The sequence below is a fragment of the Aotus nancymaae genome, unplaced genomic scaffold (genome assembly GCF_030222135.1).
Source record: "Aotus nancymaae isolate 86718 unplaced genomic scaffold, 86718_ANA_hifiasm-v0.15.2.pri h1tg000006l, whole genome shotgun sequence".
Lineage (NCBI taxonomy): Eukaryota > Metazoa > Chordata > Mammalia > Primates > Aotidae > Aotus > Aotus nancymaae.
In genome coordinates, this window is record NW_026988417.1 from 96,923,212 (window position 1) to 96,995,300 (window position 72,089).

General features: G+C 41.9%; 1 long non-coding RNA gene and 1 pseudogene across 1 annotated transcript; both read left to right on the forward strand.

Annotated features, from left to right (window-relative positions):
• The first annotated feature begins 20,284 nt into the window (after window positions 1–20,284).
• On the forward strand, window positions 20,285–51,563 carry LOC105731002 (uncharacterized). The gene is made up of 6 exons (XR_001110628.2): window positions 20,285–20,341; window positions 20,761–20,939; window positions 22,821–22,890; window positions 27,135–27,257; window positions 45,944–46,191; window positions 47,428–51,563. It is a non-coding gene; the product is annotated as an uncharacterized LOC105731002 (long non-coding RNA).
• A 3,074-nt stretch (window positions 51,564–54,637) lies between these two features.
• On the forward strand, window positions 54,638–57,869 carry LOC105731001 (dnaJ homolog subfamily B member 6-like; annotated as a pseudogene).
• Window positions 57,870–72,089: the final 14,220 nt, after the last annotated feature.

The following is a 72,089-nucleotide window of genomic DNA, read 5'->3' on the forward strand; positions in this document are numbered from 1 at the left end:
GAAATTGGAAAGAAGTAAATTTATCTTTGTTTTTAAATAAGATAAAATTAACATTATAATTAATTCAAACTTTAATTTTAGATTCCGGAAGGTACGGTGCAGGTTTATTACATGGGTATATTGTGTGATGCTGAGAATTGGGGTACGAATGATCCCATCACCCAGGTAGTGGGCATAGCACCCGATAGTTAGTTTTTTAACCCCTCCCCCTTTCCCTCCCTCCCCCCCAGTAGTCCCCAGTGTCTATTGTTGCCAACTTTATGTCCATGAGTACTCATTCATAAGTGAGAACATGCAGTATTTGGTTTTCTGTTCCTGTGTTAGTTTGCTTAGGATGGTGTCCTCTAGCTGCACCCATGTTGCTAAAAAGGACATGATTCTGTTCATTTTTTTTTTTTTTTTGAGACGGAGTCTTGCTCTGTCGCCCAGGCTGGTGTGTGCAATGGTGTGATCTCTGCTCACTGCAACCTTGACCTCCTGGGTTCAAGCCATTCTCCTGCCTCAGCCTCCTGAGTAGATGGGACTACAGGTGTGCGCCACCACACCCAGCTAATTTTTTGTATTTTTAGTAGAGATGGGGTTTCACTATGTTGGCTAGGCTGGTCTCAAACTCCTGACCTCATGATTTTCCTGCCTTGGCCTCCCAAAGTTCTTTTTATGGTTGCATAGTATTCCATGGTGTATATGTACCACATTTTCTTTTCCCAGTCCACTGTTGATGGGCATTTAGGTTGATTTCATGTCTTTGCTATTGTGAATAGTGCTGCAATAAACATATCAGTGTGTATGTTTTTTTGGGAGAATAGTTTATTTTCTTTTAGCTATGTATGCAGTAATGGGATTGCTGAGTCAAGTGGTAGTTCTGTTTCGAGTCCTTAGGAAAGTCTGAAAACAGCTTTCCACAGTGGCTGAACTAATTTATAATTCCCACCAACAGTGTATAAGTATTCCTCTTTCTCTTCAGCCTCACCAGCCTCTGTTATTTTTTGGCTTTTAATAATAGCCATCGTGACTGGTGTGTGATGGTATCTCATTGCAGTTTTGATTTGCGTATCTCTGATGGCTAGTGATGTTGAGCATTTTCATATATTTGTTGGCTTCTTGTATGTCTTCTTTTGAGAAGTGTCTCTGCATGTCTTTTGCCTACTTTTTAATGGGATTGTTTTTTGCTTATTGAATTTTGTTCCTTATAGATTTGGGTATTAGACTTTCATCAGATGCATAGTTTTTGAATATTTTCTCCCATTGTGTAGGTTTTCTGTTTACTCTGTTGATAGTTTCTCTTGCTGTGCAGAAGCACTTTGGAAGGCAGAGGTGACTTGAGCCCAGCAGTCTGAGACCAGCCTAGGCAACATGGTGAAAACTCATCTCTTAAAAAAAAAAAAAAAAGAAGAGGAAAAAAAAACAAGAAAAGATATTAGCCAGGCGTGGTGGCATGCCCTTGTAGCGGGGGTGAGGCAGAGGTTGCAGTGAGCCAAGATGGCACCACTGCACTTCAGCCTGGGAAACAGCGTGAGACATTACCCTGCCCCCAAAAGTTTTAATTAGGTCCCACTTATCAATTTTTGGTTTTGTTGCAATTGCTTTTGAGGACTTAGTCATAAATTCTTTTGTAAGGCTGATGTCCAGAATGGCATTTCCTAGGTTTTCTTGAATTCTTATAGTTTGAGGTTTACATTTAACTCTTTAATCCACTTTGAGTTAATTTTTTAATATAGTAAAAGGTAGGGATCCTGTTTCATTCTTCTGCATATGGCTGGCCAGTAATTCCAGCACCATTTATTGAATAGGGAGTCCTTTCCTCAATGCTTATTTTTGTTGACTTTGTCAGAGATCAGATGGCTTTAAGTGTGTGGATTTATTTCTGGGCTCTTTATTCTGTTCCATTGGTCTCTGTTTGTACCAGTACCATGCTGTTTTGGGTACTGCAGGCTTATGGTACAGTTTGAAGTCAAGTAATATAATGCTTCCAGCTTTGTTCTTTTTGCTTAGGATTGCTTTGGCTATTTGGACTCTTTTTTGGTTTCATATAAATTTTAGAATAGTTTCTGCTAACTCTGAAAAGTGACGTTGGTAGTTTGATAGGAATAGCATTGAATATGTAGATTGCTTTGGGCAGTATGGCCATTTTAACAATATTGATTCTTCTGATCCATGAGCATGGCGTGCTTTTTATTTTTATTTTGGCAAATGTTTTTTAGATCAAACAATGTATGACATAAATGTCTACATATGGGAAAAGAAAACCCACCCTGACATGCTAAGGTTGTTTTCTCTGCTATCTCTTGAAAAAAAAAAAAAGATATTGAATGGCAACTGTGGGTGTTAGGTAACCAGGATCAGGTTTCAGGGAAATCAACTGACTTAAACAAGTAGATAAGATTTTCAAAGATGAATGAATCATAAACCTGCCTACAGCATAGATTAGCAATTTGTGTATTTAGACTCCAGCTGCATCTACTTTTTTTTTCTTTTGAGGTGGAGTCTCACTCTGTTGCCCAGGCTGGAGTGTAGTGGCACGATCATGGCTCACTGCAAACTCGATGTCCCAGGCTCAAGTGATCTTCCTGCCTCAGCCTCCTGAGTAGTTGGGACTATAGGTCCAGAGACCAGAGTGTCTGACAGTCTAAAATGAGCCTGCAATATTACGTAGGGTTCATATGTTATCTCAAGTAAATTACAGAAAGGGGTCAAATTATTGTCTAAAGATAAATGTAAGCTGGGTGTGGAGGCGTATGTCTGTAGTCCCAGCTACTCAGGAGGCTGAAGCAGGAGGATCCCTTGAGCTCAAGAGTTTAAGACCAGCCTGACCACCACCACCATGCCTGGCTAATTAAAAAAATATATATATATATATACACACACACACACACACACACACACACACACATATATATATATATATATATATATATATTTTTTTTTTGTAGAGACAGAGTCTTCTTATATTGCCCAGGCCAGTGCATCTCCATTTTGACACAAAGACTGAGGTCTATGTAAAGGAATAGTGTCTTTAACGGAATCTGATCTGGAAGTCAGAAGACTCAAGTTCCATGAACAGTTTGTTTATTCTCCACACTCTTCCCCAAAATATCTAATATTATACTGCTCAATTTGTTTTATTTTGTTTCTGTCACCCAGGCTGGAGTGCAATGGCGCGATCTTGGCTCACTACAACCTCTGCCTCCTGGGTTCAAACGATTCTCCTGCCTCAGCCTCCCAAGTGGTTGGGATTACAGGTGGGCACCGCCACGCCAGGCTATTTTTTTTGTATTTTTAGTAAAGATGGAGTTTCACCATGTTGGCTAGAATGGTCTCCAACTCCTGACCTCAGGCAATCCGCCCACCTTGGCCTCCCAAAGTGCTGGGATTACAGGCGTGAGCCACTGCACCTGGCCTCAATTTAACAGTGTGACTTTGAGGAAAAAAATTACACATCTTAGGTTTTCTATCTATAAAATAAAAATCATAGTACCATACTTATTTTTATTTTTTTCCTTCGTAAAAATATTGCAAATGCAGCAACAATTCTTGTAGACTTACTTGCATGCGATGTGATTTATTTTTTTTTTGTTGTTGTTGTTTGCTTTTTTTGGTCACCATACAGCCAAACTTCATGCTCTTCTCCCTTCTCATGCTTTATTAATGCCCTCTTCAGAGGCCTTGACTCAGATTAAAGAAAAACAGACACTAGTTGACACTACTAGTTGAAATTTTATAGAATAGAAGAGCTGTGGGAAAGAATCAGGTGGGAGAGACACAGGGTCAGGAGAAGACAGGTCAGAGGTTTGGATTTTGACCCTTTATAAAGGCTCATGTAGCTAATTTATGAAAATTTGGCCGAAACTCTCAACTAGGAACTTGTATGGTTTACCAGGATGGCACTACCTCCCTCAGTCCCAATCATGCTGGCTACAATGAATTTTTGTTAGAAGGAAAAAACAAAAATCAAATTACAAAATTACAAATCACAGATAATCTACAACAGATTGATTTTAGTAAATTTCATGGCTTCAAGGTGTTGTCACTTAAATACCATGATGAATGCTTTTCATACCAAGGGTATCACTCTCCTTGCCACTCTGTCCTCATCACCACCACTTCTGCCCAGGCGGCTGCATTCCAGTTCCCGGCTCATCACAGAGTCTGGCGCCCTCCCCTGGTGAAGCTGCCTCTCCTGATCTGGGCTTTGGAGTGGAAGACTTGTGTACCTGTCATGAACACCCAACCCATGAGCAGCAGGTCTAAGCAGAAGGTAGATGGCCCTTCTCAACCAGGTTGGAGACTTAACTTGCAATAAGCTCATGTCAGGCAGTGCATCTTGTCCTCAGTGGAAATATTTCTCATCTCTCCAGGAGACTGGCCAGGTAATAAAGCCTTGGAAGGCAATGATCAAATTATCTGGAGACCCTCAGAGGGGAACAGTAATCATGGATGATTTTCCTGCCATCTCCTATCCCAGGTGAAACTGTGTGATTGTGAAGCAGCAAAAAGTCTATGCACCTTGGGAGCAGCCTTCACTTCTCCAAGGTCAGTGCAGAGAGGGGGTAGTCTGGACAGCAGAAATGACCAGGAGAGCTGTAGTAAAGGGACCAGACACTAGAGGAGATGTGTCTTTGATGAGTGTCTATCCAGCATCCGTGTCTTCATATAGGGAGGGAATAGACCTGGGAAGAAATTGAGTGATCCAACCACAGGAGGAGGTCTTGCTCTGTCCTAGGCCCCCAGAGAGCAAGATTTGTCCTGTTGAATCTCTGGAGGAGTTGGTAGGAAGGTGTGAGTGCCTGTCTTGAACTTGTACCCAGAGCAACTTTCCCTGATCAACAGAGGGTAAACTAACTTGAATTTCACTTGAATTTCTTAGGAGAGCAGGTCACAAAGGGAAATGGTGGTCCAGAGACCAAAGTATTTGACTGTCTAAAATGAGCCTTCAATATCACTAAGGGTTCATATCTTAACACAAGTAAATTTCAGAAAGGGGTCAAACCTTTGTTTAAATATAAATTTAACATGGGTGTGGAGGCACATGTCCCAGCTACTCAAGAGGCTGAGGCAGGAGGATCCCTTGAGCTCAGGAGTTCAAGACCAGCCTGGGCAACATAGGAAGATCCCATCTCAATTTTTAAAAAGAAAGACAAAAAAGATAAACTTAAGCATATTAAAATTTTAAAGAGTTTATTTGAGCAAACAGAGATTCATGGATCAGGCAGTTCCAAACTGAAAGTGGTTGGAGGATCCCCTGGAGGAGTTTGAAGGGAAGGCTTTTATAGGGTGAATGTAGAAGTAAAGTAGAGAAACTATTTGACTGGCAAAAATTTGGGCAGTTGCATTATTTGAACTATCCTGGTGGAAGGTCTCTCATTACACAGGTAATACTCAGCTGGTCACTTGTGATGGGCTAAGCTTGTTTCATTTTGCCTATGTAGGAACCCAGGCCCTGGGAACCATCTTGGCCTAATAGTTTCCCATTAAGTTATTTTACACCTTCTCTCAGTGTCAGGGTAAGTGGGGGTCTTCCTGCCAACGGTTCTTACCACACCATTTCCCTCAGCAAAGTAAAACTGTCCCTTTTACCTCTGTAGGCAACCTTCTGACCAGGGACTTTCCTAATATTCTTTTTTTTTTTTTTTTGAGACGGAGTTTCGCTCCTTACCCAGGCTGGAGTGCAATGGCGCGATCTCGGCTCACCGCAACCTCCGCCTCCTGGGTTCAGGCAATTCTCCTGCCTCAGCCTCCTGAGTAGCTGGGATTACAGGCACGTGCCACCATGCCCAGCTAATTTTTTGTATTAGTAGAGACGGGGTTTCACCATGTTGACCAGGATGGTCTTGATCTCTTGACCTCGTGATCCACCTGCCTCGGCCTCCCAAAGTGCTGGGATTACAGGCTTGAGCCACCGCGCCCGGCCCTAATATTCTTATCTCATTTTATTTTTCCTCTTCTCTGTACCTTGTTTACATGCTCCTGGAACACTTGTGTGTCTTGCATCCATCCCCTGTGTTATTTAGGTAACCCTAAAAGAAGACTTCCAGGACAGATTGGTAGAGAACTGCTGGCATATTGAACCCTCTCTCTTTGTATCTGGAACTTTCATAATTACCTTAGTTCTCCATGCCAATTTTGCAATTATCTTTGTTTTCCACTTCAAAATACATTTACCTCTGACAGAAGCTGAGCACATAAAAGGGACGTTGTCCAGTGGTACATATGAGGCAGGAGACATGATATATTTAAAATTATAAACTAAAAGCTTTCTGACACCAGAAGCATGGGCAACAAAAGAGACAAATAAGTAAATTGGACTTCATCAAAATTTAAAACTTTTGTGCAATCAAAGGACAACCTACAGAATGAAAAATAATATTTCAAATAATGTATTTGATAAGGGATATTTGATCTATCTGGATATTTGATCCAGAATATATAAAGAATTCCTACAACTCAACAATAAATGACCCAATTAAAAAATAGGCAAAGGACTTACATAGACATTTTCCCAAAGAAGATGTACAAATGGCCATCAAGCACATGAAAGACACTCAACATCACTGATTACTAAGGAAATGCAAATCAAAACCACAAGATGGTGGTTCATATTTGTTAAGACGGCAATTAGCAGAAAAACAGGAAATTATAAGTGTTGGCGAGGATGTAGCCAAATCGGAACACTTGTGTGTTGCTGGTGGACTCTACAATGGTATGTTCATGACGGAAAAGAGTACGGTGGTCCCTAAAAGAAAAATGGAACACAGAAGTACCGTATGAGTCAGCAAGTCCACTTCTGGGTTTAAGCTCACAAGAATTGAAAGCAGAGACTTCGACAGATATTTGCAAATTCATGTGCATAGCAGCATTATTCACGATGCCAAAAAGTGGAAGCATTCATTGACAGAGGAATGGATAAACAAAATGTGGTACAGACACACAGTGGACTATTACTTAGCCTTAAAAAGGGACATTCTGATGCATGCTACAACATGGATGAACGTTGACATAATACTAAGTGAAAGAAGCTGAATACAAAAAACAAATACTGCATGATTCCACTTATATGAGGTATCTAGAATGTCATATTCAGAGAAACCAAAAGTAGAATGATGGTTCCCAGGTACTGGGAGGAAAGAGTAATGAAGAGCTATTGTTTAATGGGTACAGAGCTTCAGTTTGGGAAGTAGAAAAGGAAAAACCTCTAGAGATGATAGATGGTGGTGATGGTTGTGCAATCAGGTGACTGTATTTAGTGACATTGAACTATGCACTTAAAAATGGTTAAATGGCAAATTTTATGCTATGCAAAATTAATTTTGCCACAATAAAAATTAAAAGCTATTTTAAAATTAAAAGTCTTAAAAGAATTAATTAAAATAAAAGTAATTAAAACTATTTTAAAATTAAAGCTAAAATGAATTCCCCCTCAATCCCAACAACTGTGCCAAAAGTGGTATTTCTACTCTGATCATTCTATCCACTGTGAATATTCCTGTGTGACTTTTTGGTTAGTTCAAAAAATCAACTTAAAGGAGCATTATTTTTTTTCTAATTCTCTTCCTCTTTCCACCAGCTACATTCTACATCCCACAACGTGCAGACCACACCTGATACAGATGAATCATTTTTTTGCTCTGTCTCCCAATTCCCTGTAGTATCTGTGTTTTATATACGACCTCCTGCTGCTCTAGGTCCCATCTCTGTGCAGTTTGATATCTTAGTATCAGTAACTCTTGACCTGGGTAAGCAAGAAACACAGTGAAATAGATGTTTTCTCTTTGAAGATTACCCTGGAATAGGAGAATCTTTGGGTGGTCCATCCATGTCCATTCATTCCTGTTAACAATATGAACAAATATTTTCTGGCTTAGGACTTTAAAGAAGGAGAATTTTATTAATTTATCAGCTGAATCAGCGTTACAGCGGCTTATGAAGCATTTGCCATTGTTTGGGGTTAGAGTGAGGACAACATGAAACACTTAATGAAAAACTTTCACAAAACCTGGTGTCTTTCCAACAGCTTAGCTATGTGAGAATAGCTTTTATAACACGACAACTCTAAAAATAAAACTGTTTTCAAGTTAAAGCTGCCCTTCCAGTTGCTATTTCAAACTTTGTCCCAAGAACTGAGGTGCCGTTCAGTAAAAGGCAACTACAGGCTTATCAACAATAGGCTAAGTACTTGTTTTATGTTTTCCAGTGATGAATTTATTTCCTGTCTTTGAGTTTATGACAGCGATAAAAGTGATTGTCAATAGTATTAGTATAATTTAATTTCTGATAGAATGAGTTTTCTGTGTATGTGTTAGTCAGAGCTATGATATTCTTAATAATACCGGAATTTATTTTGTCTTCTATGGTGATGATACTAATGAACTGTATTCTCAGCAATATTTTGCAATGCTTCAGACTATTAATTCGCTTATCTGCGTTTTTGGCTGGGTGCGGTGGCTCATGCCTGTAATCCCAGCACTTTCGGAGGCTGATACGAGTGGATCACGAGGTCGGGAGTTTGAAGTCAGCTTCAGCAACATGACGAAACCCTATCTCTACTAAAAATACAAAAATTAGCCAGGCGTGGTGGCGCGTGCCTTGTAGTCCCAGCTACTTGGAAGGCTGAGGTGGAAGGATCTCTTGAGCCTGGAGGTGGAGGCTGCAGTGAACCAAGATTGTGTCACTGTACTCCAGCCTGGGCGACAGAGCTGTCTAAGGAAAAAAAAATTAACTGCGTGCCATGCTCTGGAAAGACAAAAAGAGAAACAAAATCACTCCTGCATTTGAGATGCTCACCTCTCTTGGAGGGAAAAAACAGAAACAATGAGAGGTAATGAAAATGTACAATGGGAATGAGGCAGCAAGGTGGGAGGGAGTCCCTGGCCAACTCCAATCGGCCTGTGCACTGGGGTGGACCCTCTGCAGGTTCTTGCATTCACAGTGAGGAGGAGTCCGGCCCCACCTCTTTCTGGGTGGAACCTGGGATTCTCTGGTTTTGCAGAGGGTCCCTTTTCCTCCCTTTTTCAACCAATAAAACCCTGCTTTACTCACCCTTCAAACCATCTGTGAGCTTAAATTTTCATGGCTGTGGGATGGACAAGGACCCTATCTTTTTTTTTGTTTTTTGAGATGGAGTGTCCCTTTTGTCACCCAGGCTGGAGTGCAGTGGCACGATCTCGGCTCACTGCAACCTCCACCTCCTGGGTTCAAGCAGTTCTCCTGCCTCAGCCTCCTGAGTAGCTGGAATTACAGGCGCCTGCCGCCAAGCCTGGCTAATTTTTGCATTTTTAGTAGAGATAGGGTTTCACCATGTTGGTCAGGCTGGTCTTGAACTCCTGACTTCATGATCTGCCCACCTTGGGCTCCCAAAGTGCTAGGATTACACGTGTGAGCGACCGTGCCCAGCCAGGACCCTGTCTTTAGCAGAATTAAGGGACAGTCTTGCAACAGGATCCTGGAAGGAGGTCTGCTGAGGCGGTCTGGAGATTTTGCACAAGAGACAAGGCTTCAGGTTAGACTTGCAGGATGAGTAGGTGATGGACAGGGGTGTGGGAGTGGGGAGGGAGCCTTCCAGGAAGTGGAAATTGCCTGGACCCAGGAAAGAGAGGGAGGGCAAATGCCAGGAAAAGGCACATTGTTCCCTAGGGCTGGAGGGAGAAGACCAGCACATAGGAGGTGGGCGAGTGCAACGGGGAGATGGGTCCTGGTCATAAAGGAACTGCTATTCCTTTCAAAGGAGGGGACACTTCCCTGAAAAACTACCAAGCGATATCAAACAGAGATGACATGCAACCTGATGTGTCATTCTGAAGAACACGCTTCGTTATTTACAAACTTTGGAGCTTTAAGAGACCCAGAGCGACGTCTGCATACTTCCTTTTGTATGGCAACTTCCTGCACTGAGAAACACCCTTGTTACAGATTCTCACGATTATGTGTATTGTGAGTGTAAGGTATATTGCCGAGTCAAAATGAGGAAACTGAGGCCAGTGCGAGAAAATGAGAATCTAATTTATTCAGCTCTCAGGCGAGGTTCTGTGGTCCAGGAAGGGGCCAGAGAAGTCACACTGGGCTTCTCAGGGTGTGGGGTTTTATAGGGAGTGGAGGTAGTTGATTGGTCATTAGGGAAACAAAGAGCAGACAGTTTCATTGGTCAGGGGAAGTCAAGGTGTTGATGGGGCGAGCTGCCATTGGTAGCCAGGCGGGGCTACTGGTGGGTCTACCGGCTGAGGAGGTCAATGTTGAGCTGCCATTGGACAAATCTTTGGTGGGCTTTTTAAATTTTGAAGGGGTCTAGTGAGGAATGCAGGAGTGGGTGTGTGGAGCCTGCATGGAGAGGCCAGATAGGAGTGGGTGTGGGGAGCCAGCATGGAGAGGCCTGATAGGAGTAATGTGTCTGGAATGATGACTTCATTATCAGGCACGGGGAGGGATGAGTGTGTCCATTTGGCTCCCAGCGAGGCAGCTGGCCTTACAGTGAGGTGGTGTTGGATTCTCAGAAGAGATGGGTGGTGGGGGTTATTCCTGGTTGTTAGTTGTTTTTGAAATTTTTGTTTCTTTTAAAATTGTTTTGGTTTTTCTGTTTTTTTGTTTGTTGTTGGTTTTTAGAGGTGGTGGTCTCACTATGTCGCCCAGGCTGGTCTGGAACTCCTGGGTTCAAGCCATCCTCCTGGCTCAGACTCCTGAGTAGCTGGGACCACAGGGGCTCAGCAACACTCCTGGCTTTGGTGCTGCTTTTTATTATGGAGATTTTCAAGTATATACAAAAGTAGACAAAAATGTATGCTTATGTCCCTCTCACCACTCCCAGCAACCAGCATCCTCTGGCCTTTACACTTGAAAGTGTAAAGATAAAGTCTCCTCAGCAATATTTAGAATTATGACAGCTGAAGCCTCCCAGGCAGTTCCCTGGTAATCAGATAAAATGAACTCTGCACTTCCCTGGTAATCAGATGCCCACACCCTGCTGCCAACAGCCCCACCCAGGTACTACTTCCTAGAGTACTGTAATTGCCCTGGGCTAGGCAAAGCCAGGCCTCCAGAGCCTGTCAAAACAGTGGGCGCCGCCAGCTTCCTCAGAAATGCTCTGTGTTCTAGCTTGATCTTTCACTGTGTCGCTCCTTCTCAACACTGCACGTTTGCTTTGGTCAGGGGTGAATAAACCACGGGTGAGTTCAGGCCTCAAATTCCTTGGGCGGAAGCAGAGTTCACACCAGACAGGGAGGAGGCAGGAGTGCCCCCAGTTCAAAGGTGCACACAGCAGAGACCCCGGGTACACAGCATCACAGCACCTCCCTCGCTCCTTCTCTGCTGTCTCTGCAGTCAGGCCTGGCCAAGAGGCTTCTGCTGCTAGGCTCTGCACACTGCACTCAGCCTCCTGATTCAACGCTCCACACCAGGGAGTGGCCACCACAACTTGATTACTGTCTATTGAGTGTTTATCACACGCCAGGGATTGTGTCAATGCTGTCAATCCTCATAATTGCCCTGTGAGCTAAGTCGTCTTCTTTTTTTTTTTTTTTTTTGAGACGGAGTTTCGCTCTTGTTACCCAGGCTGGAGTGCAATGGCACGATCTTGGCTCACCGCAACCTCTGCCTCCTGGGTTCAGGGTTCAGGCAATTCTCCTGCCTCAGCCTCCTGAGTAGCTGGAATTACAGGCACGCGCCACCATGCCCAGCTAATTTTTTGTATTAGTAGAGACGGGGTTTCACCATGTTGACTAGGATGGTCTCGATCTCATGACCTCGTGATCCACCCGCCTCGGCCTCCCAAAGTGCTGGGATTACAGGCTTGAGCCACTGCGCCCGGCCAGAGCTAAGTCTTCTTAACACCTTTACATGGATGAGGAAACTGAGGCTTTTGAGCTTAAGCACCTTGTCCAAGCTACAAAGACTGTAAGTGGCAGAGCTGGAATTTGAACCCAGGTGTGACTGACCTCAAAGCCCAATACCTCCCTGGTGGAAGGGAACAAGAGGAGAGGTTCAGCAGAAAGACTGCAGTGTCCTGACGCCACTTTTTGTGTACAGTTTCATTGTGTGCGTGTTTGTTTGTCCTGATCCAGGCTATTTCAATGCTGAGTGGCTTTAAAACCCCCAACTGAAATGGTGTAAATACACATGGAATTAGTCTCAACACAGCAACTGGAATTGTATTTCCTCATAGTGTCATTGATATTTGAATAGTCATCTGGCATGTTTGCGTTCATGATCTCATTTGTGTCTCTAGAACTGAATTAGGTTAACGTATTCCTGGAACCCAACATGGAGATTTTAAAAGGTAAAATGCATACAAAATAAGACAGTGTCCATTGATGATAATTCTGTACCCACAGTTTTCAGTCAAACCTATGTCAGATTCCCCTCTGGATAAACACAGAACTCTCCATGCCTTAGATTAGCAGTCTTCTGCTCCACGCTGTGCTGGAGCCAGCTCACCCTGGCTCATGAGAATAGGCGCATATGCACCATCCCAACCCTGCCTTCAGGAAAGTCGTGTCACTTGGTGATGGATAGGTTGAGCATCCCCTATCTGAAATGCTTGGGACCAGAAACGTTTTGGATTTTGGACTTTGGAATATTTGTGTATGCACAATGAGAGATCTTGGGATGGAATCCATGTCTAAACACGAATTCGTTTATGTTTCATATACATCTTCTAAACAAAGACTCAAGCTTCATTTTATACAATGTTTTTTAGTAATTTCATGCATGGAACAAAGTTTTGTTTTTTGTTTTTGTTTTTTTTGAGATGGAGTGTAGCTCTTGTTGCCCAGGCTGGCGTACAATGGTGTCATCTCGGATCACTGCAAACTCTGCCTCCCTGGTTCAAGCGATTCTCCTGTCTCAGCCTCCGGAGTAGCTGGGATTACAGGCATGCACCACCATGCCTGGCTAATTTTGTATTTTTTTAGTAGAGCCAGGGTTTCTCCATGTTGGTCAGGCTGGTCTCGAACTCCCGACCTCAGGTGATCCACCTGTCTTGGCCTCTCAAAGTGCTGGGATTACAGGCATGATCCACTGCGCCTGGTGAAACAAAGCTTTTTAAAAATTATTTTTACTTCTATAGATTTGGGGGCTACAAGTGTAGTTACCTTACATGGCAATATAGCATAGTGGTGAAGTCTGAGTTTACAGTGAAATCCTCACTCGAAGGGTGCATGTTGTCCCTAATAGGTAATTCTTCATCTCTCACCCCCTCCCACCCTCTGACCATTTTGAGTCTCCGATGTCTATTATCCCACTCTCTATGCCCATGTGTACACATTATTGGGCTCATGCTTAGCAGTGAGAACATGTGATATTTGACTTTCTGTTTCTGTTATACTTCACTTAAGATAGCAGCCTCCAGTTCCATCTATGTTGCTGCAAAAGCCATAATTTTATTCTTTTTTTAATGACTGAATAGTATTCCATGGAGTATACACCACATTTTCTTCATTCAGTTCTCCACTGATGAGCACTCAGGTTGATTCTCTATCTTTGCTACTGTGCATCAATTGTATTTTGACTGCGACCCAGCCCATGAGGTCGGCTGTGAAATGTTCCACTTGTGTCTCGTTGGCACTCAAAAAGTTTCAGATTCTGGAACATTTTGGATTTTGGATGTTTGGATCAGAGATACTCAACCTCTATTTATACCACGTGTATTAGTTTCCTAGGCTACCATGGCAAAGTACCACAAACTGTGTGTCTTTAAACAACAGAAATGTATTCTCTTCTAGTTCTGGAGGCCAGAAATCTGGAACGAAGGTTGGCAGGGATATATTTCCTGTGAGATTCTGGGTAGAAGTCTTCTTTACCTCTTCCTAGCTTCTGGTGGGGGCGCCAATCCCTGGCACTCTTTGGCTTGCAGATGCGTTTCTCCAATCTCTGCCTCCAGAGTCACGTGGCATTCTTGGTGGGTGTGTCTGTCTGTGTCTCTTCTCCTCCCTTATAAGGACGCTAGTTCTATTGAATTAAGGGCCCATCCCACTTCAGCATGACCTCATTTTAACTAATTATATCTGCAATGACCCTATTTCCAAATAAGGCCACATTCTGAGCTTCTGGGAGTTAGGATTTCAACATATCTTTTTGAGGACACAATTCAAATTATAACACTATGGAAATCAGCAAACACTACAAATCGGGGCTTTAAAAAAAGAGAATTAAAATGTAAAATGTTTTAGAATTGGTTTGCAACACGTCCGTGTGTTGGTCTGTCACATGACCTCAGGCAGGCCGCTCACCTCAAATACCACTTTCCATGGGGATTTATCGGAAATTTCCACATACTCCAAGTGGACTATATGCTCTCAGTCAGAATAAAAATTAAAGGTGGTGGCCGGGCGCGGTGTCTCACGCCTGTAATCCCCACACTTTGGGAGGCCAGGGCGGGCAGATCATGAGGTCAGAAGATGGAGACCATCCTGGCTAACACGGTGAAACCCTGTCTCTACTAAACATACGAAAAATTAGCTGGGCGTGGTGGCATGCGCCTGTAGTCCCAGCTACTGGGAGGCTGAGGCAAGAGAATCGCTTGAACCTGAGAGGCGGAGGTTGCAGTGAGCCGAGATCACACTACTGCAGTCCAGCCTGGCGACAGAGTGAGACTCTGTCTCGGAAAAAAAAAGAATTAAAGGTGGCAACATGCTAGTTAGGATTTACCAGCCATTTCTTAGCCTTTTAAACATTTCTTATATGTATTTCCATTGTAAAAAACCTAAAAAATATGGAAGAGTAGAAAGAGAAGTTAAAAAAATTTTGGAGTTTCATTATCCATAGACAGAGATATTAATAATCCTTGAAAATTGTTCTTCAAAAATAGTTTTGGAACTTTTTCTCACTTTTTGTTTTGCCATTTATGTTTTTCCTTTTGTGTTTAACCTGTTTGAGAACTTTGGCTTTTTTTCTTAATGCTTTTTATTTTATACATATTTTAAATGTATGAGTAATACCTGAACACATTTTCAGTTAAAACAGTAAGGTAAGCAAAACCCATCTTGACCACTGCCTCAATCCCAGTCTTTCCCTCTGGAGGCAGACACTTATTCATTTCAGGTGGATTCTTCAGACCCTTTCAATGCATTTTATGCATTAATATTTTTGTTCATACATAAACTGTATCGTATGATGTATTTCTATCCCATAGTTTACTCCTCCCCTCACCCACTAAATTGTATGTCCTTGAGAGCTTTTCGTATTAGATTTATCTTGTTCTCTTTAACTGCTGCAACATATTTCATCCTATAGATAAGTCGTAATTCTCTTGTCATTGTTCTCTTCTTTGCTGAGTTTTAGGTTGGTTTTCATCTTTCATGATTGCAATTACAAAGCAATGAATGTCCTTTTACACACCTCTTTGTCACATGTACAAATGTTTCTCTAGGAGAAATAACAAGAAGCAGAAATTTTGACTTGAAGAGTATTTATAATTTTAATATCATGCCAAATCTCCTTTAAAACAATACCAATAAACCTTTCCACTATATCCACTTCTCCACATCCTAACCAATACAAATATTATATTCTTTTAAAAGTTTGTTCATCTGATAGGCAAAACACGGCATTTTCTGTCGTTTTGGTTTGCATTTTTAAGAGATTGCTAGTGAGGTTAAGTTTCTTGGCTACTTAATATGTATCTCAGTTTGGTCAACTTCAGTGGGTTTTCATACATATAGAACCCAGCAGCTCCTCTTAATGGCCGAATGTGCAGTAGGTTTAAAGCTCAGGCTTATGAAATAAAACTTCATATATTTAATAATTGGTGCATTATGGAAATAAAGCTAGTGTTTCATCTGAATTCAGGTTGTCTCTCAGTTTATTAATATGTCCATTTCTACCACAAATGCTCTTTTAAGGAGGTGTGATAGTGTCTCAGGATTTCAAAAAGTAGGATTGGTTTTTTTAAAAAAATTGTCAACTTAGAATTTATCCTGGAAAAAATTTTTGCATAGTCAACTACAGAATCAAAAATTAAGCAAATCATCCAAAATAATAATCAGCTTTACTGTCTAATCCAGAGGGAATTTGAATCCTAAGTTTTAAATTCCTGAAGATTATTTTCAATTATGTCAAAGAATGTAGCAGAAGCGCTCTTAACTGATGTGACTGACATTGCTAGGTAGTTGTATAATTATAAAAGTTAGTCAAAGTGGAGAGTTAAAAAATAGAAAACATGTTAAACATTGTAACTGAAAATAAAAATACACTCATTTATCCATCTTTTAAAGGTAGGGCCAAGCTCTTTGCTCTTTGTATAGACCTGCTGACCTCATTTCTATGAAGTCTTTTTTTTTTTTTTTTGAGATGGAGTTTCACTCTTGTCCAGGCGGGAGTGCAATGGTGTGATCTCGGCTCACTGCATCTTCTTCCTCCCAGGTTCAAGCAATTTTCCTGCCTCAGCCTCCCAAATAGCTGGGATTACAGGTGCCTGCCACCATGCCTGGCTAATTTTTTTGTGGTATATTTTTAGTAGAGACAGGGTTTTGCCATGTTGGCTAGGCTGATCTCGAACTCCCGACCTCAGGTGATCCACCCACTTCGGCTTCCCAAAGTGCTGGATTACAGGTGTGAGCCACCGCGCCTGGCCCTATCAAGTCTTTCTTGCATAAATCATCCCCATATGTATCATCTCTGAATTCCAGGGTCTGTTTCTTTAAAGAAGATCAAAAACTTGAATGTATTTGAAAAGTATTCTGTGTATAGTCTAATTAAACAGCATTTCTCAGTCACTTAACTCTCTTTCCTTTCCTCAAAGCACTCAACTTGATTATCACTGAAACAGCAAGTCTCTTTTCTTTTGGACTCATATTTCATTGTCTCTCTTGAAGCTTAATTAAATTACATGTTAACAGTAAGTACAAATTGTGCCAGTGGGTTTGAAGACTACAACTAACTCTGGAAAACTAACATCTCAACTAATGGAAGAAAAAGGAAGTCGGCCTATTGGAGAAAAGCCTCCACGAGCCAACGGCACTAGTCAGAAATATTGTTGAGGTTATGGGTAGTACAGGTCAACTGGGAGAGTCGGTTAAGTGGAAATCATTTAGGCAGAATTCACTGTTATAAAACACACTAAACTTCTCAGTGCAAAATTAGTTTTGAAACACTCCAACACAGAGATAAAATTTAACTAGGTACAGAAAAAAAAGGATCAGGTAATGTAATCAAAGTGCTTTGATTTCTTGAGTAAAAAAGACACCATGAGGTTAAGACATTGAATAGTCTTAATTGCAAGAAAGGAACACTAGATTTAGGTGAGTAGAACTGAGCTTTAGTATGCTATTCAAAGATAATTTAGTTACACTGGAAATAATAAAATTATTTAACCTCTTTGTGCCTCGGTTTCCTCTTTTGTTAAATTTGAAAAATCATTAATAGCATCATGATAATCAGAATATATATTAGTGGGTGACATGCTCCCAAAGGCAGAGACCATGCCCTGTTCATTTTTTGTGATCCATGCCATTTCTGAGGAGATGACCCCTTCGAAAATGAAATGTGAACAAGATAATACTTGTCTTCTAAGTATCCACTGGCTGGGAAATCAACGCATGCACAGGAGGGTTTCAGCCCTCTGCAGTGGAGCCTCACTCATGAGGTTTGAGCTGCACTGGTTGGTAGTAGCATTTACTTGGCACTCAGCACACAACCCCTTCCCACAGTACGCATTTCACTCGTGTTTGCTGAACTTTCAAAGGCAAAGGCACCATAGCAGTAGTCATTTTTTGAGACAGTCTTGCTCTATTGCCTAGGCTAGAGTTCAGTGGCCTGATCTCTGCTCACTGCAACCTCCACCTCCCAGGCTCAAGCAATTCCTGTGCCTCGGCCTTCCAAGAAGCCGGGATTGCAGGCCTGCGCCACCATCCCCGGGTTAACTTTTCTACTTTTAGTAGAGACGGAGTTTCGCCATATTGGCCAGGCTGGTCTCGAACTCCTGGTCTCAAGCAATCTGCCTGCCTTGGCTTCCCAAAGTGCTGGGATTACAGACATGAGCCACCACACTTGACCATAATAGTAGTATTTATATTAGACCAAAACCTTTGCTGTTGATATAGTCAAAACATAACTGTTTTTATGTGAAGTTTCTTTTTCACTAGATATTTTATTTGTGATATAAACTATCTCAGCAGTTCAGATGCCTGGCTGACAGCTAGGTCAGGATTGAAGTGCCATTGCAACTAAAAGCATAGGCCAGGCCCCCCTGCCGCCGCCCCAGAGGGATTAATTGTTCTTAATGATTTGTACTCAGCCTTCCCCTCCCCTCCTTGGTACAGATAATTGAGAATTGACTGTTACCATTTTATTTCTTTGTTATTTATTATGTAGCATTATCTTAATCAATATAATACTCCAATAAATCCATATAAACCAAATAATGCTATAAAGATAATATCAATAATATAAATACACTAACAATCAAATCTTAAATAATTGAAGAAATAAAAAATCACAAAAAAGTTGCTCTATGCTGGACTCCATATTTGCTTGTTTATGCCTAACTTTTAGAAAATTCCAGCTTTCCCTTCTCTGAATTTCCTGGGTTTTATCCAAGTTCTCTGATTAATAACCTCATCTTTTGCCTCCAACTATATATTCTTTGATTGTAGATTTAAATTCCCAAGTGGTTGTCTCATTAGAATCCACTCCTCCTCTCCCCTAAAGGAGTTGATTAATTAGGTTACAGCACAGTCCCAATAACTAGTTTAACTACGTTCTATTTAAGTAGTAGGCTTTCTCTCTTGTGAGTTGCTTCTATTTAATGTAAAGAAAAAAGGGCTTCTTGTTAAAATTTATTAAGACTTTATGTATGCCATATAATCTTCAACCTTATATTTCTGCTCTAATATGTATCCTTTCTTTCCTTCTACTAATTTTGGGTTTGATTTGTTTAAACTGAGATAGGAGGATCACCTTAATCCTGGGCAGGTTGAGGCTGCAGTGAGTCATGAGTGCCACCACACTCCAGTCTGAGTGACAGAGTGAGACCCTGTCTCAAAAAACAAAAACACACAGACATATACGTAAATATTCTGCAGAATCTATGTGTGTATGTATGCATTTCTCTGCAGAGGACAAAAGGCTACATAGGGACCCTATTAGTAAAGGTTTTTTTTCTGTAATTTTTTGTTTTTCTTTTCTTTTGTAGAAAGAGAGGAATGAAGGAAGGAAGGAAGGAAGAAAGGAAGGAAGGGAGGGAGGAAGGATCTGAAGTAAATATGATAAAACTTTGCAGTAGATACCAAGGTGTTTAAAAATTGCTCTATATGCTTTTCTTTATACTTAAAATATTTCAAACAAAAAAATTATTTTATCCTTGTAAACAATGAGGAAAATACAAGAAAGTTCTATAAAATATAACCCTCTCATCCAAAGAAGATTAATTTTAACATTTTGATGTATATGATTCCAGACCGTGCCATACTTTAATCTACCTACAAGTCCTATATGTAATATGGGTTGGTGCTTTGTTGCTGTCCATTTTTGGGGGTGATATTTTTTGAAGAAGCCAAAAATTATTAAAAATGTTCTATTTATAAGGTAGATGACTTTGAGGTTTGTTCTTTGTCTGAGTCTGCGTCGCTTGCCTTCCTTGATTCTACCACGCCTAGTCACAGCTCCACAGTTCTGTTTGTAGATCGTGTGGGTTATTCTTCACCCGACTCTGTCCACCTGGGGGCTATCTGACTCCATTTCAGATCTAAGACTGGACAGAGGCCGACACCCGTTTCCGAGCCAAGTCTCTCTTTGCGGCAGACATTCACCAGATCACCCTCCCTCTGTGAAACGAGGTCTCCTAACGGCACCCCCTGACTTTCCGACACCCTTCATACATCTGGCCCTCAGTATCTACGGGTTCCCCACTGGTGGATTCAATCAACCACAAATCGAAAATATCTTTTAATAAATTGCATCTGTACTGAACATGTACCGACTTTTTTCCTTAATATTATTCCCTAGACAATACAGTATAACAATTATTTACATTGCATTAGGTATTAGAGAGAACCGAGAGAAGATTTAAAGTACACGGAGGATGTGTGTAGGCGATATGCAAATATTACGCCATTTTATATCAGGGACTTGAGCATCCAGGATTTGGTATCAGCAGAGGTCCTGGAACCAATTCCCCATAGATGTGGAAGGAGGACTGTGTCATTCAGGAAAAAGTACGATCCGCGGTGCAGTCCCCGGCTCCCCGCCGTCACCATTGCGCCTGCGCCTCCAAGAGCGGACCACAACTCCCAGGATGCACCGCGCTGCCGTCACCGCCCCGGCAGCCCGACTTCCTACCGGGCGTTTCCTGTGTCTTAGGGCTCCGCCCAGTCGGGGGAAAGTTTAAGGTACAAGGGACCTTGTTTGTCGGCTGCTTGGGAAGGTATTGGGACTAACTTGTGTGTTTCGCAAAAAAAGCAGCAGGCACCACCGAGAGAGACGGCTGTGTAGTTTTCTGATGTGCACAGACCTTGCTTCTCTGAACCGGGAGAGAGGTGTTTGCCCCTCACTGCGGAGGCCGGGCCCAGCACAGGTGGTTCCTGCTGGCTCTTGGCCTTGGTCACATCGTCCTTGGAGTTGTAGGAATCCGTCCCAGAATGTGGGATAGGCTGACAATCCAGGATAGTATTTTTGTGGTGAATGTTTTAACTTTAAGGGATTTTAGTGGGAAATTTAGAGGACCGTAGAGGAGACTGTTGGGTATTTTACCCTGAATGCTTCCTTTAGAGATTGTTCTGAGCTGTGGACTTTGTAGTGGTTGATTCTTTTCAGCTGGTTTTTGTTAATCTGTTTGTTCTGAAGACGGTGTCCTCGGGAAATGAGACGTCTCCTTAATGCGTCGCTTGACTGACAGACACCCTTAATGTATGCAATTCATGGAAAACTACAGCCCCACCTCACCCCCCAAAAAGCAAAACATCTGAGTTACGGCTGTGTCAGATTGAAATACATCAGGTTGAAGAGTGAATAGTGGCTGGAAGGTGAGCAGTTAGAAGTGATTCTAAATTCCTTTTCCAATGTTTTGTTAAGAAGGATAGGATGGTGCCTTGACACCCAGCTCTGTTAGTTATTAATTCTGTAATCTCTTACTGGTTAGTTTCCCTCTTTGAGTCTCAGTTTTTTTTGTCTGTAAAATAAGGGTGATATTACCTGTCCTCCCTGCTTGACAGTTTTTGTAAAGGCAGTTCAAAATAAAGTATGTCAACATAGTTCCTAAATGCCACAGTCTCCCGAAAGTGAGTGAGTTGGTAATCTTAAAGCGTCCAGGGTAATGAAAGACTAGGGCCGCTAGAAATGACATTCGAAAACAGAGTTGACCACATCTACAAAATACCTTCACAGTAACACCTAGATTAGTGTTTGATTAAATAATTGAATTAAATAATAATAATAAGAGCCTAGCCAAGTTCACATGTAAAACTAACCCTCATACCCCAGAAAGTCTTTACTCAAATGTCATGTTTTCTATTTTTGTTAACTTTTTTTTCGAGGTGGAGTTTTGCTCTTGTTGCCCAGACTGGAGTGCAATGGCATGATCTCAGCTCACTGCAACCTCTACTTCCTGGGTTCAAGCAATTCTCCTGCCTCAGCCTCCCGAGTAGCTGGGATTACAGGGATGCTCCACCATGCATGGCTTATTTTGTATTTTTAGTAGAGACAGGGTTTCTCCATGTTGGTAAGGCTGGTCTCAAACTCCCGACCTCAGGTGATCCGCCCCCTCGGCCTCCCAACGTGCTGGGATTACAGGTGTGAGCCACTGCGCCCGGCCTATGTTTTCATAATATTAAAATTGCAGTCCTACACACATACACACCTTCCCTAGCATTCTCTCTCCCCCTTTCCCTATCCTGTTTTCCTTGATCATTTATTATCTTTGAGCCATCACTGTATTTCTTATCTCTTACGTTTATTGTATTTTTGCCTTCTCTGGAATGTTAGCGCCACAGGGGCAGGAATTTTTGTCACTGTTGTGAACTGATGAATCCTCAGCACCTAGCACAGTATCTAGCACACAGTGGGCTCTTAAGAAACCTTTGCAAGTAACTGAATGAAGCATTAATGTGAGCACTCAGTAAATACCTTTTTGAATGAATGAAGAGCTGGAGTTCTTCATGAGATATTCCTGAACAGCCTCAGTAGGAGAGAAGTAGGAAAAGGGTAGAAGGATGGCAGATTATAGGAAAAAAGAAAATTTTCAGAGTTTGATATCTAAGAAGTTGAAGAATTAGTGAAGCAGGAGCACAGACTTGAGTATGAGTTCCTTTTACATCATACTTAGCTGTGTGACTTTGGACAGGTTGTCCAATCTCCCTGAACCTCAGTTTCTTCATCTGTAAGCTGGGAATAGTATTACTTAGCATGTAGGGTTGTACCAGTGGTGAAAAGTTGATGCATATAATGGGTTTAGCATAGCACCTGGCCCATAGTGAGTGTTTATTAAGAGGTGGCTGTTATCATCATCATCATTGTTATTCAGTATCAAAGTGGAGAAATTTGTAAGGTACTAAAAGTAACATTTTTGGATTTAAGTCTAGCCTGTGAAGTTGGGATGTTAAAATCTGAAATGATGTTAATACAGAAGTTTGGGATGTACAGAGAGTCAGGGCATAGTCACTTTTGTGCTGGGTCCTTTTGTTTTGTTTTAAAACAGAATGAAAATCTCTTCAGCATGTACAGCCCAGAAAAATAGAGTAATTGACATCAAATCCTTCAGTTTGCCCCAAGCTGCCACTTAAAGTGCAGGGTTAGTTGATTCTAGGTCAGAGGTGCCATTCATTTGCTTTCAACTGATACATGAGAGAAAAAGTGCACCCTTTGCTGCTGATGTTCTGCTCACCAGGATTCTTTTGTTATCCCCTGAGATTGTTTCTTTGGACAAGAGAGATGTTAGATTCCAGCAAAGCACCATAAAGACACTGACTCAACTCGACCGTAAGTGTTACCATGTATAGCTGAACCGTTTCATAAAAGATCCAAAGGAATATACACTCACACAGAACCCTCAGTGATGTCGTGTTGTTTACATATCAATACAATTTCTGGTGTTCTAACAGAACTTTTAGAATTGGTTCTCCTCTGATAAATGGTAATTTTCCTGATATGTGGGTTGTGTGTTTATCTGAAAAATGCTAATTCTGAAAAAATGTGAACCTGGTCATTCTGTGACATAATGCCCAATTTTAATTTCTTTCAAGGAGACATTTGTAATTAGGAAGAAAAGCAGATTTCATGTACAAGAAAGATGAAGGCTGGGTGTTTGAGGTTTTTCTTCTGGTCTTTCTGTTTCCTGTAGTATTTGAATATAGCTAGTTATAATATTTCAAGTTTACTGAAGAAGTGGACAGATTGTGAAAAATAATAGCTGCAGCGTTCTGAGCTGTGATCTTGTTTCTTGGTTTCTGTTTTGCTCTGTTGTTATGAGAAATAAATCGGAGGGAGAGCCATAGTTTAAGAATGATGGATGCTTCCAGCAGTTCTTTTTTTGACTCAAGGCCATTTCCTCACAGAGAGAGGGCTGTGGAGTACGTGGTAACATTCTTTTGAGTGTCATTCAATTCAGGATGGATGGACTTTGGTGGAGAACAGCAGTCACCTCGACCTTACTTTAAGATTACAAGATACTTTCTTACCTAAATGTTAGAGATGGAATCATAAAGTACCACTGTTCTGTGCTCTGTTCCTGAATGGAAAAAATACTGATTTAAATTGAATTAGTCCTTGTTCTTCTGTGTATTTAGGTTTAGACATGCTTATAATAAAGAATTAAAACAATGCTTTCAAATTTATTATTATTAATTATTTATATTTTTTTGAGTCAGAGTCTCACTTTGTCACCCAGGCTGGAGTGCAGTGGTGCAATCATGCCTCACTTCAGCTTGACCTCTGGACTTAAGTGATCCTCCTGCTTCAGCCTCCCAAGTAGCTGGGACCCACAGGTGTGTGCCACCATGCCTAACTAATTTTTTATTTTTATCTTTTGTTGAGGTAGAGTCTTGCTATGTTGCCTAGGCTAGTCTTGAACTCCTGGCATCAAGTGATCCTCCCACCTTGGCCTCCCAAAGTACTGGAATTGCAGGCATGGACCTTGTGCTCAGCCCAACTTTATTATTTTCAAATTAAAGATGTACCTAATTGATGTCCTGTCCAAAGCATTAAAATATCTTGATAAATCCTTTCCTATCAGGAACAGCCCAGGATAAAATTCTGTAGTACTCTACCCCTCACTCTTTCTGTTTTGAAGGAAGCATGTCCAAGTCTGGTTGTTTCTGGTAATTAATGCATCTGGCAGAGATGGAAGCCTCATCCTCTGTTATTAACATGGCTTCACAGCCTCAGATCAGTCACTGCACAACCCAGGGGGCCTACACATCAAATTGTGATGTTTTTCTAGGGAGAGGCCATGAGTATTTATTCTCATCAGGTTCTTAATAGGAGAGGGGGATAATTCAGGTTCTATTTAAACATTGCTCTTTTTGTTCCTGAGGTATGTCAGCTGAGGTCACTTTCTAAGAATAATTGAGCTGTTTCCAAGATTCCAGCCACTTCCCAGGGACACTGACTCAGTTCTTGTTCTCACCCACTTCACTGTCTCAGCTTCCAGAGGACAGAGCCTCACCAGATCCTTAACAAATATCTTTTTCTCCAACTCTAGCCTCCTCCCCTCTTTTTCCCAACTCATCTGGAGCCCTGATTTTTTCTTTTCTTTTCTTTTCTTTTTTTTTTTTTTGAGGCATGGTCTCGTTCTTGCCCAGGCTGGAGTGCAGTTGCGTGATCTCGACTCACTGTAAACTCTGCCTCCTGAATACAAGTGATTCTCTTCCCTCAGCCCCCCTGGTAGCTGAGACTACAGGCATGCACCACCACTCCTGGCTAATTTTTGTATTTTTAGTAGAGATGGGATTTTGCCATGTTGCCCAGGCTGGTCTGAAACTTCTGAGCAGGTGATCCACCTGCTTCGACCTCCCAGAGTGGTGGAATTACAGGTTTGAGACATGGCACCCGGCCTGGAGTCCTGATTTTTTATGGAGCATCCAATTTTTTATTTCTTGAGCTTCTTTTCCTTACATCTTCAAGGAAATTATAACTTTACTCTTCATCATACGGAGCAGTTTAGCCTCCCACAGCATCTCGGCTTTGGACCTAGCTTTACATATCCAAAATCCTACCAATGTGTCCTGTAAACAAAGGCTGTCTTAGGAAGTCATTCATCCTTTAGTGTTGACAAAATTTTAGAAATTTTGAATATTTTCCCCTCTCTAGCATCCATTTTAAGTGGTTGTGAATCTTACTTTCTGATATGAATTATGTCACGCTTCCTTAATAAGAGAAGCAGTTAAAGGCATTTTGTATTTAAAATATTTTTTCATCCCACTGTGTGTATTCTCACCTTTGTTATTTAACTCAGCAAATAAATGCAGCACGTCTGTTAGGTCTCAGACACAGAAAATAGGTACAGAATACAATAGTGAACAAGACACAAGAAAAGTCCCATCCGTTGTACAGTTTACATGCTACTGAAGGACAGACAATGAGCAAATGGCCAGAATAGATAATGGCCAGCAAAATCACACAGGATAGAGAGCTAGAGAATAATGGTACTGTCATTTTAGATAGGATGCTGGCAGAAGGTCTTTTAGAGGAAGTGACAACTGAACATTTTTCCAGGATAAAAGTAAAAAACGAGCCAGGTAAAGATCTTGGGGAAGAACAGTCCAAATAAAGACATGGAAAAGGCAAGGGCCTTTGCCAGGAGCGGGCTGAGAAATAGCAGAGAGGGTAGAGCCAGAGGACCGTGAAAGACGACAGGTGAAGACAGGACACAGGAAAGCAGGGTCCGCATCATTCAGAATCTTGTAGGGTAAGGAAGGAATTTGGACTTTATTTTAAAAGAAAGTATGATGGGAATTCGCTGAAAATGTTACACAGGGATGTAACAAGATCTTATATTTTATTTAAAAAATTGAGACATATTTATATACCATAAAATTTACCCTTTGAAAGTGAACCATTTGGTGATATTAATATAGTCACGAGATTGCCAACCTTTGCCTCTGTATAATTCCAGAGCACTTCATCACCCCTAAAAGAAGCTCCTTAGCAGACCCAATAATAGTGGTTACCTTATTTCCCTGTTCCAGGCAGAAAGCACGAATCTGCTTCCTGTCTCCATGGATTTACCTATTTTGGACATTTCACATAAATGGAATCATATAATATGTGACCTTGTGTGTCTGGCTTCTGGCACTTAGCATAATGTTTTCAGCGTTCATTTATGTTTTAGCATTTATCTGCATTTTATTGTTTTTGTAGCTGAATACTATTCCATTGTATGGATATGCCACATTTTGTTTATTCATTTATTAGTTAATGGATATTTGGATCATTTTCACTTTTCGGCAGTTATGAATAATGCTGTTATAAGCATTTGTGTACAAGTGTTTACTAGCATATATGTTTTCATTTCTCTTGGGTATGTATCTAGGAGTAGAATTGCTGGTTAATGTGGTAACTCCATACTTAACCTTTTGAGGAACTGCCAGACTGTTTTCCACAGCATCTGTATCAGCAGTGTATGAGGGTTCCAGTTTCTCCAAAGCGTTACCAACACTTACTATTTTTTTTCTTTTCTCTTTTTTTCTGTTTTTCTTTTTTCTCATAGTACTCGGAAGCCCAAGATCAAACACTTACTATTTTTTATTTTTTGATTATAGACCTCTAAGTGTGCACGAAGTGTTATTCCATTATTGCTTTTTGCATTTCCTTAAGAACTAATGAAATTGAACATCTTTTCATGTGCTTGTTGGTAACCTGCATATCTAGGGAGAAATGTCCATTCAAATCTGCTGTGGTTTGAATATATCCTCCAAAGTTCGTGTGTTGGAAACTTGATCCCCAGTGCAGTGGTGTTGGGAGGTAGGACCTTTAAGAGGTCATGAGGGCTGTGCTCTCATGATTGGGTTAATGCTGTTATCAATGTAGTAGTTTTGTTATTGTGGGAGTGAATTTCTTATAAAAGCACCAGCTCCTTCTTGCTCTCTCACTCTCTTTGCCCTTCTGCCATGGGATGATGTGACAAGAAAGTCCTTGCTAGATGCCAGCCCCTTGATCTTGGACTTCCCAGCCTCTCAAAGTGTGAGGCAATAAATTTCTTTCTTTTCTTTCTTTCTTTTTTGTAGATGGAGTTTTGCTTTTGTTGTCCAGGCTGGAGTACAATGGCACAATCTCAGCTCACCACAACCTCCTCCTCCTGGGTTCAAGTGATTCTCCTGCCTCAGCCTCCCAAGTAGCTGGGATTACAGGTATGCACCACTATGCCTGGCTGATTTTGTATTTTTAGTAGAGACAGGGTTTCTCCATGTTGGTCAGGCTGGTCTTGAACTCCTGACCTCAGGTGATCTGCCCACCTCGGCCTCCCAAAGTGTTGGGATTACAGGCGTGAGCCAATAAATTTCTTTCATTACAAATTACCCAGTCTTAGGTATTCTGTTAAAGCAGCACAAAATGCACTAAGAAAATATTTTCTCATTTTAAATTGGATTATGCCTTTTTACTATTGAGTACAAGAGTTGTTAAAAATATATTCTTGATACTTGATTTTCATCAGATATGTGATTTGCAAATATTTTTTCTTTTTTAGTTCCTTGATTTAATTAAATTTTCCTGAAGCCCAGTATATTTATTTTTTCTTTGATTGCTTATGCTTTTGGTGTCCTAGCCAAGAAGCTATTACCTAATCCGAGTACCTGAAGATTTACAGTTATGTTTCCTTCAAAGAGTTTTATAGTTTTACCTTTTATATTTAAATTTTTGATCCATTTTGAGTTAATTTTTCTAAATGGTGTGAGGAAAGATCCAAATGTGTTATCCTGCATGTGGGTATCTGGTTGAAAAGACTGTTCTTTGTACCATTGGATTGTCTTACCATCCTTGTCAAAAACCAGTTGACCACTGATGTGTGTGTTTACTTCTGGGCTCTCCATTTCATTACATTGATTTCTATGTTTATCCTTACCCTTGATAACTATAGCTTTGTAGTATGTTTTGGAATTGGGAAGTCTGAGTCTTCCAATTTTGTTCTACCTTTTCAAAATTGTTTTGGCTATTCAGAGTCTCTCAAAATTTGGTATGAATTTTAGAATCATATCATCAGTTTCTACATGATGCCAACTGGGATAACATGTTTTAAAAGTAAAGCTGTGGCTGCTGCATGGAGAATATACTATAGAGAAAACAGTTATGAGGCTACTTTAGTTGTCCAAGTGAAAGATGAAAGGTGGCTTGGAATAGGGTATTAGCCATAGAATTGGTAAGGAGTGGTGGGATTTTTGAAGTTACAGCTCCCTGAGTTTACAGGTGGCTTGCATGTGGGGTGTAAGCAAAAGAGAAGAGTGAAGGACGAGTATAAATTTTGACCCAGGCAACTGAGTGCTATTTTCATTTGCTGAGATGGGGAACCCTGAAGAAAGAGAACAGGTTAGGGCAGAAAATAAAGTATTTTCTTTGGGACAGGCTAAGTTTGAGATACCTATTAGAAATTCTTGTGGAAATGACAAGTAGAAAATTACACATACCTATATATGTGTATTTATAATCATATCTATATCTGGGAAAGATCAGAGCTGAAGATACGAGTTAATGTACAGATGGTATTCAACATCTTGAGACTGAATGAGGTAAAGAAAGAAAAGAATGTGAACAGAGAAAAGAGATCTGAAGACTGATTGTGGGGTTCTCCAACTTTTAGAGTTTGGAAAGAGTAAGTGGATACAACAAAGATATAGATGATAGAAAGCCAGGAAAGTTTGTGCAGTATCTTGGATGAGAAGGGAAGAAAATGTTTCAAGATGGAAGCAATGATTAACTGTGTCATAAACTGAGAGAGTGAGTGAAATGAAGACTGAGAATTATGTATTGGAGGTCACTGAAGAACACGTTTTCAGCAGTGTGGAGACAGTAGAGTGAATTTGAGAAAGAATAGGAAGGAATGAAGTGAAAACAGAAGACTCTTTCAAAGGTTTTTTTCCCCCCTTAATTTGTTTTCCTGATAGAAAATTTTATGCAGAAATGTAGCAAGATTAGAGACTTCCATTTCCAGCCAAGATGGAGTAACAGGGACCTTTTTTACTCTCCTGCATGATATAATTGAAAAGTGGACAGAATATATGAAAGAGTGGCTTGAAAGACTCTAGGAATCAGGCAACAAAAGACAATGATACCTCAGAGCCAAAAACGAATGAGCCATATGACTACTGAAGCTTACTGCCTCTCCTTTTAGCCCTCAGCAGGGGAGAGGGGCAGAGCCCAGGAGGACTCCATGAGTTGAGGTGATGGAGCTGAGAGTCTAGGGAGACCAAGGTAGCTAGAGTTTACAGAACAGAGAGAGCTACGCACAGACAGGACAGAACTTTAGAGATCTGCAGAGGGTACCCTTGATTATTTGGCTGAGAACTCATTAGCACATGGTCTCACTGAAAGGGTTGGAGAGAACATTGCCTGGTACTCACATAGCACTGGAAATAGTGCCTTTTACCTCCAACCGCAGTGGAAAGCATCACGATGTGCATGGCATTTGGTAGAGTACATAAAGGGCTTTGCCCCAGTAGCGAGACTATAGAGAAAACATTGCTGTGGTCCAGCCTAACATGTTTTAAAAGCATGATTCAAAATGATCAAATCATTGCTAAGTAACTTCACAATATCCTAGGATAAAACTCAAGAATACAGGAATATAAATATATCCAGCACCTTTCAAGGTAAAATTCATAATGTCTGACATCCAATCAAAGATTATCAGATGAAAAAAGGAAGAAAATGCTGCCCACAATTAGGAAGCAAATCAGTCAATCAAAACTAGCCCAGAACTGACATGGGTGATAGAATTATAGACAAAGATTCACTATTATTATTAGTTAACCTTATTAGGTATGATTATTAGCTATTATGACTCTACAATATGTTCAAAAAGTTAAATAGAGATATGGATGATATAAAAATACCAAATCATACTTATAGAAATGAAAACTAAAACATCAGAAATAAAAATACACCAGATGGGATTAATAGCAGATCAGACATTGTAAAAGAAAAGATTAGTGAACCGGGCTCAGTGGCTCACACCTGTAATCCCAGAATTTTGGGAGGCCGATGTGGGTGGATCATGAGATCAGGAGTTCGAGACCAGCCTGGCCAAAGAGACCAGCTTGGCCAAAATGGTGAAGCTCTAACTCTGCTAAAAATACAAATGTTAGCCAGGCGTGGTGGCATGCATCTGTAATCCCAGCTACTCAGGATGCTGAGGCAGGAGAATTGCTTGAGCCTAGAGGTGGAGGTTGCTGTGAGCCAAGATCATGCCACTGCACTCCAGCCTGGGTGACAGAGTGAGACTCTGACTCAAAAAAAGAAACAAAAAGAAAAAAGAAAAGACTAGTGAATGTGAAGATATAACAATAGAAACTGCTTAAAATGAGACACACAGAGATAAGAGAATAATATTGATAATTGAAAACTGAGCAGAGTATCAGGGACCTGTGGAACGTTCCATATGTAATTGGGAGAGTAGCCTGGGCGACAGAGAGAGACCCTGTCTCAAAAAAAAAAAGGGAGTGCCGGGCTCCACTATCTCACCTCTCTTCACAACAGCCCTATGGGGTAGTGTATGACTGTATCAGCCCCTGTTAACTGTTGTGGAAAGCTAGACTTACAGAATTAGGCTACTGCCTATTGTCACATCTCAGAAGCATCAGAGCCAGAATTGAAATCCAAGTCCATGTGCCTACAAAGTCCTTCCCCTTAACAATAATTTTCTGTCATAGCACCTCCCTTTATGAGTGAGATTTTTTTCCTGGCAAGATTAGATATATGCATGTTTTCCCTCCAATTCTCATTTATTATAAAGACTACATTTTGACAATAATAAAGGAACTCAGAAGAATGAAAATAATTCACAGTTCCAACATCCTGTTCAGCAACTGTTTTCATTTTTCTCCATTTCCTTTTGACCCTTATCCATACATACATATTTTACATAGTTGTAGATGCAATTTTATTTTCTGCTTTTATGCTTAATGTTATGCCAAACATTTTTCTTGTTGCAATTTAGTCTCTGATAGATGCACAATATTCCATTTTGTTAATGTGCTACAGTTTAAACAATCACCCATGACGGACAATATTTGTTTCCAGTTTCTTAGTTTTTAAAATGATGCTGCAGCAAACCATTTTGTTTTCCTCCCATCTTTTGTTACTTTTTACTTAGAATAAATTCCCAGGAGTGAAATTACCAAACAAGAATGTGAACATGTTTATGAATTTAATCTTTAAAAGGAAGTGAAATTGAGAGACTTTGTATCTTCGATCACAGTGGATACATTTTACAGCTGGCAAGAACAGATTAACTCCATGAGTTATTGTTTAGGTGGAGCAAAGTTAAAGACAAGTGGGAAGTGACTGCTCATGGGGACAGGGGTTCTTTTTGAGGTGGTGCAATGTTCTGGAATAAGATAGAGGTCATAATTACACGACTTTGCCAGTGTGCTAAGAACATTGAATTGTATGTATCCTTTAAGTGATGGATTTTGTGGTATGTGAATTATATACCAATAAAGCTGTTATTAAAAATTAAATAAAAAATTTCTGACACTCCTAGTAATAGTTTTAACCATTGCTATAGGAGAGTTCTAGATTTGTTTTTGTATTTGGAGGCAGTGTATAATAGTGTGGAAGAGCGTAAGACTATCAGGTTTCCATTGTAAGGTCATGACTTAGCCTCTGTGGGACCCTTGGCAAGTGCTGTAAGTTGGGTCCTCCAGAAGCCAGTGCTGAGACAGAGTTTGGGGTGCAGGGTGTTTGCAAGGGTCAGCACAGGGCAGGCTGATGGTGGAGTAGGTCTGGGCAGAGAAACGGGTGGGAAGAAGATACCGGCCAGATGCAGCTGGGCCAGCCCTGTGGGAGCCCCGACAGTCGGCGCGCCTACACTGGGCTGAAATGGTCAGACCTTTACACACAGGCCTGGCTGCTAGGCCTGCTGTGTGCGGCCTGGGAAGGCCCTCATTAATGAGGGGCTCTGTATCTACGGCTGACCTGAACAGCTGGCAGCAGAAGGCTCACGGCATTGGTCCCCTCCCCACAGCCAGGCAACAAGGCCAAGTCTGACCAGGGTATGGATGGCACCCCTCTGTGTCTACCACAGCAAGTTGCTTTCACTGCTCTTGCCTCAGTTTTCTCACCTGTAAAATTGAAATGATAACAATGTCTACCACTTAGGATTGCTAGAAAATTAAATGCGGTAACTTCTAAGTACACATGAAGTACTTAGAACAGTGCTTGTCATATAATAAATGTTCAAAACATACTAGCTATTGTTATTTTATTATTACTCTATTGAATAATATAGTCAGCTTTGTTCAGACTATGCTAAACAATTACCATGCAGCATATATACTGAGAAGTCTGTGAAGACTTAAAAAAAGACCTTAATTTTTGAAGCAGTTTGAAGTTCATAGCAAAACTGAGCCCTTGCTCCCACACTTGCACAACCTCTTTCAATATTCTGAAGACTTTTTTTTTTTTTTGAGATGGAGTTTTGCTCTTGTTGCCCAGGCTGGAGTGCAGTGGCATGATCTTGGCTCGCTACAACCTCCGCCTCCCAGGTTCAAGCGATTCTCCTGCCTCAGCCTCCCAAGTAGCTGAGATTACAGGCATGCCCATGCCTGGCTAATTTTGTATTTTTAGTAGAGATGGGGTTTTGCCATGTTGGACAGGTTGATTTCGAACTCCTGACCTCAAGTGATCCACCTGCCTCGGCCTCCCAAAGTGCTGTGATTACAGGCGTGAGCCACCATGCCCGGCCATTCTGAAGACTTTTAAGAAAAGGGATGACAGCTTTCTGAGAGGGCTTATGTGTGTGTTGAGGCCAGAATCAGCCGGACCTACAAGGAGTGAGGGGAATGATGTTGTGAAAGCTTCCCTGCCTCCAGTTCCCCATGATCTGCCTATGCTTGACTGATATTTCTGTCCATTCAATTACTCTTGGTCGTTAACAGCTCTACATGGTGAGGACGGGTTCATTGGACTCTTTTACTATCACAATTAACTGAGAGCAGAACCTCTCAGGAAGTGAGGTTTTGATAAATAGATTAGGGTTCTAGAATGGGAGGAGCCACCTAGTGCAGGGATTAGGGGCAGTGGGCCTGGATGTCACAAAGTACAGAGCGTGTGCATTTATGCTGAAGGCAGCATGGGCCCATGCATGCCCTGTCTGCAGAGCTGTGTGGGAGGATCCAGAGAGGAAAGGGATGCTCAGAAAAAGTGTTGGCAGGTAGCGAGGGGCCTTTATGTAGTCACAGCTTTGCCTACGGATAACCAAGTACAGTTCTAGAGAAGGAAAGATAGCTTAGATTTTTGCTTTTAAGCTTTTGGGTCAATTTCAGTGTCATCCACATTGGATAGCAGAAAATTTTTCTGTTGAAACGGCTCTGTTTTATAAAAAATTGTAAGGCCCAGTGCGGTGGCTCACGCCTGTAATCCCAATACTTTGGGAGGCCGAGGTCAAGAGATTGAGACCATCCTAAACAACACGGTGAAACCCTGTCTCTACTAAAAATACAAAAATTAGCTGGATGTGGTGGTGCGCATCTGTAGTCCCAGCTACTCAGGAGGCTGAGGCAGGAGAATTGCTTGAACCTGGAAGGCGGAAGTTGCAGTGAGCCAAAATCATGCCGTTGCACTCCAGCTTGGGTGACACAGCAAGACTCTGTCTGAAAAAAAAAATTATACTGCAGATGGACTTTTTGTGGGGGTGTACCTTCTATGAATTTTCATACATGTATAAGTTCGTCCCTACAAACCATCTCCACAAACAGAATACGAAACAATTCCACTACCACACAAAATTTCCTGTTCTCTATCCTTGTGGGCACACTAACTTCTCACAACCATGGATCCATGGATCTCTTCTTCATCACTATAGCTCAAGATAGCTCTGCTTTTAATAATCTTGCCTTTTATCTTGATGGAATTTGCAAAAAATGTGGGCTTTGTCCTGAAAACAACAGAATATACATTCTTCTCATTGTCACATGGCACTTACTCTAAAATTGATCATATAATTGGAAGTAAAAACTCCTCACCAAATGCAAAATAACTGAAATCATAACAGTCTCTCAGACTACAGTGCAACCAGATTAGAACTCAAAATTAAGAAATTCACTCCAAACCACAGAACTACGTGGAAATTGAACAACCTGCTCCTGAATGACTCTTGGGTAAATGATGAAATTAAGGCAGAAATCAAGAAGTTATTTGAAACTAGTGAGAACAAAGATACAATATACCAGAATCTCTGGGTTGCAGCTAAAGCAGTGTTAAAAGGGAAATTTATAGTACTAACTGTCCACATCAAAGAGCTAGAAAGATCTCAAGTTAACAACTAAACATAACATTACAACTAAAAGGACTAGAGAACCAATAGCAAACAAACCCCAAAGCTAGCAGAAGACAAGAAATAACCAAGATCAGAGCAGAACTGAAGGAGATAGAGACACAAAAATCCCTTCAAAAAATTAACAAATCCAGGAGCTGGTTTTTTGAAAACATTGATAAAATACATAGACCACTAGCTAGACTAATAGAGAAGAAAAGAGAGAAGATTCAAATGCACATAATTAGAAATGATAAGGGGGATATCACTACTGATTCCCCAGAAATACAAACAATTACCAGATAATACTATAAACACCTCCATGCACATAAACTAGACAATCTAGAAGAAATGGATAAATTCCTGGACATATACACCCACTCAAGACTCAACCAGGAAGAAACTGAATCCCAGAATAGACCAGTAACAAATTCTGAAATTTAGGCAGCAATAAATAGCCTGCCAACCAAAAAAAGCCAAGACCAGACAGATTTACAGCTGAGAATTCTCTCAGAGGTACAAAGAAGAGCTGGTACCATTTCTACTGAAACTATTCCAAAAAAATTGAAAAGGAAGGATTCCTCCTCAACTCATTCTATGAGACCAGCATCATCCTGATACCAAAACCTGGCAGAGACACAACAAAAAAAAGAATAATTCAGGCCAGTATCCTTGATGAACATTGTTGCAAAAATCCTCAATAAAATACTGACAAACCAAATCCAGCAGCATGTAAAAAGCCTTATCCACCACAGTCAAGTAGACTTCATCCCTGGGATGCAACATATACAAATCAATAACTGTGATTCATCACATAAACAGAAGTAAGGATAAAAACCTCATGATTATCTCATAGATGTAGAAAAGGCATTTGATAAAAATCTAACATCCCTTCATGTTAAAAACCCTTAATAAACTAGGTATTGAAGGAATATACCTCAAAATAATAAGAGCTCTATATGACAAAACCACAACCAGTATCATACTGAATGGGCAAAAACTGGAAGCATTCCCCTTGAAAGCTGGCACAAGACAAGGATGCTGTTGCTCACCCCTCCTGTTCAACATAGTATAAGCTGATAAGCAACTTCAGTAAATTCTCAGACTACAAAATCTATGTCAAAAATCACAAGCATTCATGTACACCAACAACAGGCAAGCAGAGAGCCGAATCATAAATGAACTCCCATTCACAATTGGCACAAAAAGAATAAAATACCTAGGAATGCAGCTAACAAGGGAAGTGAAGGACCTCTTCAAGGAGAACTATACACAACTACTTAAAGAAATCAGAGAAGACAAACAAATGGAAAAAATTCCATGCTCATGAATAGGAAGAATCAATATTGTAAAAATGGCCATACTACCCAAAGCAATTTATAGATTCAATGCTATTCCCATTGAACTATCATTGATATTCTTCACAGATTTAGAAAAAAAATTTAAAAATTCATATGGAACCAAAAAAAGAGCCTGAATAGCCAAGACAATCCTAAGCAAAGCTGGAGGCATAATGCTACCTGACTCCAAACTATACTACAAGGCTACAGTAACCAAAACAGCATGGTACTGATGTGAGAACAGATACATAGACCAATGGAACAGAACTGAGAACCCAGAAATAAAACTGCACACCTACAACCATCTGATTTTTAACAAACCTGACCAAAACAAGCAATGGGAAAAGGATTCCCTATTTAATAAATGATGCTGGAAGAATTGGCTAGCCATATGCAGAAAATTGAAACTGGACCCCTTCCTTACACTATATACAAAAATCAAGATGGATTAAAGGCTTAAATGTAAAATCCCAAAACTACGAAAACTCTGGAAAAAAATCTAGGTAATGCCATTCAGCGCATAGGCACAAGCAAAGATTTTGTGATGAAGATGTCAAAGGCAATTGTAACAAAAGCAAAACTTGATAAATGGGATCTAACTAAACTAAAGAGCTTCTGTACAGCAAAAGAAACTATCATCAGAGTCAACAGATAACGTATGGAATGGGGGAAAGTTTTTGCAATCTATCCATGTGACAAAGGTCTAACATCCAGCATCTACAAGATACTTAAACAAATTTACAAGAAAAAAACAACCCAATTAAAAAGTGAGCAAAGGACATGAACAGACATTTCTCAAAAGAAGACATACATGCAGCCAATAAATATATGAAAAAAGTTCAACATCACTGATCATTAGAGAAATGCAAATCAAAATAAAAAAATCAAATCAAAATTCTCACTGGTGTGAGATGCTATCTCACAGTAGTCAGAATGGCTATTATTAAAAAGTAAAAAAAAAAAAAAAAGATGCTGGCAAGATTGTGGAGAAAAAAGAACTGCTTTTACACTGTTGATGGGAGTGTAAAATAGTTCAACCATTGTGGAAGACAGTGTGGTGATTCCTCAAAGACCTAGAGGCAGAAATGCCATTTGACCCAGCAATCCCATTACTGAGTATATACTCAAAGAAATATAAAGCATTCTATCATGAAGATAGATTAACGTGCATGTTCACTGCAGCACTATTCACAATAGCAAAGACATGGAATCAACCTAAATGCCCATCAATGATAGACTGGATAAAGAAAATGTGGTACATTACACCATGGAATACTATGCAGCCGTAAAGAAGAATGAGATCATGTCTTTTGCAGGGACATGGATGGAACTGGAAGCCGTTATCCTCAGCAAACTAAAGCAGAAACAGAAAATGAAACACCACATGTTCTCACTTATAAGTGGGAGCTGAATGATGAGAACACATGGACACATGGGGTCGGGGGAACAACACACATGTGCTAATCAGGAAGAATAACTAATGGATGGTGGGCATAATACCAGGTGATGGGATGGTCTGTGCAGGAAACCGCCATGGCATATGTTCACCTATGTAACAAACCCGCACTCCTGCACATGTACCCTTGAACTTAAAAGTTGGAAGAAACAAAAATGCAAGCTTTGGAGTTGAAAAGAAATACTCCCTCCTCCCCTGCTATGTATGTGTATGTGATTTTGGGAGATTAACTTAATGAGATGTGGAAAGAAAAGGTAACATATGCATAGGGTCTCCTCTTCTGAGGTAAGCCTGTCTTTGCTATCTTGCTAACTGGGACTTGCTCAGCAGATTATGTTAAAGCTAAGGGGGTGGAAGGAGGCTAGACTAGTGTGCTTTACAGTGGAAAGGGCATAATGTTACTTAGAGAAAGAAAATAAGGAATTTTGCAGGTGAAATGAGAGAGGTAAAAAGAAAGAGTCATCATAGGCTGAGTAACTTTCCTAAGGTCATACAGATATGCACTGGCAGAGCAGGATTCTAATCTAGATGGTCCTGTTCCTGCCCTCATGTTCTTGACTACTTCATTTTATGATAGAACGATAACACATAAAAACAATGAAAGCGTATTGTCTTTTACGTTTTACATTGCACTTGATTAGATTATCCTGATAGTTTACTTTCTTTACAAAAAAAAATAAATTTTTTTTTTTTTTTTTTTTGAGACAGAGTTTCGCTCTTGTTACCCAGGCTGGAGTGCAATGGCGCGATCTCGGCTCACCGCAACCTCCGCCTCCTGGGTTCAGGCAATTCTCCTGCCTCAGCCTCCTGAGTAGCTGGGATTACAGGCACGCGCCACCGTGCCCAGCTAATTTTTTGTATTTTTAGTAGAGACGGGGTTTCACCATGTTGACCGGGATGGTCTCGATCTCTTGACCTCGTGATCCACCCGCCTCGGCCTCCCAAAGTGCTGGGATTACAGGCTTGAGCCACCGCGCCCGGCAAAAAAAAATAAATTTAAACATTTTACTTAAATTTTTAAAATTTAAGTAATGCAAATAGGCATTTCTCATTACAAAATGTCCTTTTGAAGACTGAGGGTTTGTAGTTCCCTCTCTGTTCTCTGCATCTTGAACAAACACAACTCTGCCAAATTAAGTCGCAAAAGTTCTCCCGAGAAGGTCCAAATGAAGCATTTGTTTACTTTTATAAGCATATACAAAGGATTGTGGAAAAACTGTTTTGCTAGTCTGTATGATTTTGGTATCATGTTATTTTTTATTTCTAGAATTTGCCCTTGTTTTCTTACTTTTCTCAACTTTGTTTTATAATCATGATTCCAAAATAAAATTTACAGAACAACATGTATTTAGAGGAGTCTAGTTTCTATCACTCACCTCTACCTGGTTCTTCAGTTGCTCCTGTAGGGTAATAATAGTGTTTATAATTGTGTAGTTTATTCTTCCATTTAGGAACATCTGTAAGATGTATTTCTACCTTGCTTAGTCACACTATATTCTGGAGATTATACCATAGAAAGTATGAAGATATTCTTTATTTAAAGGGTATTTTTGAGGAGAAAAAGATGGAATGCAGAAATTCATATAAAGTAAATTTTCTGACCACATTGAATTAAGAAAGTAGTAACAGAAATATATCTGGAAAGAACTCTAAATATTTGAATATTAACCAACACACTTCTAAATAACCCATGGGTAAAGAATAAATCACAAAGAATATTAGAAAACACTATGATTTAAAGGAAATTGACAACACAACATGTCAAATTTGTGGGACACAGTTGAAACAGCGTTTCCAGAGAAATTTATGGTAGTAAAAGTTTACGTTGGAAAGGAAGAAATGTTTCAAATTATTAACCTAAGTTTCACCTTAAGAAACCTGAAAAACAAAGCAAATTAAAACTAAAGAAGCATAAGAAAGGAGGTAATAAAACTAAAGGCAGAAATCAATAGTGACAGGAAAAATAGAGAAAATGAATAAAACAATGAAACAAAAATCTGTCTTTGAAAAGATCAGCAAAATCAATAAACTATCCAGACTGATGAACAACTAAAAGACACAAATGACCAATATTAGGAATGAAAGAGGGATATCACTACGGATTCTTACAAATATTAAAAGGATAATAGGAAATATTATAGTAAATATTTTGCTGATAATTTTGATGCTTTAGATAAAATGGACACATTTCTTGAAAGACACAAACTGCTAACGCTCACTCAAGAAGAAATAGAAAGCCTGAACAGTCTTCTTTTAAAGAAATTGAATTCACAGTTAAAAACTTTTCCATGAAGAAACTTCTGACCCAGGTAACTTCAATGGTGAATTTTACCAAACATTTAAGAAAAGATACCATCAATCCTTCACAGATTTTTCCGAAATATGGGACCATGTTATCCTGATGCCCAAACAAGACAAAAATATGATAGGGGAAAAAACCTACAGATTAACATTCCTCATGAGCACAGATGCAAAGATCCCTAACAAAATATTAAAAAATATAATCCAGGCTGGGCGTGGCGGCTCACACCTGTAATCCCAGCACTTTGGGAGGCTGAGGCAGGTGCATCATGAGGTCAGGAGTTTGAGACCAGCCTGGCCAACATGGTGAAACCCTGTCTCTACTAAAGATACAAAAAATTAGCCAGGTGTGGTGTGTGCACCTATAATCCCAGCTACTTGGGAGGCTGAGGCAGGAGAATCGCTTGAACCCAGGCAGTGGAGGTTGCAGTGAGCCAAGATAGCGCCTTTGCACTCCAGCCTGGGTGATAGGGTAAAACTCCGTCTCAAAATTTATATATGTATATATAATCCAACAATATGTCAAAGGACCAAGTGGGGTTTATCTGAGGAATGCAAGTTTCTTTAGATGTTTGAATTGAGATATTTGAAAATCAGTCAATGTAATTCATCATACTAACAGAACATAAAATATTACCTATGCATCAATAGATGCAGAAAAGACATTTTACAGAATTTTATGTTGAATAATGATAAAACAAAAAAAGAGTTCTCAGGAAATGAGGAATAGATCTATTTATTTTGATAAGGGACATCTGTGAATAACCTACAGGTAATTTTATATTCATTGGTGAAAGAATGAATGCTTTACCCCTTAGAAAGAGGGCAAGGCAATTATGTCAGTTATCATCACTTCTACTCAGTATTGCATTAGGGGTTCCGCCCATTGTACTAAGGCAAGAAAATTATACAAAATGCATAGAGATGCAAAAGGAAGAAGTAATATGACTTCAGTCATGGATTGCATGATCATTTGCATATAAAATCCCAATATTCCACACATAAAGCTACTAGAATAAGTGAGATTATCAAAGTTATGGGTTACATGGTCAATAGAAACATTAAATAAAAATAATTTATAATATTATAAAAATGAAATACTTAGGGATAAATTTAACAAAAAAGCAAGACTTGTAGATAGAAAACTACAGAACATAGTTGAAACTAAAGAAGACTTGTCATGTTCATGGATTGGAAAACTCAATAGTTTTAAGTGTCAATCTCTCCAAATTAATATATTCAATGTAATCTCAATCAAAATGCCAGCAAGCTTTTTGTTAAAATTATAAGCTGATTTTATCATTTATGTCAAATGCAAGGGACGTAATACAGTCAAAATGTTTTTGAAGTTATACTAACCTGATATAAGACTTATTATGAAGCTACAGTATTTGAGAGAATATCTTTTGTTTGTTTGTTTTCTGAGACAGCGTTTCGCTCTTGTTGCCCAAGCTGGAGTGCAATGGCACGATCTTGGCTCACCACAACCTCCGCCTCCTGGGTTCACTTAACTAAATCAGACAAATGGACAGCAAATAAGGACATGAAATAGATGCTCTACATGGTTAGTCATTAAGAAAATTCAAATAGGAATCATAATGAGATACTACTATGTATATATTAACCTGGCTAAAATTAAAAAGACTGTCAACACAAAGTGTTGGTAAGGATGTAGAGCAACTGGAACTCTCTTTCATTGCTGGTTGGCATGCAAAATTATGTAGCCACTTGGAAAACAGGTTGGCAGAGTCTTACAAAGTTAAGCATACACATACATTTTCTATACAACCTATATTCCATTCCTGTGTATTTATTTGCCCAAAAGAAAGAGAAATGTGTCCACATGAAGACTTGTATGAGAATGTTTCTAGTAGCTTTATTCATAGTAGCCCCAAACTGGAAATAACTCAAATGTCTTTCATGTGATAGATGAATAAACAAATGGTGATACATTCATACAAAGGAATACTACTCTGCAATAAAAAGTACTGAACTATTGACACTCACAACAACATGGATGAAATCAAAAGCTCCCTGCTAAGGGAAAGTAACCAGATATCAAAGGTTCTGTATTGTATGATTCATTTACATTTCATTATCTGAAAGGAAAAACTAGGGAAAGAAAAATAAGATTGGTGATTACCACAGTCAGGAACCAGGGAAGGGGATTGACTATAAAAGATCTTGAAGAACTTTTGAGGGTGATAGAAAACTTTTGGGGGAATGAAAGAACTTTTGGGGGTTCTATATTTTAATTATAGTGGTAGTTATACAACCATATACATTTGTCAAAACTTGTCAAACTATACTTAAAAAGAGTGAATTTTACTTTTATATATTATGCCCATATAAATTTGGCTTTAAAAAACATAATAAATAGGCCGGGCGCAGTGGCTCACTCCTGTAATCCCAGCACTTTGGAAGGCTGAGGTGGATGGATCACAGGGTCAGGAGAGGGAGACCATCCTGGCCAACATGGTGAAATCCCATCTCTACTAAAATACAAAAAAATTAGCTGGGTGTGATGACACGTGCCTGTAGTCCCAGCTACTCAGGAGGCTGAGACAAGAGAATTGCTTGAACCTGGGAGGCAGACGTTGCAGTGAGCTGAGATCACGCCACTGCATTCCAGCCCGGTGACAGAGTGAGACTCCATCTCAATAAATAAATAAATAAATAAATGTAGAAAAGCCACTAAAAAAAAAAAGAAGAGTGACGGCATAGGGCAGAGGAACCAGTAAGGAGACTTCAGAAAGAATGAAGTTTAAATTGGGGAAGTGATTGCTGAATTAGAGACACAGAGTTTCAAAATCCTCCTCCTTAAAATCAGACAGACTTAAGCTTGATTTTTTTTAATTTTTAAATTTTTATTTATTTATTTTTTTTGAGATGGAGATTCCCTCTTGTTGCCCAGGCTGGATTGCAATGGTGCAATCTTGGCTCACTGCAACCTCCCTGTTTCAAGTGGTTCTCCTGCCTCAGCCTCCCGAGTAGCTGGGATTATAGGTATGCACCACCATGCCTAGCTAATTTTTGTATTTTTAGTAGATATGGGGTTTCACTATGTTGGTCAGGCTGGTCTTGAACTCCTGACCTCATGTGATCTACCTACCTAGGCCTCCCAAAGTGCTGGGATTACAGGTGTGAGCTACCGTGCCTAGCCAAGCTTGATTTTTACTTTGCCACATACTGACGGTGTGATCTTAGGGAAGTTATTTAACCCCTGTAGCCATGTTTATTCATCCATAAAATGAGAATAACAGTAGTACCCACCTGTGGTGTGCCTACTACAGTGTCTACAGAAGAGACTATTGTATTGTTTGAGTCGTGTGTAGGGGGTAAAAGTGATATGTTGCAGTGATTTGATTGGATCTTGAGCTTAAGGGAGTGGAAAGAGGCAAGGGTGATTCACAGGCTCTGATTTGGGTGATTGAGTGCTATCAGCTGACATACAGATTTGGAGGGAAGACAAGAAGTTCAGGTGTAAACACGCTGAGATGAAAGAGCTGCTCTGAGGGCTATCTCGGTGAGTCTTCCACTGATAGTCGCATAGAGATGGCCAGAGCTGAGTTTCAAGTGAAAGGCCCATTTTGATTTAAGTTTTAAAGCAAATCCATTTTAAAAATCACAATATGGAAAATCAGTTGTATTTTTCTTCTCTCTTTTTGTTTTCCTTTTTGGAGATGGAGATTCGCTCTATTGTCAGGCTGGAGTGCAGAGGCGTGATCTTGACTCACTGCAACCTCTGCCTCCTAGGTTCAAGCAATTCTCCTGCCTCAGCCTCTCGAGTAGCTGGGACTACAGGCGTACACCACCATGCCCGGCTAATTTCTGTATTTTTAGTAGAGACTGGGTTTCACCATGTTGTCCAGGATGGTCTCTATCTCTTGACCTTGTGATCCACCCACCTTGGCCTCCCAAAGTGCTAGGTGTGAGCCACCGTGCCCTGCCAATTAGTTGTGTTTTTAATTCAGGCTCATGTTGAATATGTCTCTCAGGGGTTCCCAATGATAGTCCAATGGTTAATTTTATTGGACTGATATCCACGCGAATTATTAGTGACTGGAATGTGGTAGGTACTGAACAAATATTTGCTGAATGACTGTTGAATATTTCCTATTTTCAAAGTATTGGAAACTTCTGGATTCCCTGGACTCTGGCTGGGAATTCAAGACAATATCTTATTGACAATATCTTAGGTGGGCTTAAGATGCAAACTCTGTGAAATGGCTGCATGACTGGAGACCACTGTAAATTCATGGTGTCTGATGGGAGGATGGGAGGAGGTGGTACCACTTGCTACTTGCTTTAGTGATTTTGCACCAGACTGCTGGTTCCTCTTGTCCATTCTTCAGAGAGTTTCTCTGAAATCCAGCTGCAATCCTCCTTATGCAGTCATTGCCTTTTTATATCACACAGGTAGTTAGAACCATGCAGGAAAGCTCTAAACCTCTGAAAATCGGCTTCTTGAGTTTCTTTTGTGACTTTGCAACAGGGCCTGGAAGTGTCACAGGGAGAATAAGCTTGAGCTTCTCTGCTTCGTGGCAGGAAGCCATTTCAGCTCATTGTTACCAGCTCAATCCGGCCTGGGCACCAAAGTATTATGTTCCTAATCATGCAGGAGCCTGTGCATTCAATTAAAATGTTGTGTGGCTTTCCAAAAACCACCAGTTAGGATGACTGCATTCCCTTAACTCAATTGGGCCAGATGGCACATGTCCTAAAACTTGCTATTGTCTCTTATTAGCAGTTATTTCTCATCACCCAGCATCCAAGAAAACAATCCTCACTCTGTGGCCATTATTTCTTCTGTGGACCCTTACTTCTCACCGTGTGTTTTCACAGCATCCTGTGCATGGAGCATGTTGGGTTTGAATGTCATGGTTATTGAGCAAATTTGAAAATAAGTGGGTTTGTAGGAGTCAGAGCGAGAGGAGTAGCTGGTCTAGTGATAGGAGTGGGAAGTTAACGGACTGTAGGAGGGATGAGTCATAGCTGTTCTGAGCTTCAGAAATGGCTCAGCCTGGCCAGCTGTGGGCACTTGCTTCACCATTTCAGTGAGTGAGTCTGTCCGTACTCCTTCTAGTGGGGTGGTACAGGAATGAGTTGGGAAGTCCTGAATAGGAAACTCCACATTTAGAAAATTTACCTTAATATCTCAGTTCCACTCAGGGACAATCTTTGAGGACTGGTCATGAGGCTGAGCTCACAGAGGGAACCTGAGGGAGGAGATGCCAAGATGGCATAGGCATGCATGTGCAGAGTCGCACCCTTTCTGGGAGAGTTGCACAGAAGGATCTGCTGATATTGCATATTCAAAACTAGGACATTCCTAATGCTTTGTCATTTTCTCAGTTCAGACAAGCAAAGTTCACATGTACACTTTTGCACCGCCCCCTTAAATGTGTTCAGAGAAAAGGGTTCATAATAAAAAGAAGCCAAAAAAAGAGGCATAAGCGATGCGGTTGGGTTTCATCAGCACCACCCTAAGATGAGGGATGTCACTGGAAAGAAGCTCAGAGATTTGGAGAAGAGAAGTAGTGTCAGATTGGAGCAACTATTCAGTGTATAAAGGACATCTTTGGGCAAGAGTTGTCCAGAGAGACCCCTGGATGTCACAGCTGCCTGAAGGACTTTAAGGTCTGTGATCTTGGTGAGGCTGTCTGGTTAGGTTCAAAGGAAGAGAGTGGCTGATGGAATATTCCCTTTCCCTTGTCCGTGGCTCTTCCTCCTTCCTTTATCTTCTTAGTATACCTTACAAGGATCTTAAATGGTCACTCCCTTCCTGTTTGAAGGGCTTTATTGTAAAAGTCCCTTCAGCTCTTGGGCAAATGCAGTGAGATGAGGATTCCCTACAGATGCCTGCGAATCACAGCTCTGGGTTAAGATATTTACTATTGGGGTCCTGGTGTCCCACTCTGGGAGACTGCAGGCTTCAGTCCCACCTTGTCTCTAAGTTGCTCCACACACCAAAAAAGATACCATTGAACACCTACATGACAGCTGACTTTGTCCGGCATACAGCGTGTTACCTGTAGAAATTACACTATGACAAACCACAGAACCTCCGGTTTGGAACACAGAGAGGAAGGGAGTCAAATGCAGCACCTCTGTGCACCAAACCCCCTTGTGTAACCTTGTGTTCTAGGCCTCAAAGGTCACCCCTCTCAAGGACTTCTTGGTTCTGTGCAAAGTATTTTGCTGAAAGTTGCCACCTTGCCACCTGAGTCCCACCCGAAAGGGGAAAAATGAAATGGCTATATGTGACAACCAAATGGCATAAAGCAAGACCTTGACATTTTCCTTCTATTCCATCTCTGACAGAAACAAAAGCAAGACAGAAGAGGTTGAAGATAATGGCAATCATGCCATGACTTCTTTTTCTATAGATTTCCATAGAATCTAGAATCATGACTCAAGTATTCCTCCAGAACACAACTAAATACCGTGATTTGACATTTGGTGTTACAGATAATTGGCGCAAGTATTTGGGATGTAGCTAACTTGGTGCGGTCAATTCCGAATAATTTGAAAAGAAGAAAAAGTGATAGCCTGGCAGTAAACCAGCGTTTGGCCAATAGTTGTTCCTGAAGTGCATGAATAGAAGAGGCCACAGGATCTAAGGAAAGCCTGCCAGGACCTCTGATCCCATTAAATGCCAAGTCTCACCCCAGTAAGTGCGAGGTTTGCTGCAGCTAACCTGCCAGGTGGACTTCCAGGTGAGCTTACCCCTTCTCCCACCATCCATCTACAGGTGTGAGTTGAGTTTCAGAACCGTAAAGAACAGCTTGAACTAGACTGATGGAGTTTTGTAAAGAAAATCACCTTTACAGCTAAAATGTTAGCATTCTGTGGTATTCATTAGCTCATTCCTTCAATAACATTTATTGCCTGCTGACCACATACACTACTTGTGAGTTAGGCATTCACTTCTTCTAGATGTTCAGCATTAGATAACAACACTGAACAATCCCAACTTTTCTCTCTCCTTTTGCCTAGAGGGAATGAGGACTTTGCAGTCCTCCTCTTGAATGCAGGTATTTCCTTGTTCAGAAATAGGGCTGTAGGCTGCTCTGAACAGAGCTTTGTCATCTCGAGAACAGCTTTTTTAAAGAGCAGCTCTGCTAACTTGCTGCCCCTTTCTTCTCACATTCAAAGTGGATTCTGTAGGTATGGAGCTTAATTGGAGAACTATTTTAAATTCCTCTGATAGGTGGCCCTTCACCAATTCTTGGAAGTGGAAAATATTTTGCTTTTGGTCTAAAGCAGCTCCAGGAACAATGCGCAACATTCAGCCTCTTGCACAGAGTGGCCAAACAGCTGCAGGTTCTTAAAGAAGCTCGAGCACATTTTGTATTTAAAATGAAATCCCTGCACCTTACAGCAGCTGCAAAAGCATCCTTGCTGTGGAGAAAAATGGCTCTCAGGAGCCAGGGCCTTTGAAAGGTTATACATGAGGACAAAGCCCTCCTGCTGGAAGGCAGGGGAAAATTTGCCTGCATCCCACAATCATTTCATGTGAGATCGCTAATGAAATTTACTTATTTGAGTTTCCAAATTTCCTTCTCCAAGGGCTTGCATGACATCTGCCTCCTCTTGCTTTTGAGAAGGCCAGTCATGTAATGAGCCATAACTATTAATGAAGATGCTCATGAAATAAAGTACTAGATATTTAGAGTTTCATCCTTGCTGAACTTTTCTTGATTAGCATCAAAATGGCTGAAAGGATACAAAGCCATAACTATTCCAGATAAGGCTTTACTTGTAGAGCACAGGAAAACCAAATTAACTATTTGCCCAAAGCACTTGAGGGCATATTTTTCTTGCCCAGCAAAAAGAAAACCCTTATCCCTAAGAATTCTACACCTGACATTTCTCTTAACTTAATTAGATGCAAGAAAGGAACAAAGGTCACATATGGATGAATGAAAGTGAATGCCTAATTATTTTTGTAGGAAATTGTCTGCATGTTTTCCTGACATTTGTGTGGCTTGCCAAGCCTTTCACCGTGTTCTCACCCACATGAAATTATTTGAACATTTTGGGAAGAAAACAGGTGACAATAGTGGCTGTCGCCATTTTGCAGATGAGGAAACTGAGACTCCAAGAGGTCACATGTCTGAGAACTGAAGTAAGTTCTGCGCCAAAAGTAAGGATTTAACCTTTGCTGCTTCCTGAAAAGAACTGAAGCAGTTTGTCAGCACAGCTAGTACTTATGTGAGTACCATGACATAAGACTGAGGGGACAGGGAGTAGAAAGATTTAAAAAGTAGCTGGGCACAGTGGCTCACACCTGTAATCCTAGTACTTTGGGAGGTCGAGGTGGGCAGATCACCTGACGTCAGGGGTTCCAGACCAGCCTGACCAACATGGAGAAACCCTGTCTCTACTAAAAATGCAAACTTAGCTGGGCGTGGTGGCACAGGCCTGTAATTCCAGCCACTTGGGAGGCTGAGGCAGGAGAATCACTTGAACCCGAGAGGCGGAGGTTGTGGTGAGCCGAGATCATGCCATAGCACTCCAGCCTGGGCAACAGAGTAAGACTCCATCTCAAAAAGAAAAAAGGAACAGAAAATTGAATAAAAGGGTGAAACTGACCCTATCAACTTTATAAAACTAATCAGAGAATATGGAAGGGGGAGACATGAAAATAAACCCAGCTTGCATCACATTCAGCATTGACCATAAGGTTAGCCAGCTCTGATCTGCGTCCTCAGAGTTGTTTGAGGAACAGCTATTGTTGTCCTAGGGTCATGTAGACCCTGTTACAAGATTATAGTTCCCCTTAACTGCTCTATAGAAAACAACTTGAGAATTATGAAACATTAAGTTGTCCCTTTGAGCTACTCCTTTAGTTCCTGCATCTTGATGAAACTACTGTCTCAGCTGGTCCAAAGGACCCCACAAGAGGCTGCCTCACCAAAGAATGCAGTTTTCACATCCTGATGATTTTATCCCCCTCCGTGACCAATCAACAACTCCAATTACCCAGCCCCTTGCCCTTCATGATCCCCTTAAAAGCCCCAGCCAAGAACTCCTTGAGGAGATGGATTTGAGAGTCTCCATGCATCTCCTTGCTTGGCACCCTGTGATTCTTAAACTTTCTCTGCTGCAAACCCTGCTGTCTCTGTGTAATGGATCTGTTACTGCACAGTGGGAACATGAACCTGTTGGTCCTATAACAAGGGACCGAGAGTAACCAGAGGGGTTATGCTAAAATGTGGCTCAATGCAGCAAATCAGCCCCATGTGCCTCAGAATGAAAATATTAGATGAACAACTACATGCGCTAAACTTCATGGTTTCTCAAGATATGATGCATGAGCACCCGTTGGCTGGCACCCAAACAGGACACTAGGCATTGCTTTTGGCTGATATGTGGGATGGACCATGTATATCAGTCCATGGGATGACACTAAGGCAGTCACAACTCAGAGATAAGTTAACCTCTCAGACTACAAGGAAGAAGAATCAAAAGGTAGAGGGTGCAGTCAGAATAATGAATAATTAGTAAATTACTGACTGAGGAGAGATGTCCCCAGTGAATCAATGTGTTGTATCAGGACAGCTATGGTAACTTCTGTGAGGCCGTTGTATCAGGACATCTATAATAACTTCTGTGAGACTGAACATAGTAAGCATATTAACCTGGAAGAACATGAATCTATTGTGCTTGCTTTATCTAGGAAAGATCGACTATTAACAGCAGGAGATAGGTAGACGTAAACCCTCTCCAGAAGGAATGAGACAGCACTGGGGGCTGGGTGGGAAGGGAAACGACAGTCACTGGTGCACACAGCTTGGGGCAGAAGCTTCAGTAGGTGTCACCAGGCCTGTGGGTCTCTGTGCTCTGTTTTCTTATTCATCCAGTAGCCTCTAAGGGACCTGGACACTGGAGAGGGCTGCTGAGGATGGAGTAAGTAGTCTTTGGAAAGACCTAATCCTTCTTGTAAAGTAACTGGCTTCCTGGTTTACAGTTCAGGTCTTTGGTAGATAGTTATATAGCTATTGCTTTATAACAAACAATCACAACTTTAGTGGCATAAAAGACCAAAAATCATTCATTCTTATTATCTCTTACAGTCTGGGGATTACTGGGGCTAGGACTTCAGCTGGGGCTTCACCATGTGGTCAAGGCTTCCTGACGGCATGGCCACTGCTTTCCAAGAGTGAGTGTCCTGAGGAAAAGCCAGCAGGAAACTGCATTGCCTTTTAGAATCTAACCTTAGAGTCACAGAGTGTCACTTCTCCGATCATCTCTTGGTTAAAGCAGGCACAAAAGCCCATCCAGGTTCAAGGGGAAGGGACATAGACGTCACCTCTTGATGGGAGATGACAAAATCACATTATGAAAAGAGCAGGTGGGCTGGGGGGTGCTCTTGCACCGTGTTTGGATAATGTAGTCCACCAGCCTGTCCTCTGGCAACAGTAACTCACACCCTTCCCTGTGCAATATACTCATCTCCTCCCCAAAGACCCCTAAGTCTTACTCCTTTATGGCATCAGGACAGGTCAGGATGGAATAAAGCCAGATGTCCCCCACTCGCTCTGCCATGCAGGGACCCCTGTTCCTATTCCACTGATTAGAGAGAATTTCTCCTGAAACTTTTCCTGTCTTGCCACTTAAGCGGTTCTGGGTTTGGCTGCCCTGAATCTATGTGAAGAGACGTGGAAGGGGAAAAAGAGGAAACTCCCCACCTTATTCATCTTTCTCGGAGTTTGGCTGTCCCTCTCCAACCCACCTGCTATTATTTCCTTGCAGATTTCCTATTAAGTTGCTTTACGTATCCACTCTGGAGTTCTTAGAAGGAACCCGTTGGGGAGCTACATGGCATTGGCTCTCTCTGTCTTAACTGGAACCAGAACCACAAGCCATTTCTTGATTTTTGAGGTGTTTGCCATTTGGAGAGGCTGGGAAGGAGAAATCTTTTTTTTTTTTTCTTTTTTCAAATCCTGCAAGTCATGCCACCTTTATATTTCACCATTGGTTCCTTAGCTCATGCCCATTCTCTCTCTGTGTGTGTTTTTTTTTTCTTTTTTGAGACAATCTCACTCTGTCACCCAGGCTAGAGTGCAATGGTGTGATCTCAGCTCATTGCAACCTCTGCCTCCTGGGTTCAAGCGATTCTCCTGCCTCAGCTTCCTGAGTAGCTGGGATTACAGGTGCCCATCACCATGTCTGGCTAATTTTTGTGTATTTAGTAGAGACGGGATTTCACCATGTTGGCCGGGCTGGTCTTGAACTCTTGACCTCGTGGTCCACCTGCCTCGGCCTCCCAAAGTGCTGGATTACAGGCGTGAGCCACCGCGCCCAGCCCATTCTCTCTTACTTTATTGTGGCTTCCAGAAGCTAGGTGGCCCGTGTGCTGTCAGTTCCCTCCACTCAGTCATGCAGCTCATTGATGCATTTTCTGTTTTCCAAGTTATCCTGGGTTTCAGTGTTGCTGAACTTCTCACCACTATGTAAACCTGTCTTCTCTCTTCCAGGTTTCAGTAATATTTTCATCATGTTTATTGAACCCCACACTGACACACTTCTTAAGGCCCCTCTACCTTCTTCTATTCACTGCCTGGTCCCAAAGCCAGTGTCACACATTTTAGGTTTTTACAGAAGCAGCACCTGCGATGGTTCCAACATTGATTACAGACGCAAAACCACCTTGAGCAAAACAAGGAATTTACTTATTTATTTATTTTTTTGAGACGGAGTTTTGCTCTTGTCGTCCAGGCTGGAGTGCAAGGGCACGATCTCGGCTCACTGCAACCTCTGCCTCCTGGGTTCAAGTGATTCTCCTGCCTCAGCCTCCCGAGTAGCTGGGATTACAGGTGCCACCACCATGGCCAGCTAACTTTTTTTTTTTTTTTTTTTTGAGATGGAGTCTTGCACCGTCGCCCAGGCTGGAGTGCAATGGCACGGTTTTGGCTCACTGCAACCTTCGCCTCCAGGTTCATGCAATTCTCCTGCCTCAGCCTCCTGAGTTGCTGGAATTACAGGCGCACATCACCACACCTAGCTAAGTTTTTGTATTCTTAGTAGAGATGGGGTTTCACTATTTTGGCCAGACTGGTCTTGAACTCCTGACCTCGTGATCCACCCACCTCAGCCTCCCAGAGTGCTGGGATTACAGGCATGAATCACCGTGCCTGGCCTTTTTTTTTTTTTTTTTTTAAGTAGAGATGGGGTTTTGCCATGTTGGCCAGGCTTGTCTCAAACTCCTGACCTCAGGTGATCTGCCCGCCTTGGCCTCCCAAAGTGCTGGGTTTACAGGCAGAAGCCATCACACCTGGCCAAAACCAGGAATTTATTAAAGAGTTTAGGATACACATTGTTATGAGAGCTGCAACCTGCTGCCCCTGTGTCCTGAAGTGGGACTGAAGTCAGCAGGGCTGGTAAATGGATGTGAAGTGGGAGAGGGCAGGCATGAGCCGCACCTGCAGGGAGGAGATGGAATCCCTGAGGATGGATGGAAACTGACGCCTTCCGTGTCAGCCCCTCAGGCCTCCAACACTCCAGCTCTGACAATGAAGATGATCTGCAGAAGAGCTGGTGCCCTTCACCATGGAATTGCTCATAAACCCGGGATTCAGAGAAGCTGAAGAAGCGGTTCTGGTGGGAGCTGGAGGAAACGCAGGCATAGCCGCTGCCCTGTAACAATAAATGGAGCCAGTGGGTGCAGGGCATCGTGTGTGAGCCACCACAGCGCTATCTGTGCTGGGCCCTACGCACACTTTTTGACTGTAAACATGATTGCTGTTTCACTCTGCCTTCCACATTTTGGTCAGATTTTTCTGAGAAACATAGTTCCAGCTTAGGCACGCTGACACGGTACAAAGCCACCACAGTAGCTGGCCAGGGAGGGATTATGAGTGCAGGCTGAGAATGCACAGGAAGCGTTTGTCTATTTATAGAGTAGGTACTATTTAAGGATTTATGTGCATCAGATGCAAAGAACTCAGCCAAAGGTGGGGAAAGTTAGTGCTTAGAAATCAGTGACACTAGACAACCAATAAATAAAAACAGACACATAGAATAAAACTTTAATAAAATAGTACTGGGCCGGGCGTGGTGGCTCACACCTGTAATCCCAGCACTTTGGGAGGCTGAGGCGGGTGAATCACTTGAGGTCAGGAGTTCAAGACCAGCCTGGCCAATGTGGTGAAACCCTGTCTCTACTAAAAAAAAAAAATACAAAAATTAGCCAGGTGTGGTGGTGGGCACCTGTAATCCTAGTTCCTCGGGAAGTTGAGGCAGGAGAATCGCTTGAACCTGGAAGGCGGAAGTCATAGTGAGCCAAGATCATGCCACTGCACTCCAGCTTGGGCAACAGAGCAAGACACTATCTCAAAAAAATAAAAATAAAAATAAGTAATACAGTGTTAAAATGATTAATAATACTATTTCAGCACATCCTAAACTGATCATGCAGATACTAAGAGGCTTTCTTCATCAGTTTGCTAGGGCTGCCATAACAAAATACCATAGACCAGGATCTTTAAGAAGAGAAATAGATTTCTCAGTTCTGGAGGCAGGACGTTTAAGACCAAGGTATTGCCAGGCTTGGTTTCTCTGAATCTTCTCCTTGGCTTGCAGGTGACGGTGGCTGCTTTCTTGCTGTGTGTTCACATGGTCATTCATCTGAGCTTGCACATGGGCAGCGTCTCTGTCTGTGACCTAAGCCCCTCTTCTTATAAGGACACCAGTCATACTGGATCAGGACCCACTTTCATGGCCCCGTTTTACCTTAAGTACCATTTTAAAGGCCTTATCTTCAAATACAGTCACATTCTAAGGTACTGGGGGTTAGAGCTCCAATGTATGAGTTTTGGGGAAGCACAGTTGAGCTCATAACATTTTCCTTTTTTTTTTTTTTTGAGATGGAGTCTCACCCTGTCTCCAGGCTGGAGTGCAATGGCGCCATCTTGGCTCACTGCAACCTCCGCCTCCCAGGTTCGTGATTCTCCTGCCTCAGCCTCCCGAGTAGCTGGGACTACAAGCGCACGCCACTACGTCCAGCTAATTTTTGTATTTTTAGTAGAGACAGGGTTTTGCTATGTTGGCCAAGATGGTCTTGATCTCCTGACCTTGTGATCTCGGAAAGTGCTGGGATTACAGGCGTGAGCTAATGCACCCAGCCAGCTCATAATATTTTCTATAGAACAATCAAGTTTGAGACATGCCACATGCTATATTTCCTTCTTGGAAATTTCCAAAGTATACATGTATATGAATGACTACGCAAACTCCCGGAAAACATCCAGTATTCACCTTTCACACCCTCACTGTTTGATCCATTATTTATTGATAACCTTCCACTGGCTTCCTTTATGCATTGGCTGAGCACATTGAGCTGCCGCATGGAAATACGATCTGCCGACTGCTGCTGGCAGTCGGGAAGGGAAGGTGGCCGTGGGGAGAGCAAGCACAAGCTGTAGTCTCAAGGAGAGGAAGTGGAACCCGGGGCTGTCTCTCATTAGAGCGCATGGGTCTCTCAGCACTTCCAGGCCTCTGGCTTTGAAGATGCCCAGGGAGTTGCTTTGGAGGTCTGTGTGGAGAGACTGGGATTGGTAAGTGGGCAAGAGGATTGGCTCTTGCTGGATGGAACTGCCTCTTCCATCTGTTCCAAGGGGACTTCTGGATTGCTGGGGCGCTGGCCTGTCCTGGCTCACCCACACTTGCTGGCCAGGGTGAGCGGCCTCTCACCTGGCCTAACCTTGCTGCCCGCTTTGTTTTGCCCTTTGCAGGCGAGGAAAAGAGCAGAGCCATGGATGCCAGTGGAGCGTGGCCAGGCTGGGCAAGGACCCGCACAGAAAGGTGTGGACAGGCGTGATGGGTGGTGGGGGGGATAAGGCTGGGCCCTGTGCCGTGAGCCAGTGTCCCCACCATGCCCTGGCCCCAGGCGCCTGCATCATCAGTGTGGGCACAGCCCGCCTCGCCAGGCCTCTCCTGGCCCATGGCCCACTTTCTGCATGCTACTCCTGCCTCTCCGACCTCATGCTTAGCTCAGCTATTCTGGCTCAAAGTTTTGCCTTTCTTCCTGAACACAGTTAGGGTTCTCTCTGTTGGCCCTGGACCCCTATTCTGAACAATTCCCATAGCGCTGGCCTTCTCCTATCCTCTGGTTTACCCCAGACTCACTGCGAGACTTTAGCCAAGTGAAAATTCTCTATGCGCCCTGCACCGGGGGAAGCAGGTGTTTCCCCCTCTTCCTGTCGTGCTCTTATCGTGAGTCGTGTCCGGGTCCTCCAACAGGGTCAGTCAGCTTCTCATCTCAGCTGTGCTGTAACACGGTATCTCTGCAGCCTGGTGAAGGCGACGGTGTTTTCATGAAGTGTACATCTCTGTAGTAACTGGCCTGGCACATTCGAATAGGAACAGCAGCTTACTTTCCTGCAGGGTACCGTGCAGATTGCCTTCCATGCATTACTTCTGCTCCTCACACACCCCCCTCCGCCACCCCGAAAGAGCATATTGTCCTAATTTTACCAAGCAGAAAACTGGCTCCCAGACAGCAGCTTCGCTCAGCCAAGGCCTGTCAGAGCACTGCCTGGGACCCACATCTCCCAACTCCAGGGCCGGGGCACCTCGGGGCCCTCACATGGGCCTTAATAGAGATACAGTTTATGTTCAGACCAGGCCTTGGGCCATGCAGAGTCCTCAGTCTCAGAACTTGCTGCATTTTCTTCTAAATGCCAGTTCAAAAGTCCCTTCAGGCGTGGTGGTTCACGCCTATAATCCCAGTGAGGCTGAGGTGGGGGGACTGTTTGAGGCCAGGAGTTTGAGACCAGCCTGGCCAAGAAAGTGTGACCCCATCTCTGAAAAATAAATGAAAATTTAGGTGGGCGTAGGGGTGCACACCTGTAGTCCCAGCTGCTCCAAAGGCTGAGGAGGGAGAATTGCTTGAGCCCAGGAGTTTGAGGCTGCAGTAAGCTGTGACTGTACCACAGCACTCCTGTGGTGATAGGGTGAGACCCTGTCTCTAAAAAACAAAAGAAGTAAAAAATAAGCTGAGCATTGTGGTGCACACCTGTAGTCCCAGCTACCTGGGAGGCTGAGGCAGGAGAATTGCTGGAGCCTAGGAGGTTAAGGCTGCAGTGAGCCATGACTGTACCACTGCACTCCAGTCTGGGTGACAGAGTGAGACTCTGTCTCAAAAAAAAAGAGTCCCTCAGTAGCCTCTGTCATGAAACTCCCCTTGGTATTCGCTGTACTCAGTAACCCTGAAACAATTCCTACCGTGAACCCCATTCACCGAATTGCTTTGGAAAACATACACTTTCTAAATCAAAGCTGTCATGTAAATGTGAGAGTTATCCTTACCCAGGAGGTCTGGATGCGTTTCTCTCCCGGTCTGGCCTCGATCTATTATCCTGGCAGCTTCCTTTTTCAGAATCTCCCTCTCTCATCTCTGCCTCCACAGTCGGCCCCCACCCTGCATGTCACAGAATGTATTTGCATTCTAAGCGACATCCCTCAAACCTCACATGTATCTTTTTCTCCTATATATATTTAAAATAATACTTTTAAGGATGTGCCAACTTAATTAAATGCTCTTGAGATGCTCACAAAATCATGGGAGATGTCCATGGTGGTATTCCTTTTCTTTTTTCTTTTTTTTGAGACGCAGTCTTGTTCTGTCACCCAGGCTGGAGTGCAGTGGTGTGATCTCGGCTCACTGCAAGCTCCACCTCCTGGGTTCAAGCAATTCTCCTGCCTCAGCCTCCTGAGTAGCTGAGATTACAGGCGGGGCGCCCACCACCATGCCCAGCTAATTTTTGTATTTTTAGTAGAGATGGTGTTTCACCATGTTGGCCAGGCTGTTCTGGAACTCCCGACCACAGGTAATCTGCCCGCCTCCCAAAGTGCTAGGATTACAGGCGTGAGCCACCGCGCCTGGCCTCATGATGCTATTTCTTAAGCAGAATTTTGTGTTCATGCCATTGAGAAAGGGCTAGTAAAATATTTTGTATTTCTTTAAGACTTAGTTTAAAAAGCAGTTGTAAAAATGTTTTCTCACCAGATCCTTAAACAATCTCTAAGAGGATTAGGCCGGTTGGTATTTTACAGATGAGGAGACAGGCTCAGAGTGCATGGGTGACTTGGAGCACCCGCAGCTGATGTGGAGAGAGGTCTTCTGAGCTGAAGTCAGTGCACACTGTCTATACCACACTGCACTACACGTGCACTGACCTTAGCTCAGAAGACCTCTCTCCACATCAGGATAAATGTAGCTTTTATCCAGAGGGCCTACTGATGTCCTCTTCAGTGAACCAGTGCCCTGTAATCAAAAGCAAACCTCATCCTCTGTTGGAAGTCCCACGTCCACAATTCCATTAAGAATTCTGGGCTGTGGCAGCAGTGCTGGAGCCGTGAGGAGATTCAGGCCATCACCCCACCTCCCCTGCGTCCCGCCACCGACCGCCTTCATCCTCGGACCTATTCCAACAATCTCTTAAAACGCGGTAGATTACTATGAAGTTCTAGGCGTGCAGAGACATACCATAAACTGGCACTGAAGTGGCACCCAGATAAAAATCCTGAGAATAAAGAAGCAGCAGAGAGAAAATTCAAACAAGTAGTGGAGGCATATGAGGTGCTGTCGGATGCTAAGAAACAGGACATCTATGACAAATACGGCAAAGAAGGATTAAATGGTGGAGGAGGAGGTGGAAGTCATTTTGACAGTCCATTTGAATTTGGCTTCACATCCAGTAACCCAGATGATGTCTTCAGGGATTTTTTGGTGGAAGGGACCCATTTTCATTTGACTTCTTTGAAGACTCTTTTGAGGACTTCCTTGGGAATTGAAGGGGTCCCTGAGGAAGCAGAAGCCGAGGGACAGGGTCGTTCTTCTCCACGTTCAGTGGATTTCCATCTTTTGGAAGTGCATTTCCCTCTTTTGATACAGGATTTACTTTATTTGGGTCACTGGGTCACGGAGACCTCACTTCATTTTCTTCTGTGTCATTTGGTGGTAGTGGGTGGGCAACTTCAAGTCGATATCAACTTCAACTAAAATAGTTAATGGCAGAAAAATCACTAAAGAGAATTGTCGAGAATGGTCAAGAAAGAGTAGTGACAATTGTTTAAATATGTAGTGTTAAGCTTAGGTTTAAAAAAGTAAAGCTGGTAAACTGGGTCTTTGTCATTTGCTAAAAAAAAAAGAAAAGAAATGCAAATGTGTTGGTGCATTCTTCCCGAGTGGGAAAAAAGAAAAGAATTCTGGGTTGTGCTTGCACCCTTGCTGGCTATAGTGTGATGCAGATGTGGCCGAAACAACCATGGGGAGAGTTTCAGCAACATCTCCTTTGTTCCCCCGAGTCTGGGATACAGAACACACAGTCTCTTCCTTCGGCTTCTTAGTCTCCTGGGTGCGAGAGGGAGGAACATCTGTTTGTATCAGGGGTGTCCAGTGTTTTGGCTTCTTCTTACCTGGGAAGAATAATTGGTTTGGGGCCCACATAAAATACACTAACACTAACGATAGCTGATGAGCTAAAAAACGATTACAAAAGAAATGTCATGATGCGTTTTTTTTGTTTCACTCTTGTTGCCCAGGCTGAAGTGTAATGGCGCCATCTTGGCTCACCTCAACCTCCACCTCCCGGGTTCAAGTGATTCTCCTGCCTCAGCCTCCCGAGTAGCTGGGATTACAGGCATGCACCACCATGCCTGGCTGATTTTTGTATATTTAGTAGAGACAGGATTTTGCCATGTTGGCCAGGTTGGTCTTGAACTCCTGACCTCAGGTGATCTGTCCTCCTTGGCCTCCCAAAGTGCTGGGATTATAGGCATGAGCAATTTTGCCTGGCCAACCTCAAGATTTTTTTTTTTTTTTTTTGAGACAGTCTCACTCTGTCACTCAGGCTGGAGTGCAGTGGCATGATCACAGCTCACTGCAACCTCCGCCACCTGCTTTCAGCAATTCTCGTGCCTCAGCCTCCCGAGTAGCTGGGACTACAGGTGCACGCCACTATGCCAGCTAATTTTTGTATTTTTAGTAGAGATGGGGTTTCACCATGTTGGCCAGTCTGGTCTCGAATTCCTGGTCTCAGGTGATGCGTCCGCCTCAACCTCCCAAAGTGCTGGGATTACAGGCATGAGCCACCACACCTGGCCCAATCTCATGATGTTTCAAGGAAGTTTATAAATTTGTGTTGGGTCACATTCAAAGCCATCCTGGGCCTCATGCAGCCCCTGGGCTGCGGGGTTGGAAAAGTTTGATTTACACCAATTGCAGGAGAACTCACTAGGCTGATGGAGTTCAGAACCCACCGTGGCCTCAAGAAAGCTTTTCATTCCCTCACTACTGCCAGATAGAAATGAGAGACTCTGAAACCGAATCTCTCTAGGCAGGGTTTGGAAACTGGTCACTTGTGAAAGGAGATACAGTCTGATAGTGTATGACCTTCTGCTGGTTTTGTCCAAGTTAAGCTAGACTTTATGAGAACAAACCAGCCATGTGAGAAACTAGAGAAGAACATACCAGGAATAGAGACTGGGAAACAGGAAGCCCTGAGGAAGGAATGCGCAGAGAACTTCAGCGTGGCTAAAGCGGAAGTCGGCAACCTTCTTTTGTGATGGACCAGCTAGCAAGTATTTCAAGCTTGGTAGCCCATTTAGCCTTGGTTGCAACAGCTGAGCTCTAAAAAATAAGAGCTGCTTCTTTAGCCTAAAAGCAACCCGGGACAATACATAAATGAATGGGCATGGCTGTGTTGCAGCAAAACTTCATTTATCAACACTGAAATTGGAATTGCATCTCATTTTCATGTGTCACAAAATATTGCTTTTCTTTTTGCTCTTTTCTAACCTTTTAAAAATATAAAAACCATTCTTGGTTCAGAGTTTGCCTGTGGGCTGTGATGTGGAGACCTCTATGCTAAGCATAGTGAGCAGGGAAAAGAATAGTTGCAGATGAAATTAGAAAGTTAGGCAAAGGCCAGACCATATGCAGAGAGAGGTTTTGTAGGCCATTGAAGGGGGTATGAATTTTATTCTAATTGCTATGGGAAATGTTGAAGAACTTTAGGCAGGAAAGTGACATGGTATATTTGAATCATACTCTGGTACCTCTGAGCAGACTGAACTATTGGGAAAAAAAAAAAAAGTAGAAGCAGAGATATCAGTGAGGAGCCAGCAGACCAGGCAAAGATGGTAAAACACGATACTGGGAATTCCATCCCCAGCCTCAGAAGGAATGACCTCTTGGGGTGAGAGAGTGTTTAAGAATCCAAGAGTGCCTGGCACGTACTTTATACTCAGAATGCCAGTGCCTTGTGCTTTTTTTTCTTCCTCAGTGGACAAAGCTAAGAATACTTGGCTTTGTCCAAATCTCTAAAATGGGTTGTTCTATTTAAAACAGGTCAGATAATGTCATTAAAACTAAGTAGACCTATGTTCAAGTTCTGTTAATGACTCTGTGACAGAATGACAGAACACAGGCACACACACAGATACACACACACACACACACACATATATAATGGTTGATTTTAGGTGTCAGTTTGACTGAGCTAAGGAATACCTAGTACCCAGAGAGCTGGTAAAACATGATTTTTGGGTGTGTCCATGACTTTATTTTAGGAAGAGGTTAGAATTTGAGTCTGCAGGCTGAATGAAGGAGATCTTCCCTCTCCATGTGGGCAGGCATCATCCACTCTGTTGAGGAAGTGCCAGAATAGAACATAAAGGCAAAGAAAGGGTGGTCAAACATTCTCTGTTTGAATGAAAACATCCATGTTCTCCGACCCTTAGACATCAGTGCCCCTGGTCCTTGGGGCTTCAGACTTGAACCAGGACTTACCTCATCAGCCCTCCTGGTTCTCAGGCCTTCAGACTTGAACTGAATTATACCATTGGCTTCTGCAGCTTACACATGGTGGTGGGACTTCTTGGCCTCCATAAACGCATGAGCCAATTCCTGTAATAAACTGCTCTCTCTCTCTCTGTGTGTACCTTTTGGCTATGGGCTGTGGTGTGGAGACCTCTATGCTAAGCATAGTGAGCAGGGAAAAGAATAGTTGCAGATGAAATTAGAAAGTTAGGCAAAGGCCAGACCATATACACAGAGAGGTTTTGTAGGCCATTGAAGGGAGTATGGATTTTATTCTAATTGCTATGGGAAATGTGTGAAGAACTTTAGGCAGGAAAGTGACATGATATATTTGGATCACACTCTGGTGCCTCTGAGCAGACTGAACTACTGGGAAAAAAAAAGGTACACACACACACACACACACACACCCCCCTATAGATATATGGTATTAGGGTTCTCTACAGAAATAGAACCAATAGTTTAAATACCCCTGAGGGTCATGGGAATCAAACCATGTCAATGCAGTCTTTTTTACATTATTAACTGAGGGAAAATGTGTGCCTTTTAATAATTTTTTTAAGATTAGGGAACAAAAATAAGTCAGAAGGAGTCAAATCAGGACTGTAAGGTGGATGCCTGATGATTCCCTTTAAAGCTCTTGTGGCTGGGCACGGTGGCTCACGCCTGTAATCCCAGCACTTTGGGAGGCCAAGGTGGGTGGATCACAAGGTCAGGAGATCAAGACCATCCTGGCCAACATGGTGAAACCCCATCTGTACTAAAAATACAAAAATTAGCTGGGCGTGGTGGCGCATGCCTGTAATCCCAGCTACTTGGGAGGCTGAGGCAGGAGAATCACTTGAACCAGGGAGTTGGAGGTTGCAGTGAGCCGAGAATGGTTCACTGCACTCCAGCCTGGTGAAGAGCAAGACTCCATCTCCAAAAATAAAATAAAATAAGTAAAACTCTTGCAAAAATGCCCTTGTTTGATGAGCAGAATGAGCAGGAGCATTGTCTGGGTGGAGAAGAAGTCTCCTGGGCAATTTGCTGCTAACGCTTTGGCTGACTTCCTCAAAATACTCCCATCGTAATAAGCAGGTGTTATTGTTCTTTGGGAATCCAGAAGGTCAACAAGCAAAATGCCTAGAGCATTCCCCCAAATGATCACCTTTGCTCTTGGCCAGTCTTCTTTTGCTCTGACTGGACCACTTCCACCTCTTGGTAGCCAGGGCTTTGATTGTGCTTTGTCTTCGGGATTGTACTGGTAAAGCCATGTTTCCTCTCCTGTTGCAATTCTTTGAAGAAATGCTTCAGAATCTTGACCCCTCCTATTTAAAATTTCCATAGAAAGCTCTGCTCTTCTTTGCAGCTGATCTGGGTGCAACAGTTTTGGTTCCCATGAAGGGGAAAGTTTGTTCAACTTAATTTTTCAGTCAGAATTGTGTTAAGCTGAACCAGTTGTGATGTCTGTAGTGGTGGCTATTGTTCTGCTGTTAATTGTCAGTCCTCTTTAATCAGGGCATGAACAAGATTTTTTTTTTCCTTGAAAATTAATGTGAATGGCCTGCTGCTGTGGACTTTATCTTCAGCAGTGTCTCATTCCTTCCTGATACAGTTTTTTGGGGCTCCTGGAAGTGGCAGAGGCTGAAGCCTGGAGCCAGGCTGGGGTGGCCCTAGGAGGCACCTTACCCAGAGCAGGTGTCCTTTTGGGGCCACAGGCGGCCCACCTGCCTCAGGCTCTTGGCCACATGTCTCCTTCCTGTACCCAGTCCCCAGTAGGCCTAGAGAAGCCACACTGCTGCCTGGTGGGAGTTGGGGGAAGGGTAATCAAGAAGAAGGTCTGAGGAAAGCCTCAGGTCTGCTGCCCACACAGACGGCCGTGGCTGAGCAAGTGGGGCCGTGACTGAGGGAGTGGGGCCGTGGCTGAGGGGGTGTGGCCGTGGCTGAGGGAGTGGGGCTGTGGCTGAGAGAGTGGGACTGTGGTCGTCCCTGTGCCTGTCTTCTTGGAAGGAGCAGGGCCAGAGTGCAAGAGCGCCTTGTAGCTGTGCCTGGGAGGAGCAGCATTCCGTTGCACGCACTCAGCCAGCAGCTGCAGGCTCTCAGTTGTTGTTTTTGCACCTGTGACAAATGACATGGCCAGATACACTGCGATGTCTGAAGAAACCTCTGGAGAGGAGCAGGATGCTGTGGATACGCCGTGGCCCAGACAAGGCTGCCATGCAGATGGAACTGCACGCGCCCAATTTCGCCAGAGTTCCCATACTCTCCGTGCAAGAGTTCCAGAAGCCGCTGTGTCAGTAACAGTCCCAGAAAAACAGAAACAAAAGCAAACAAACGAAATGTGAACCCTCCGACACTAAAGATCATTTTGACTCTGATTTGACATTTTACTTTTTAGCACTTTCTTATATACTATCATCTTTTTCCTTTTTTCTTTTTTTAAATTTTTATCTGCCACAAACTTGCTTTGAACTATCATTTCTTTGTAGCACTTTGTAACTTTCTGACACTACAAGATGCTCCAGACGCATCTTGTATATTCCCTGGCACAGTCCTAAAATCAGTCATTTCTCCAGGGAGGCCTGGTTCCTTTTGTCTGAGAATGGTTTTAGAAACCAAGATCTCAGCCCCGGCTCCACTAAATGAAGTTTTCATTTCAGATGGTGTACTTCTATCATAGAAATTTCGTTTGGTTCTTTAATATCTTCCATTTATTTCCTCATTAGCTTCATATTTTCCTTGAGATATGCATTCACGATCATAATAGCTCTTTTAAAAGCATTCTTATCTTCCAGTTCTGTCATCTCTGGCTTTTATCTGTGATTGTCCTTATTGATTGATTGTTTCTCTTGATTATGGGTCATATTTTCTTACTTTTTGACATGTTTGGTGATTTATTTTATTAGATTTTAGGCTGTGAATTTTGCATTGTTGTGTGTCTGGATTTTTGTTTACTAGATTTTTTTGTCTTACTTTAATAATACTTTGGTTTTATTCAGGCAGGCAGTTATACTTGCAGACCAGTTTGATTCCTTAAGACCTGTTTTTAGCTTTGCTCAGGCAAGGCTAAAATAGCTTTCAGTCCAAGCATTGTTCGGCCTTACCAGAGAGACATGAATGCCTTGGATAATCAGTAAGGAAGCTCCATTCTAGCTCTCAGGAGCTCCATCTATTCTAAGGCCCATGAGAGCTCTGGGAATACTTAGTTTACCATGCTTTGGTCAATCTTTGTCCTGCAGAGTGTAATACTTTTGTCCACATACATTGCCTAATACTCAGCAAATGCTCAAGCAGATATACTCTGTGTAATCACCTCTCTTCCAGAACTCTGCTTCACAGCTTCCAGCGGCCTCAGCCTATCTCATCTCTGAGGTTTGTTTTCTCAGCTCCCTTTCCTGGCTCTCTTTGAGTCCTCCCATCATTACAACTGCAGGATGAAAACTGCCTCTGTCATAGATGGTCACAGGGCTTACTTCATTTGTTTCTTTCTTCCCAAGACCATAGTCTTGTGCTGCCTATTACTTAATGCCTGAAAACAGTTGCTTCCTATGTCTTGTCCAGTTTTCTCCAGGATTTTGAGTCCAGTGCTTTTATTCTCTCATGGCCAGCCGTCCCATTAGTTCTTAATTGTGATGATGGTCTTAATCTCACATCTCATCTTCATTCAAATATTGTGCTCTACATTGAGATACCTTTTAAATGAGGAAAATCATGCTCTTGGAAATTTTTAGGCCGTGTTCTTATATGATGTCTTTGCTAGCTTCCTGTCTACTGCTATCTCAATTTCATTTTCTGGAGTTTCCACTGGATATTGGAGCCCTTGGATTGACCCTCCATTTTCCTTGGTTCTTTCTTTCATTTGTTTTGGATACTGCCCATCTCTGTATTATTTCCTTATATCTTACATGAGGTTCACTTGACCTTGTCTTCTGTATGAGTCTGTTTTCACATTGCTCTGAATAACTACCCAAGACTGAGTAATTTATAAACGGAAGAGGTTTATTTGACTCACAGTTATGCATGCCTGGGGAGGCCTCAGGAAACTTACAATCATGGTGGAAGGTGAAGGGGAAGCAAGGCATGTATTACATGGCAGCAGGAGAGAGAGAGAACAAAGGGAGACGTGCCACACTTTTAAACCATCAGATCTTGGGAGAACTCTGTCACTATCATGAGACCAGCATGGGGGAAACCACCCCCATGATCCAGTCACCTCCCCCCGGGTCTCTCTCTTGACATGTGGGGATTAAATTTGAGATGAGATGGAAGATGGGGACACATCTTCCAATTATTCCACTGATTTTAAATTTCTGTCATATTTTTATTTCTGAGAGCTTTTCTTTGTTCTCTAATTATTCATTTTTATATTACTTTGCTCTTATTTCATAGATGAAATATGTTCCCTCACATCACTAGTGATATTAATCAAAGTTTTTTTGCAGTCTTTTTTCTATTTTTTTTTTTTTTTTGAGATCGAGTCTCGCTTTGTCACCCAGGCTGGGGTGCGATGGCGCGATCTGGGCTCACTGCAACCTCCGCCTCCCGGGTTCAAGTGATTCTCCTGCCTCAGCCTCCTGAGTAGCTGGGATTACAGGCACATGTCACCATGACCAGCTAATTTTTATATTTTTAGTAGAGACGGGGTTTCACGATGTTGGTCAGGCTGGTCCCGAACTCTTGACCTCGTGATCCTGCCGCTTTGACCTCCCAAAGTGCTAGGATTACAGACATGAGCCACTGCCACAGACCTTTTTTCTTGTATCATCTTGCTTTCCTCTGGTTCTTCTATTTTGTTTGTTTTCCTCTTGGTCATGTAAGAGTTCTTCCTTGCGTGTCTCTTAATCCGTGGGTGTTCACTCTTTAAAAGTAAAGCACCAAGGGCCAGTGCAGTGGCTCACGCCTGTAATCCCAGCAATTTGGGAGGCTGAGGTGGGAGGATCGCTGGAGCCCAGGAGGTTGAGGCTGCAGTGAGCTAAGGTCATACCACTGCACTCCAGCCTGGGTGACAGAGTCAGACCCTGTCTCAAAAATAATAATAAAAATAAGAAGACATCAAAAAGGCTGACCAGAAAGCTCTATGTACATGTGTTGGGCTTATGACACTGGTGGTCTTTGCTGAGGAAAATTGAGGTACTAGCTTCATTGAGGATCTCCAAATATCATGAGTTTGCAAGTATTTCCTCTGGGATAGCATCCTGCAATTTCTTTTCTGAGGATTTTACTCTGGTGACTGCTGTTCTGGGTCTGAGCAGTGGGAGAGTGGGGATGGAGATATCTTACTATTTACGAAACTGCCTGTCCTTCAGTCCTTTTGCCTGGAAAGAACTCCATTTCCGTCCTCTTCTGTATCTGTAGTGAGAGGAGTCAACCAGTCACTTGGGAACTGGATGGAGACTCAGAATTGGAGTGATCTAACTGTTCCTTATCAGGCTTTAGCTTAATCCTGCTGTGCTTCTGCCTGGTTTCCCCTGTTCCTGTGCCTTGCCTTTGAAGATTCTCTATGGAAAATTAGCTCACCTCCCATAGAAAGCCCTTCAACAACTCCCTTTGTGGGCAGAGAGGTTTGACTTTCCTTCTGTCTGCTAAGTCATTTGTTACTCCTTTTCCCAAAGTCTTTTTTTCTCATTGACACAGAATAGATGTACATATTTTTAGGGGTACAGGTAATAATCTGTTGCATTCATTTATTATGTAAAGATCAAATCAAGGTAACTGGGATAGCCATCACCTTAAATATGTCTCCTGCGTGCAAAATTCTGTCTTCACATTTTATGTTTATAGATATTTCTTAGTTTCCCAAGGATGAGGTGTATTTCTGTGACTTGTTCTCTTGCTGTTTCTGAGTCATTTTTGAGAGAAGGCAGCCGGTGGGTGTGTCTTTGCTTGGTTATTCTGAAACCAGGTCTCTTATAGCAGAAAACATGGGTCACCACATCATGGATTTCTAGAGTTCCTTTGTTTTTTAAAAATTAAAGCCTACAATTAGCGATACATTTTTAATGTAATTTGGGCTTTACATCGGCTATCTGGAAGAGATGAATTCCACAGAAGAAGGGCTATGGGCACATACCACCAAGCACCTGGGTAGAGTATTACTCTAGTGCACAGGTGTTCTCCCTGTAGGACCACAAGGTAAACATCTGGATATTAGACATTGCCTTCTTTAGTTTTCACCAGATGTTTGGTGTTATGGAATAGACATAGCCATGTAATTAAATTAACTCATGAGTAAAACACTGAGTTAACAAATAACTCGAGGCTACTCTTCTGTATATCCTGCATGTGACCATGAATGAGTGAACCACTCATTACATCAGCCCATCCACTGATGAATGCTGTAAGAGGGGCCAAGGAATTCATGTCTGCAGGCACTTATCTGGTGACCATAACTTTTCTCTCTCATTCCTAAGGAATCGGTTAAAGTATCATGAGGAAATAGTTTTCCATCTATACTTTCAGAGGCTGAAGAGCTGCCTTAGAGATCTGATTAAATACATATATTTTTTCCACATGTTGCATCTAGGATTCCTCTTACCATCCCTAAGTTTAATTGGGAAACAACCCTTCTTTTATAACTCTACTGATATCTTGAATATATAATTCAGCAAAATCCCCTTGGTTTGAAAACTGAGCTGGACTGGACTAGAGGACCAAATGAGTTTGCCAGATCGGTGCTCTCTGTAGAGTGAGAAGATGTTTGTCTGAAGCCTTCTGTCAAGGCTTTTTAAGGCTGGACATCAGCAACAGATACATATACACACATGAATCTAATTTTGATTACTCTGCTCTTTATTTTCGATCTGTTCTGTAAGGTAGAGCTCAAATCCCACTCCCTGGGGGAAGCTTTCTGCACCTTTCCTTGGGTGTCATCACTAGCTTCATTATTTACTATCGGCAGTTGGTTAGTTCTGCTTGACTGATGCCAGTGTCACCTTGAAATGAGGGACCTCTATCTCCTGTACCTCAGAAGAGGTACAGCGGAAAGTGGATGAAGGCACCTGCTCTCCCCGAAGCCTCTGAACTGGCCCTGTGGGCTTATGAGTAGTGTTGAGCAGAAATGTACACAGCGCTTCATTTCCCAAGTGTGTTCGGTGCGCCTGGCCCCACCAGCGGCTTCCTTCCTGGGGGTGCATCCAGCCGGCCTGGAAGACGCCGGGTCGCTTCTCTAAGGTGATGTAGGCGAACTCTGTAGTACAAGGCAAAGGACCTCCAGAGCAGGTGCAGGACTCAGGCCAACATGAGAGGAATGTCCCTCCACCCCCACAGTTCTACACTTTAGGAAACTCTCATCCTTTAGGCAGCAGAGATACACAGGAAGGGCTAAGATGGGGCTCTCTCACAGGGAAAGCGGGCAGCCTCCGAGGGAACTGAGATGATTGCTAGCTAAAAGTCTCCATGTGGGTCTGTTGGGTGGCTTTGGGTAAAAAAGGACTCCTGCGACCAGGCGTGGTGGCTCACGCCTGTAATCCCCGTACTCTCCAGCACTCTTGGAGGCTGAAATGGGTGATGGCTTGAGCTCAGGAGTTCGAGACCAGCGTGGGCAACATGGTGAAACTCCGTCTCTACAAAAAATACAAAAAATTAGCCAGGTGTGGTGCCACATGCTTGTGGTCCCAGCTGCTCAGGAGGCTGAAGTGGGAGGATCACTTGAGCCTTGAAAGTCGAGGCTGCAGTGCCCCTAGACTGCACCACTGAACTCCAGCCTGAGGAACAGAGCCAGACTCTGTCTTGAAAAAACAAACAAGAAAAGGACTTCTGCCAGAAGACCCTTGGACTGACATAAACATAGTTGGCAGCTACAAAATACTTATTTATGATTAATGACCTGGGGCAGGTCACACACACACAAATACACACACGCACAATCTAATAAAATAGAAATCAGAAACTAGTGATTTTATTTCATTTTCTCTTTAATTTTTTCATTTTCACATTTTCATTTTGTTTTAAAAATTTCACTCTTTTCAATATAAAAAAGAATTAATAACTGACCCATCATCAGGGTAACCAACGTTAATAGCTTGGCATTTACACCTTTTTATCTTTTTTAATTCAAACGTTTTTGGGCGGTGTCACTGTTGCCTTTGCAAAAAAGAGATTATAATATGAACATTTCTTTGCATCTTGACTTTCATTCTTTACAATACATACTGTCCTCTTACCAGATCAACAGATTTTTTTTTTTTTCCTTTTTGAGACACGGTCTCGCTCTGTCACATAAGCTGAAGTGCAATGGTGCACTCTTGGCTTACTGCAACCTCTGCTTCCTGGGTTCAAGTGATCCTCTCAACTCAGCCTCCTAAGTTCATGCATGCCATGAACACAGCTAATTTTTTGTGTGTGTATTTTTGTAGGGACAACATTTCATCCAGGCCGGTCTCAAACTCCTGAGCTCAAGCCATCTGCCCACCTTGGCCTCCCAAAGTGCTGGGATTACAGGTGTGCACCACCGCACTCAGTCAACAGATATTCTCAATTTGTTCATTTTTGTTGTTGCATAACATTCCAGAGAATAGATCAACCATAGTTAATTCAATCATTCAGTTACAAACAGCCATTCAAGTTTTTTTCAGTGATTTTTGTCACTATAAATAAGTCTGTAGGGCTCTAATGTTCTACTACAATTATGTATTATTTATTTTAGAAAAATATTTAAAATATATTAATGAAAAAGAGATAAAAGAAAGATAATTATGCTATGAAGTCAGGAAGCACTGTACTATCTAATACTATGAAGTCAATGATTTTGAAGAATACATAGATGAATGTATGAAAATGTTGCCTGGGAATGTGAAACCATGCCATTTCTCTCTTGCAATCATGATCTTTTCATTGCAGTCTCTGTCTCCCAGTGCACACTGCAAACGCCTTAAGATCAGGAACCAGGCCTCTCTTCCTTGGTGCCTCCAAAGCTCTGAGCGTAGCTTTGCTAAAGGCAAACAGTCCCAGGCCCACACATCCCAGGGTGCTCTGACAGTTTCTTCTAAAAAACAGCAGTTTAGACTTCAGAATGAAATTTTCCCACATATGCAATGTTATAATCTGCTGTATTGTCATGCCAGCCCACAAACCCTTCTTTAAACCATAGTGAAGCTGAACTAGGTACTTATAATATTATAGTTTCCTATTATTTCTGTGGGAAAAAATGTTCTGAATTGCAAATGAGGATCTGGGCAGAGAAGCCCTCCTCTACTCTGTGTGTGTGTGTGTGTGTGTGTGTGTGTGAGAGAGAGAGAGAGAGAGAGAGAGAAAGGGAGAGATCCTTTTCCTCATTGCCCTCAAATGAGATGTTCTTGTCTCTCCTCTTCTGCTGATCTGGCTGGGTATGGACATTGAGAAAGTGAAATAGGCAATATGATAAGTACATATGAAAGTGCCAGAAAGAAGGCCAAAGGACAAATCTAACATAGATGGCTGACATTTTTCTTTGAGTCTTCATTCATTTTTGTGATTTAAGAATTTGAATTTGATTGCTAAGAATATGGTAATTGAAATTTAATGTAAGTGAAATGAAATTTACAATTAGAAAAGACACTTTAGTTGTTACAGATTTCTCAGAATTTTTAAGCATATTTAAAACATATTCATCAAAACAAAATATTATTTAGATATTGATGATAAACATGGGATGTATCATTTATTAATAGCTGTTGAGCTGGTCACACATTAATTGTTGTTATTTTTATACTTTGGGAGCACTGAATCCCAGAAAGTTTGTTCTTATAATAACTGATGTTATTATAAGTTCCTTTGGAGAGTCAATATTTGAACTGCTAACATAAAAACAAATACTTTTAAAAAGGAAGTATTTTGATGAAATGAAAGACTAGGAGAAACTATGTAGCATTTGTAGGAAAAAATTATCTCTGTAACTTGAATATACATATAGATTAAAAAATTCTTAAAAGACTATAGCTCAAGATATCTTGGATGTATTAATCAGTGCTTTGTTTTTTGAAGCACTATGAAAAAACCAGCTAAGCATTACAGGCAGTGAATATAAAAAATCATAAGCATATCAGGGATAGATTCTGAAATCACCTATAAAATTATTTAACATTTTGTCTTTTTTTTTTTTTTTTGAAATGGAGTCTTACACTGTTGCCTGGGCTGGAGTGCAGTGGCACGATCTCAGCTCACTGCAACCTCTGCCTCCTGGGTTCAAGTAATTCCCCTGACTCAGCTTCCCAAGTAGCTGGGATTACAGGCACCCACCAGCAATCCCAGCTAATTTTTTGTATTTAGTAAAGACAGCGTTTCACTATGTTGGCTAGGCTGGTCTCAAACTTCTGACCTTGTGATCTGCCCGCCTCAGCCTCCCAAAGTGCTGGGACTATAGGCGTGAGCCACCATGCCCGGCCAACATTTTGTCTTAATAAAAGCAAAATCTATTCTAAAAAAGTTAACTTTTCAATAGGAAAAAGAATCACCCATAGCCCCATCTCTCAGAGACACCCACTGCTAATGTTCTGATGTACTTCCTGTGGTTTCATGTATGTGACCATCTTTACAGTGGTCATACTCTTTCCCTTTTACTCCCAGTGTACAGCAGAAATATTTCCAACTAACAACCTTTTTAAAATAGGTTCGTAATTAGCCAAAGTATCAACAAATGAGAAGATGTCTATGTGGTAAGATATTTCATAAAAGATGTCTATGTGAGAGATGGCAGAATGAGGGATAGCGTTCCTCCAATTTCTCCATCCACAAAAAAGGTTTGTCAGAAACTGTCACAACAGCGTGACATCAACTGCACACATTGTGAAACAAATGGCCATAATGCTGTTGGTTCTGTGGAGTCTAGATAAGAAATGGGCAACGAGGAAGGGGCCCAAGTGGGGCAGAACAATGAACAGTTGTGAGAGATGGCTAATCACAAACATTTGTGGGCACAACGACACCTGTTTTGCACATAGCCCCCTCAGCACGACCCTATAGAACTTCCCTCCAGCCTCTGCCTCTTTGCAGACAGCCCCTTTTCTGCTGTGCTGCCTGTTGCAACCTTGCAACATATTTTCCCACTTTCTTTAATAAATCTGCCTTTTTAAATTTTTTTTACCTACAGCTATCTTGGTAAATCCCTTTACCCACTGTGAAGCCCACCCTGGCTAGTAGACACATTCTACATTACTGGAAAGATCGAAAGATCTTATCAAGATAGGAAATAAAACTAAAGAAAAATGGAGGCATTTTGAACAAAATTTGATGATGATGTCCCTGTAATGTGGATCTCTTACAAGGGCTGGATCTGCCTGGCTGCCCAACGCGAACTTGCTACTAAGCACTGGCAGAGCCTTCCGCTGTTCGCTGTACTGTTTCTTCTCTCTTTCAGTCTTATGGCATTTCAGTCATGCTTGTTTGTGTTTCCTTTCTTCTCTCCAATTATTTGAAAATGAAGTAAAACTAATAGTTGATATTAACGACTTTGATTTTTTCCTATCTTAAATTCTTGGAACAAAATATAATTGAATACTTGTTATAAGCATTTTTAAAAGAAATACGGAGGTAATCACTAGAATTAAAACTGAAATGGGTAATAGAAAAGATACGGAATCAATCCAAGTGTCTATCAACAAATGGCTGGATGAATAAAATGTGGCACATACGTATACACCGTGGAATACTATGAAGCCACAAAAAGAATGAAATCATGTCATTTTTAGCAACACGTATGGAACTGGAGGCCATTATCTTAAGTGAAACAATTCAGAAACAGAAAGACGAATGTCACATGTTCTCACTTATAAATTGGAGCTCAACAATATATACACATGGACATAGAGTGTGAAATGATAGACACTG